Below are 72089 nucleotides of genomic sequence, written 5' to 3'. Positions count from 1 at the left end.
CTAATTTGACACAATGATTCCTCAGTTCTGAAGGGCAGTCCTCTGGCCAGTAACATCAGCCAATCCTTTGGTACTCCCCAAAGTGCCATGTTCTTAGACTTCTAAATTAACCATCACTGGCTGATGTAAATGAGCAACTGCAACCCAGAGCAGACATTTTAATACCAAGCGATGTAGGTGTGGGTGGCTGCCAAGAAACAAGCTGTTAATGAAAGCTACATAAAAATTGCAGGGGTGTGTGTGCAGATACTGGCACCCAGGCCTGTTAGTATGAAATTAGGGTCAGTCAAGTGCAGTGCATTAGCCTGAATTTAGTATTTTCAAAACAGCCTTGATCCTGAGAGGTGTCATCTCAGAGAGGAGATACAAAGCAAACATTAACAGGCTACTGTTAATGAGAGCAGGTACACTCTTGGTCATTAACCGTTGATGTGTGTATCTCACACACCTAGATCCATCACCCAGGTAGACTATGACGACTAGAGTAGGCAGAGTGCCAGTAGTCCAGAAGGCTCAACCTAATTCTAGAATTTCTCCTTTGGTGGTGACAGAGAGTGTGAAGAGCAGTATATATGGGAAGTGACAGGAAAACAAGGAAGGCAAAGGGACCTCAGTTGCTAGAGATGGGACTTCCATTGTTCAAAGAGCAAAGGGGGAAATGCTCAAGGATATTTTCCCCTATTAACCAGAAGAACAGAAAAGTGAAATTACCAGATACAGAAGGAGGAAATGGAGTTGATGATAGCGCCTTTTCTTCTGCTTTGAGTCAAAAAGCACAGCAAGAGGCGTACAGAGTAGATTCTGCAAGATTTCCATTCCCTGTTTCAAAGCTGAAGAATTTCACCTCATGGAATCGGACTTTCTGTTTATCAAGAAACTTTCAATTTAACAAAAGGTTCTTTGAAGCTCCCTCAAGCTGTGGCATCTCTTTCCCCAGGCCAGAAGCACTGGGCGTTGCCCTTAACTACTGGATCTTCCCAGGGAGCACAAAGCATTCAGACTGAGCACAGTGGTGCCTTCATGTTGTTAAGCTCCTTTGCTCTACATGCAATTATGGGCTTAGCTTTTTGTTTTAACAGTAGCAACTCCTTCATCTTGTCCTCAGACCAGCACAGATACAACAAACAACAGGCCAGGGGGAAAAGCATTGACCTGGAACTGTCTTTGAGATTGTTGCATTTATAAGTAGCTGTGTGTGTATGAGCAGCATTACAGAAGGAAAGCGTGTTTCAAAGCCAACATGTTGGGTTCTGTTGTGCAACAGAAGGAATGACTCAGGTCTCAGATATGCTGTCCAATGCATACAATGTGCCTGCCCCTTTGCCCCATTTTGTGTTTAAATACCAAAATACGGTGACATGGGAGGTCACCTTTGGCTGAAGCACATATCAGCTGAGATCTGAATCTTCAGTTGTCACCAATTTATCCACTCAAAAATCGGGATATGGGAGGGCAATTAAGTGACCCCATCAGCAGAGGTACAGGAGGAGTAGCTTTTGTAGGCAAACTAAGCAACTGCTTCATAGTTCACAGTAGCACTGTATCAAAACTAAGGTTCCATAAAGAAGGTGATGTTCCCTCATCTGGACCTCCTGTTTCATCTAGCTGAACTCTTGCATCTTGATGATGCAAAAGCACATCCTCCTCAGTTTTTGGAATACTTTGTTCTTCAGCTTGGGCAATGATGTGCGGTGGCTACCTCAGGGTCCTGGAATATCCCATCTGTTACTGCATGAGAGCTGAAAAAATGTTTGTTCAAGTTCATGTGTGGACCAACAAGTGAAAGAGCATACATCTAGATGAGGAGTTAATCATATCCCCTTATTCACAGAATTTTACAGGAGGCGCAGATGATAAAGCTTTCCACTTGTATACTTCTTGCATCTTCCTACTACTTCTTATTGATTGATTTATTGATTAATTTATATCCTGCCTTTTTCCTACAACGGGCTCAAGGCAGCTTACATCATCTCTCCTCCTCCATCTTATCCCCACAACAACAACCCTGTGAGGTAGGTTGGGCTGAGAGTCTGTGACTGGCCCAAAGGCACCCAGTTGGCTCCATGGCTGAGCGGGGACTCGAACCCAGATTGTCTGAGTCCCAGTCCCGTGCTCTTAACCACTACACCACACTGGCTCTCCACCCACACACACACAAGGAGCAAAAGATGGAATAGCTGTTCTTCTTCTCCTTGGTAGTGTGAGAAGCTACCTGTCTAGAAGCACTCTGAGTCTAAGTGTGGTGCTATGGGAGTAGATGGTTGAGAGAAGTTTCTGGAATAATGTTGGTATGGTATTCGTACAGCCTGCTGCAAGCTGGCATGACATTTAAAAATTATTTTAGAGAGCTTAAGAAACACAGCTGACTACAAAAAGTAGCCAATAATATGACTAAGAATCTGAGAAAGGCCATGCTGGATCAGTCCAAAGCAGCATTTTGTCTAGCATTCTGTTTCCAGAGTAGTCGGCCAGACAGCCAAGGGGAGACCACAAGTGTTCTAGGAGCAATAGCTCCCTCCCGCTCTATTCTCTAGCAGCTGGTACTCAGAGGTATCCTGCCTTCAATATATTGAGGTAATATCCTGCTCAGTAGGCTTTTCCTCCGTGGATTAGTCTAATCTCCTTTTAAAGCTGTCTAACTTGCCAGCCGTCATTACATCTAGTGAAAGCAAACGCCCCCAGAATGTCCCACTGCTGGTAAGCGGGGAGAGCAAAGCACAAATCATTGTGGCTGGAGATTCTGAAGCCCCGACCCGTTGCATCCACACTGAAGAAGGGGTGGCAGGCTAACAGAAATCCCAGAGCTGGAGAAGAGAACCAGAGAGTTAATGCAAGAAAACGCTCCTCTCTAGAAATTACCCCAAAGTTTTAACATCTGGTTCAGTTACTCATAAGATGTAAAATCATGAAGGAGAAAGGAACATGTGGTTGAAATCTCTCTCACACACACATACACACACTCAAGATAGAATTGCCTGTGCTTTGTTTACCAATAATGGGATTACTTTGGAATACTATTATAAGACAACTAGACAAACAATATAAGTAAGGTTTGATGTTCCATGAAGATTCTGTCCGTGATTGTTGAAGACTTCAGTGCTCTGATGATTTGCAAACAACTGGCATCCGGACATGTAATCTCCCATGTCACGGGGCAGCTAGATTAGAAAGAGTGTAGGCAGTGAGACATGAGCTGGGAGCTGATCCCTGCACTCACTGGGGGACCATAGGCAGGCCATTCTCGCTCATCCTTAGCTCACCTTTCACCAACAACTGTGTTATGACTGGCCAATCTTAAAAGATAGGACTCCAGAGGCATTGTGGAGGGGAAAGAGACTATTGGAAGCAGGTGCTCCGCTTTGCAGCATGCTGTTGGTGCAGATTTTTTTAAAAAATAATTATTTCACAGAGTTGTTGTGAGGAAAAAATGAATTGCTGCCTTATTCTTCTTCTTTTGCATGATTTATGCTGATTATGCTAATTATGGGGAGATGTACAGATATATATATATGCACAGAGTGAAAGTCCTACCTCTAACCACTAGGAAACTTGTTTTGCAACAACAACAACCCCCCCCCCCCCCCGCCCCACGGAGATCTCAAGAGGCACTATGGAACACTTTTAACCATACCCTCACAGCCGTAAGAGCTAGCAGCCTGCTTTTCCCCCTTTTGTTTTAATTAAACCAAGAACCTTGCCTAATATAATCTTGTGCAGGCTTTCTCGCGCAGCCATGGAATTACAGCACGAGCACAGCCCTGTTTCAGTACTTAAGTGAAGTGAAGCCAGTATTTATTTTAGTACTTATGTGAAGCAAAGTCTTCACATTCCCTCTGAAGCCAAGTCGGCACGGATTTAAGCAATGCACCCACCCCTGCCTTTATTGTTTATGTAGCATCTCTATAGTGTTGATAATTGCACAGTGTCAGCCAAACACAATTCAACAATATATTCTGAGATAGTTGGAGGTATGGTAGGAGTGAATAGCATTGTGTGTATAATTTTCCACGGAAGTATCTAGCAGTATGTACTCAAGTCACTGATTTTCTTCATCATTAGCCACCTGCCTACTATGTTCTTCTACTTTTTATTGCTAACCAGCATCGTTTAACATCTGCTCCCTATATTCTTAGACTTACTCGAGCAATCTGAAGCTTGAGCAGACCCTAGACAAGTTGATGAGGGCTGGTTCCTTGAAGGGCATTACCTGCCACTTACCCTGCTACCAATCCCGGGGCAGGAGAGCAATAGGAAGAGAGCTATGCCAGTACCACTTGAGGAGGAATCACCCTGGCCTCCTCTGTCCCCTGCTCAGTGGCCCTTCTGCAAAACTGATTGCTAAACGACATCATAAGACACTATCCTGCACATGTTTAGACACAAAAATGGCCTACAGGTTGCCAGCATGCCCCAGCCAGCACAGCTGAATGGGACGTGCCGGGAGTTGTAAGCCTTTTGGCTGTTTAAACATGCATAGGGTTACGTCCTTAAACAATCACAATCTCTCCCTTTATAGCTATCTATCTGTCAATCGATCGATCTATCTATCTATCTATCTAAACCCCATAAAATTGATTTCGATAGGCATTTTACAAAAACACGACAGAAGTAAGATTGTGATAAAATCCAACCATATAAAACAGATAGATCCAACCATTCTGTGCCGTCACAGAATAAAATAGAATATCAGCTATAATGTAAACCCAAATTGCAAGAATTAAAGGAAACCTTTAAAAACATTTAAAAGATCTTTAAAAGCCTGGGAGAACAGGAAAATACAGGGCAGCTGAGGCAACCTCTTTCTTTTCCTTATTGCAGAAATTGTTCTGTCAATAGGCAAAAGAGGAAAAGGCTCTGTGCTAATGACCTCATTACACATATCAACAGTAAACCACGTGGTGATCATTCCATTTCTTCCTCTCATTTCCTTGAACCGTTTCAAGGCAAATCCCAAATGGAAAATGCATCGTCTTGCAGCTATTCTCCCTGTAAATTAGACATCTACTAGGAAGTAGATATTAATGCTTTCTGGACTGCAGATGAAAGATTTGGTATCAGACACATCTCAGCCACAGTGGGACTGGCCCTTGTCATTTGTATTCAGCCAGCCAGACCTCCTCTGAAGTCTTTCACTATGCAAACTGGAAAGATCAAGGCACAGCAGCGCAAAGCCTTCACAGCCAGGGGCAGCCCCGGGGTTGCAACATGGCCTTTTAGCAAACCTCAAAAGTTGCTTTGCCTCCCTTGAAAAACACACTGGAGTTAACTAGACCCAGGGCTGAGAAGATTTTTTGTTGTTGCTACACCAAGTATGGTTCTGTCTTGCAGATTTGCCAGGTTTTGAATGGAAAGCATCGCCTATCAAAGCAAACTACACACTGCCTCAGAGTCTAGATGCAGAGAGTGAACTCCTTGGGGCAAGAGGCCTGTTGATGGAAGGAAGGAAGGGGTGAGGATTACATATTGTCTGCTTTTTTAAAATGAATGGACAGAATTGTCAGCTTTGTTGGTGATGATTCGCTGACAAAGGATAGTCCTCTGTTTGAAAAGCTGCCAGAAGACTGTGCTCTGTTTGGAAGAGGTCCTCTATTTGACAAGTTCTCTAGTCCAAGTCCAGTATAAAGGTAAAGAAACCTTAGAGAGAAGAGCACAAGGGCCTTGAAGTTGCCTGCCACCTATCAGCAGACTAAGCAAGGCACAAAGGACATATGGTCACAATTTTCTAAACTGCGGTGAGATGTACTGAATTTCTATGTAAATTATAATAATTTCCAAATGCGCATCTGTATATATAAACCAGCATATAGACGTTGGTGTCTTTGGTCTTTCGTTTTAATGGTATGTGTCCTCTGTTATGGTGATTGACAGGTTGCCACTCAACCCTGATCTAATAGGACCAGAACACAGTTGTCCACATGGCATTGCCCCATTGGCTCCAACACTGTGGACAAAATAGACATATTAAGGAAAACTGCATATATTAATGTGTTTTAGGGAAAGTTCCATAGAAAAAGAAATGTGAATTGTTGTGCATTAAAAATGCAGTATGATGCAGAAATCAGATAGAAGGGATTCATGACTGAATGCATGCACAACTGAGATGAACCAGCTACATAATGATTTGTTCATCTTGTAACTCATAGTGGTCTCCAAATAATGTACTGATTTCAAGGAAGCAAAAGAGTTACCTTCCCCCTTTGGGAATTTAGGAAATAAAATCCTTTTCTACATTTAAGTCTTGTACAATTCAAATGCGCCCAGGTGGGGAATCTTTTTGGCCCTGGTAGGGACTACAAAACCCATGTTATCATGCCCTGAGAACAAATGGCTAAAAGCAAACCAAATATGCTGAATTAACATTGGCAATGAATCCAGCAAACTAACCTACAGTTGAATAGCCTCTTTGTATAGATCCACATGAAGAATGCTGGTTTGAGTTTAAACTCAGGAAGAATTTGTTCCACCCAGTGCATTTGTTTGGTGTCACTCCATAATGAAAATGATGTCACCTTGCATGTTTCCTCATCTGTGCTGGCAGCCAGGAAATTGGGAGGTGAATTTGTTGGTCACCTCTGAATGTTTCTCTTTCTGTTGTGTGACTTATAGCTAAATTATGGTTGGGAACCTTGTTCAGATGTTCTAATCATGTAGGAACAACACCAGGGACCAGGCACATCCACCCACACCCTTGCATCTTCATTTCACCGTCCGATGCAAGGATACATCTCTGTTCAGCCAGGGCCCTAGCACTAAACAAATTTAAATATGAAACAGGTTGCCATGCATGCATTATAGTAATGAAAACTGGGGTTTAATGTAGTAACAATGAGCTTTCTGTTGCTCCAAAAGCCAAGTTGCAGAAAGCAACTGATTTACTGAAGATTAATCTCCAGTTAATGCTGAGTCAGACAGACCATCCAGTGACCAAGGTAGGGAAATGACATCGATCGGTAGCTAATCACATTAAACTGATAACCTTTGCCGCCTTCTGGTTTTGTTTGCAGCTGCCGCCTCTTCTCTTCTGCAAGCTGTCTCTGAACTGCAGCAGACTTTTGCATCTTCGGGGATGAAAAACAGGAGAGAAACCACTGAGGTAGTTCAGTTGATGTTTTGGGGTGAGACAACAATGTACATGTTTTCAGTGGACGTTAGTAAAGAGGCAACTGGAAATTCACAGATAATATCGGCGTCAAACTAGGTGATTCTTTGAGCATTTAACATGTCCTAAGTTCACTTTAAAAATGGCTGTGCCTGAAGAGGGGTGGTTTCAGAATTAGAATCACAGCATGCTTTCTGAATGGCATCGCCTCTCCTTGCCTGTACCTTGGTCCAGTGAAAAGCCACTACCCTTCCTCTGCTAGGCCAAATATTCATTCATTTAAAAAGTTGTGAATGGCTTACATTAATTTTCTATAACTAATGTACAGAAAATACAGTTCATCATTAAATACTGTTTCTTATTTCTCTGTACAAAAGAGACCTTCCTGGAATTGCATCTTACACCATAAAAAAAGGAGGAGAATGGACAATGAAATTTGAACACTTTTTTTGAGAAAGGTGTTTTCCCCCACTTGACTCCAATCTTCATGTCAATCAAAGAGGTAGGGATGAGGCTATTTCATGACAGAATTCAAAATTTTAAATTCCTCAAACATCCCAGCTGCCAGTTCAATATCACGAGCCAGTTTCTGGAGTAAACGCTGCAAATCATAATATGTTACAATTACATCATTGCCCCTGGTTTCCCAGTGTCATAACTCATAAACCCAAACCATAATACAAGCTGCCTGAGGTACATTTCTTTAGAAAATAATGCCTTTCAAGTATATAGCATCAGGCGTGGACCTTTTCTTTAATTCAGCATTGATCCTGATAGAATTTATGCATACAGAATTGCTCTCCTAACTCATGAAAATGAGAGGCAAAAAGAAGAAACTAAGGTGTGGGGGGAATAAGTTCATCTTATACCCACAGGTCTGAAATGCAGCTTTTTAACTGTATATGCCTTTAATAGATCGACCATTTTGATCTGTACCCATGAATTGATCTAATTGTATCCCCTGCTTTCCTTTGCTACTTTTAAATTTATAATTATTGAGCTTGTGCCAAATAATCAATGGCATACTTGGCAGCTACTCCATGATATAGATCACAGAGTAAATTGAATGGTGGGGTGGAGGGGATCACTATGCCATTAACATAAATCTCATGGTATCAAAGTGGTGGAAAGGGGTTCAGAAGATACATTTTCTCATCCATAAAATAAGGAAACAACATTTTATTGGAATAAGCTCTGCATTGATGCTAGCTAAAACAGTAAAACATTCTTTAATTTGAATGTTTATTGTTCCACTTGTAAGGAAAATAGAGAAGCTTTAAAATCCATATAGTGCTATGTCTTAGAGAATGCATACATCTAATCAAGTTTCTTTCTATCAGCAAAACATTTATTTTTCCAACTCCAGCAGAGGTGTCATATTGTTCAGCATATAATCCTATATGTACTTACCTGGGAATAAATCTTACTTGTTTATCATTTAGTTATTTAAAACATTTGTATGTTGCCCAATTGTGCCATAGCACCTCTGGGCAACTCACAGTCACAAGGTAAAACACAATAAAAAACCAACTATGACATATTAAAATACAATATCAATAAAATGCAGACAAAAATACAAAACCAAGGACAAGTGGCATTAACTATTAAATTTTTTTAAAGGAAGGCAGGAAAAAGAATATAAGGAAGGTGCCAGGTGAATCCCCTTGGGGAGAGCATTCCAGATACGGGGGGCAGCTGCAGAAAAGGCCCTCCCCCTGGCGGCCACCCCTCTCTCTTCCCGAGGGGACAGCTCACCCAGGAGGGCCCCCTGAGTAGATCTCAAAGGCCAGGTAGGCACTTGTGGGTGCAGGTATTCCTTGAGATAACCGGGACCTAAGCCGTTTAGGGCTTAATATGTCAGCACAAGCACCTTGAATTCGGCCTGGGCCACAGTTGGTAACCAATGGAGATCCTTCAGTGTAGGTGTTAAGTGGGCCGCTCTAGGGCCAACCCAGCAGACCTATTCTGTACCAATTGTAATGGCCAGACTGTCTTCAAGTGCAGCCCCACATAGAGCATATTGCAGTAATCTATTTTGGATGTTTCTGGGGCATGGGTTACTGTTTTCAGGCTCTGTCCGTCCAGGTAGGGATGAAGCTGGTATATCCTCCATAGCTGGAGGAAAGCACCCCTGGACACCGAGCTCACCTGATATTCCAGGGACAAACCCGGGTCCAGGAGCACCCCCAGACTGCAGAGCCTGCCCCTTAGGGGGGTGCAACCCCATCAAGGACAGGGCAATTCCCCTCCCACCTGCCAGATGACCCCCTACTAGCAGCACCTCCATCTTGTCAGGATTGAGCCTCAGTTTATTGACCCTCATCCAGTCCATTATCGAGCTCAGACCCCCATTCAGGACCGTGACAGCCTCACCTGGATGAGGTGTAAAAGAGAGGGAGAGCCGAGTATCATCAGCATATTGCTGAGTCCTCAGCCCAAGCCTCCAGATGACCTCCCCCAGTGGCTTCATACAGGTGTTAAAGAGCACGTCTGCATAGACGTGGCTGAGACTGTGCTCTTCATTGTCACTGTTCAGCATAATTCATGTGGTTGTTATTTGTTGTAACCATGCAGGCATTGTTAATGTGTAGCATACACTTTACTCTATTTGAACAATTCAGTAAGTACAAAGAGTAGTTTAAGGTTTAGCTGTGCAATTTTCTCCCACAGCTTGTTGATGTTATTCCAAAGGAATAAAATAAATACAGTTGTATCTGCTGGTGAGTGAAGAGGGTGTTGCTTTATAGAACAAGAAGCCCAGATTTTAGTCCCCCTGTATTCTGGAAAGAAATCAAATGTTCACTCTGGTCACAATTCTATTTTGGAATAAATGCCATGCAATAGTCAGAGCTTTCAGAATAAAAGGTATCAGATTCTTCTAGTAGAGCAAAGGAGGAGCTTAGCACATTCCAACTTAAAAACCACGCTAGAAACCCAGGAATCAATAGCCCCTTTTGTGCATCAAGCCTCAACAAGGCTGCAACTTGTTCAATATATCTTGTTTCAGCCGTTACCAAAGGACTATGCAGCATCTCTAGTAAATTAAAGAGCTGCTTTGATTTGTCAAGGCGCACATCAGCTTCAGTACACCTAGAGGTCACAGGTGGTCTACCAACTAGTCTACCTCCTGAGATGACAATGCTGGCATCCATCCAGCCTCCACCTTGCAGGTGGAGCTCTCCCTCCTCAGGGATCGTTATTTCTCCCAAGGGCCCAGGTTTCACAGATCTTCTGATCTGGGTGTTTCCTTGACATTGTCTATCCCTAGAAGCTCTAGAGAATTCCTCCAATGGTGGCATGACATAGGAAACTCCCAGTGAGTAATTTGCTTCAACAAATGTGAGTAGCAGAGTGTAATCAGTCTCTCCATCTAGTCCATCCCTTCGAAGCTCCACCCTGTTCCCTGGACATTGGCATTTTAAAATTATTTTCTCTCATCTTTATGATATTTCATTGCATTTTGTCATCTGTTTTTACAGACTGTGTAAACTGCCCAGAGAGCTTAGGTGGTGAGGTGGTATAGATATGAAATAAATAATAGTTTTGTGAATCCTTAAAGGCCAATTGTCTGTCCTGGAGGTGACGACTTCTCCTCTATTTCTGACCTCCACCTGACGTGCCTGACCACTGAGGCTCAGCATCAGAAACCTGGCCCAACCGCTCATCTAGGGACACAGCAATCCCAGCTGACCCATCTTCCTCTGATGCCGAACTCAAGGCCAGGTCCACGGCTCGACCTCGTGCAACTCTTTTCCCAGGGCCAAGTGGAGGGGAGAACTGCTATTCCATTCACAATTGTCTGTATCATAGGCCACATGGTTTATTAGCCTGTACATTCATTGTGGAGGTGACAGGACCCCAGGAGAAGGGTCCATGTCCTGCTGTGGTACAAGGTCTGATACAATAGCGGACTTTCATGGTAGACTTGCCCTGACAGCAAGAATACTTTTGGGCAAAAGGAAGGACAGGATCCCAGTCTTCTTCTGAAGACAGCAACATGTTAATCCAGCTTTCTTCAACCACATGCTGCTCAGACGTGTTGGGTCTGCAGCTCCCAACATCTCCAGCCCATCATTCCCAATCCTGTTCACAACGATGTCATTGCACTTTTAATCCTCCAGCGCATCTCATGCCCAGAGTCCAATTTCCACCCTGAATGAGGCGTTGGTCCTCCCTCAGGTTTTCTGATGCAGCACAAAATACCTTACAGAGGCAGTGTTCTGGCCTCATTAGTCATCAAACCTCATGTGGTTCAGTTGGTAGAGTACCTGCTTTGCCTGCAGAAGACCCCAGGTTCATCCTCCAGGGAGGACTGGACAAAACCCGATCTAAGACAGACACTTCCAGTCAGTGTCAATAATACTGGGTCGGATGGAGCACAGCTCTGGCTCAATATGAGGCAGCCTCTGTATCATCCTAAGCCCAAATCAGCTGAAGACAAGGTGACTATTCCCTCACTCAGAAACATGCAGACATAGAAACATAGAGAGCGAGTCAGAAGGGACCTCCCGGGCCATCTAGCCTGACCTCCAGCTCTAGCTGGCTCCACTCACGACATGCCCGCCATGTGCATGTCTAGCCTGTCCTTGAACACCGTCACCGATGGGGCCTCAACCACCTCCCGGGGAAGCCCATTCCGGACACAGCTCTGCTGCCCACAGAGGGGACCCACATGGGCAGTTCACAGAATCCTTCCCATCTTCAGAAAGATGTGCGGCCTCTCTCCTGGGCACACAGTGACACACCAGTCTGTGGCAGATAACACGAGCCCCATTGTGTGCATCACGCAGAGTTTTATCCCATGGCCTCAGTCTCCCAAGTTCCTCCAGCACCCTCCCACAAGGACCCCAGTTCCGCTGCATCCGACGGAGAAGCAAGACTGCTTTTGCGTCATCTAAAAGGGAGAAAGAACAAGCAGGGGAAGGCACGTGTCTGTCCTTACTCAGATTCCTGAAATTCTGCAGGTCGAAAGCAGCACTCTGGAATTTCTCTGTCATGCAGGAGGTAGGCCAGAATATCCTCCAAAGAAAAGGGCATACGTTTTCCTGTTCATTGTGCTTTAAAATAGCATTGAAGTTTTTCGCAGCTCATGGGCAAGTTCCCAGAAGCTTTTTCCAGAATTGCTTTGCAATCACTGCACATTTTCCCTGATTCGTAATATCTGGGGAACTGGGTGTGATATAGTCATTCTAGGCACTCATACCACAATGTGCAAGTCATGCCTCTTTCCTAAGCCTAACAGGCAATGCTAGTTTTTTCAGAGAGTGAAAAATGTCTGGAGATCTTTATTCTAGCACTGAATTTAAAATGTCAAGTTATAGCCCTCTTTGCAAACAGAAAGGGTAACCTTCATTTTGCAGTGTTGTTTTTCCTCTCTATTGATCACCACATTACTGGGCTACAATCTGCCTCCCAAAGCAAACAAATGTGTGAGGTTGCCCATTGCAGGCCATCACTGAATGACTTCATAAAAGGCTTGTACAATTTGTCCAAAATAAAAGTGGGGGCTGCTTTCAAGAATTTGGGATGCCACAACACATCACCTCTATGCAATATTCAGCTTAGTGGGTCACGGGCCTAATTTATAAGCTCTTTGTCTTATAGAACAAATCCAGGTTCTGCATAAAGGCCTCAGTCCCATTACCTGTTTACAGGCTACAGAGCCAGACAAGGCTGCTTCTGCTGTGAAGCAGCAAGACCTAGAGAACCGCAAGACAGGGAGCAGGAGGCCCCGGGCCTGGAAACTGATGCCCAAGGAACATGTCTGAACGTGGGGACTGGTGGGACCTAGATCAGGGGCAACTTCCTCTGTCCTGACCAGGGCTGAGTCCCAAGGGAGCAGCTGGCCAGTCAGGAGTCTGAGGGGATGCTGGCAGCAGGAGGCGACACACGGCAAAATGGAAAGTGCCAACAGCTTGGACAGTGCCCTACAAGAGCCGTGGTAGCTCCTCAAAGAAGGAAATGTCCCAGCAAGAGACAAGAAGCAACAAAGGGGTTTAGTAGGTCAGTCAGCTCCAATCTGGTTGGGTGGGAGGGCTGGCCAGGCCATGTGTCAGGGGGCCCAAGGGTCCTCCTGGGGCGAGGGGAGCAGTTTTCCTCTGGAACAATGGTGAAACCCTACTGTGGGGCCCATGCTTATCCAAGGTGAGAAGGAAGCAGGGCATCCAGAGAGAACCTCTGGAACCGTGCCCCCAGCATGACATGTCATCCAGTGAACCAGGAGAACCAGGGACCCACTGCATCCCAGCTAGGTGCACCTGTGGCTCTGGACCACCCTAATGGATCCCTGATAAATGCTTGACTCTTGTTCACTCTAATGGATCTCCTAATGAATCCCAAGTAGATGCACCTCCTGACTCTGGATCACATTCACACTCAGAGAGAGAGAGAGGGGGGGGGGGGCTCTGCAAAGCTCGGTAGAATACCATGGCATACTGTGTCAGGGGCAATGATGAAAATATGGCCAGGATCAAGGCTCTGCTAAAGCAACAGGAAGGGTGGGGTAGCCAGACTGAGGACATACACCCTTATTCGGTGCCTTGGCACCTCCGATGCAGCAGCGTCCCCAGGCCTGCTCCTGGTCCGCTTATCTTCTAATCAGCTCCTCTCCTAATCTGCACTGGGCCCTCTGACTGCCAGTGCTGCTGGACAGCTCCCGGGCAGCCCGCCAGATGAAGCCAAGCCGGCTGTTAGCCAAGCAGGATTTGAGGCTGGCCTGCCGTTACAGCCCTACTGAGCAAGGGAGAACAAATGGACTATTTCCTTGGGTGAAGAGACCCTGGAGCCTGGGAGCACAGGTGGTCCTTGCCAAATTTGCAAAGCAGCCTCTTCAGGAGACACACACACATTTCTATATGTTCAGTGTCTTCCCGAGAGGCCAGGTTGTAAAAGTCCAATGGTAATAGCGCGATGTTCCAAGATGCAATTACCCCAGCAGTGACAAAGATGTGAGCAGCAACCCCATGACTGAAGTCTAAGATCTCTATTTTGAACAGCGGATGGTCTCTCTTTTCCTCTTCTCCCATTCATCTCACTTCCCCATTTCCTCTATTTCATAGGTCCCGATTCAGAGCTACCACTTATGTCATCCAAGCAGCACCACTCCTAGGCAAGAGGGAGGGAACGGCAGGTGAGGGGAACTGCAGTATTTGAACATGTACCATTAAAATATATATTTAGGGGGGGAAACTAAGAGGACTCAGAGGATACAACAAAAACAACTCAAAGGGCATCTTCCATAGCTGAGGACTGCAGCCTGCCTAACGGGAACAAGGGGGTGGAGCACAAATAAAGCAGTGGGACACTTAAAGAGGAATGCTCCACAGGGACACTGCACTCTGCCACTCAACCCATTTGCTCTGGCTGGTGCTTCTGCAGCCCGCGACCAACTTAGTCAGCTGCTTGAGGGAAATGTAGGCATACAGCTTTCAATGTAACTTTGATGTGATGTTGTAAAGCAGCTAAAGAGCTACTGTTCTACAGCATATTGTAACCCTGGCACTGAAGAGAAAAAGAGTGGGCACATTGACAACATCATGGACAATTTCATGGATTTCAACATCATGGAACATTTCTATACGGTCAAATAGCGAGGTGGCTCACAAAAATTGCGTAATACATCATCTTTGCTGTACAAATGTTGAAAATGGTTTGAAGCAACTAAAAACAACAACTATAATATCCCAATACCCAATAAACCATCTAATGGGGCCATAAACCTGGCAAGAGAAGAGAGTCTTAGTGTGGCACTGAGAAGATGACAGTGCTGGCACGAGGTGGACCTCAGCCTGGAGAGCATTCCACAGTTGGGTGGTCTCACCAAGAAGGCCTTTTCCTTTGATGGGCTCCTCCAGTCATGGCTAGATAAGAACCCCAGATGTTGGTTGTAGTGTAAGTATAGGTTCACACCAGCAGAGGACAATGGGTCATCCCACTGAAAGTAGACAGTAATTCCCCTTTTCCTCCTCACCCTCAGTCTGCACATGTTTATTTGGGAAAGTTGTTCAAACAAGAGCTGAGAGTGAGAGTAAGGCTGACTTATGGATGAGCTGGCCCCAAAATAAAAATGCTCCCTTTAAAATGGAAACGAGAGAATTTTAGCTTCTGCAGCTCTCACCATCTGCCTCTTAATTCTACGGCATGATGCAACTGACAGAAAAACTCCACTGACTCAGATTTATCCCTGTGGGAATAAGGAGATGACAGATTTCTACCCCTCTCCCTCTCTCCACATTTTGAACACTCTCAATTTCTATCAAAATATTTAATACCAGCAGAAACATTCATACTCTTCAGGAAACAAAACGCTCAAGACTGCATCGTATATTAAATATTGCCATGAACGAACTCTGCAGATCAGTGGGAAGTTGAGGCAGCTTTGAGGCTATTGACAACCAGATTCTAGACTAGCCTTGCACTGGAGCAAACAAACCATGGTGAGAATTTGGTGTCTAATGGCTATTTGTGCCTTCAATAGACTGCTTCCTGGGCGGCCCACTTGCAGCTCAGAAATCCCAGCAAGAACTGCAAGTTCCCAGTATGAGTCCTGAAAGAGACTAGTGTCAGATGCCTGCATCCTCTGTAAGACAGATGGGCAGCATGTTGCCATGGACCACAGGCCCTGTGCCACTCTTTCCCCCTTTTCAGCAACATCGGGAATATGAACCCCCAAAATGATGCTTTTAGTGCTATAGATTTGACCATTTTAACACTCCATAGCCACTACAAAGCATTAAAACAGTCAAAGTTCACTTGCAAACAACTACATTTACCTGTTTAGTATTCAGTAGTCCTACGGAGTGGTTTGCTGCCAAAGTCTGGAGCCAAGCTACCAGTCTGAGAGCCACTGTGATGTAGTGGTTAGATAGCTGAGCTGAGACTTCGGAGATCCAGGTTCTGGTTCCTACTTGGGCATGAAACTCACTGGGAAGCTTTCAGCCAGTCACTCACTCCCAGCCTAACCTACCCATCAGCTCCCTCTGGCCTTTGCTTTTACTTGCATGTTGGACGCTTCTGAGCTTACATGGCAGGTTAGGCCATGCAGTGCACGGCACACTTTCCAAGTGCTTCTGGGCATGTCACAATTGACATCTAAGAAGATACCTGCCTTTGATGAGACTGGGATGTGCTTGGGAATGTGGCCACATAGGTACGCTGTATCTCAGATGGTCCCGGCGTCCATGTACTGTTTTCTATTGGCTTTGCCCAAATTTCCTTTTTCTTTGAACCAACTTTCTCTAGGATTGTCCTTTTTTCCTAGCAAATCTCATTGTTTCTGTCCAGCAGAACTATATATACTGCAGGTTTTTCTTGGCAGTTGGATTTTGGTACATTTGGCCACACAAATAGGCTCCAGAGAAGACAGCATTGATCAATCTGCGGGTATCACATGGCCCATCACTCTACATTGAAAGAGCCTTTTCTTTAGCACTTTTTCTTGGGGAGTGTGAATCGGGGGAGGCTTCTTACCCAGATGAAAGAAATTACATCCACCCTCCTTCTCCTTTTTCTCTAGTACCTCCAAGGAACTGACTCGAGACAGGTGGACAGCTTTTCATGCTCTCTTGAACACTTCTAGAATAGTACCACTGAACTTCTTTCATCCTTAGGGTCAAGTTTCAAAGAAACTTGTGGACTCACATTGGATTGGTAGGGAGGTCCAAGTGCAAAAGAAATGGAGTGAAAAATTCCAGTATGTCTTCATTCAAAGCTCCTACTGCCAGTAACTCAACCTTAGAAGAGGCTGTTGACCTTTTAGAATGGGGAGAAGACAACTGAGAAACCATCAAAGACTTGGTGGTCAGGGAGAAGAGGTAGAGGCCAGAGGAATGAGGGATACTCATTTGGTGAATCACAGAAGTCTGGATTAGGGCTACAGGCAGACCAGATTTGGCCACTGGAGCTGAAGTTCTGCACCCTTCACTCAGAGCATGCTTATGTAAGATCACATCACTCCTGACTGAAGATCATGAAGAATCCACCAGTGTTCCTTTCTCCATGTCCATAAAATGTTTGTCAGTCAAGGCACTTCCATTCAGGGCCCTATGCAAATCCAGCTGTTCCTACTGGCTTCCTTTCTTTGTTTCCTTTCCCCCCTCGCTCCATGTGTTCAGCACAGCTGCATCAGAAACACAGAAGGAGATGCAGCTTTTCAAGCAGCCTCCCACAGAGTAGTTCTAAGAATGATGGCAGGCCACAAATAGCCAACGCACTATTAATAGTTGTCTGTAATCCAGCACAGCTTAAGAACTGCTTTTTGAGAGAACACCTTGGGGGAATGAAGCTACAACTCTGGCCTGTGTCGAAAGAGAGAGAGAGAGAGAGAGAGAGAGAGAGAGAGAGAGAGAGAGAGAGAGAGAGAGAGAGAGAGAAAGTAAGTAGAGAGGCAGAGAGGTTGATCCAAACCATGAGAGCGTGAAGAAGAAACAACAAACCTGGAATATCCAGAGCTGTGCACAGCAAAGTGTTACCTCTGTGTCTAATTCCCAGACTGAATGCTAGGCCAGGTTAGTGTGCCATGAGCACGGCACAGGGGAATTCTGATCTGGGGGGTTGTAGGTAGCACTAGGGATATGAGGTATCCATTTGGGGATGGGAATCCAGCGGACTCTCTGGGCTCAGCAGACTAGCTTCTGGCCCACACTCTCATGGCAAATGGCCATTGGCCAGCCTTCCTCATGCATGCACCAAGCACCAGGAATCAAGTCCTTGCAAATACTTTGCAAGTGGCTTCCTTCTTCCTCACATCTCACTTGCAGCCTTTGTTTGTGCTGCACATGATGTGGAAACTGGCTGGTTCTGCAAGCATTTAAAGACCTTTTCACAGCTCGGCTTGCTTTCCAAGTCAGAGCCAAGCATGAGAGGAAGTCCGCAAACTGAAGAGAGATGGATTCTCAAGAGCTTTGTCACACACTAGTCATCACCATCCAATGCTCTTGGCGTGGTTCCTGCATGTAAACCTACAACACCATCCTTCTATGGAGGGGCCCAAACTCAGTGGAAGAGCACCAGCTTTTCATACAGGGCCCAGGTTCACTCCCTGGCATCTCCCAGCAGGCTTGGAAACCTCCTGCCTGAACCCCTGGAGAGCTGCTGCCAGGCACTGTTGGCACAACTGAGCTAGATGGAGCAAGAGCCATTTTTAATGTTCAAGCTGCAACGGGGGCTCATTGCGTCTTTTGAATTTAGCAGACTGTGCAAGGAATAAATAACACTTGTGAAACCTTGGACTAGTTTAGGCTTCCGGGAGGGTTGTTTAACCCTCACTCAGCCCGCTCCTGTTGGGTTCAGATGATGCAAGAGTTGAGGCTTGATTTTCAGGGTGGTGCATGTGGGCACTGCAGCTCATCATGGAACATGGGGCTCATATTCCTAAGACATGATCACCCACACAGTAGTAAAACCAGTCCTCAACTTTCAGTCACCTACCTTTTCTTTCTGTTCACCAACAGTGCCTGGCACCCCCCTCCCCACACTCCATCCAGATCTTGGGTTTGAGATATCTTTTGTCCCTGCCAATATAAAATGTTGGAGGAGGAGGAGAATTATTAACCCAAACTTATAATTTCCCCTACAGAGCATTAAAAAAAGAGTCTGAATGCAAAAAAACCAATGGCCAGGTTCACACAATCACCACAGCCTAGCATGGCTTATGCTAGGAAAGACTGCAGCTGCAATCTTATGCCAGGAAAGATTGCAGCTCCCATGGCTGCCGGGCGAACAGTTCAAGACCTTGGCTGCAGCATCTTGTGCTTTCCAAACCCACCAAGGATGGCTTGTTAACAACCCAAAACCTCCTAGCAGGCCATGGGCTCTGCACAGTCTGTTACCACGCCAACAAGTCATGCTTGCCAGGCGAGGAAAACATGAGACCCCATGGGGTAATTATGTAAATAGGTTTAGCATCTAATGGCCACATGCAGAGTCTGGTGACTCCTAAATCTGCGGGGGTCCTTGTCCATCTCCGCTGCCATTCTGAGATTTGTGGGGGCTACCCACAGTGCTGAGTCCACCCCCAAAAGAGCTTCACCAGTCCACAGCACCACAATTAGTTCTCAGAATAAAAGCTGCAATGACTCAGGATTTTGACTGACCATAGAACTCCCCTGGTGGTGTGTTAGACACCCTTGCATTGTGTATTGTTTTGCAACCAGGCCCTGCAGAATCCACCCTTCTTCAATTTGTTGACTTCCTCTCGTGCTTGGCCCCGCCTTAGAAAGCAAGCCAAGCAGAGCAGAAGTCTGCAAATGCTTGTGGCACTCCAGCTGTGCAACCGACAACCTTCTTCCGTGTCATCTGCGCCACAGACAAAGGCTGCAAGGCACACACGTGGAAGAGGGACACTGCTTGTGCAGCATTCGCACAGGCTCAGTTCCCAATGGGTGCCTGCACAAACATGTCCACCAGGACTTGGACTCCCAGCCATGAGAAAGTGGGTGGGAGTCCAAGGAGCCCAGGGAATCTGCCCTATCCTGCTCCCAAAACAGACTCCTCACACATCCCTCGCTGTGTGAACTGGCCCAGTGCATGTCTGTTCCTTGCCTCTTGCCCTGGCCCAGACAAGGGTGGGGTGAGACGGAGCAGCGGATGGTCCAGCCTCTGTGCTCACCAGCTCCATGCCTGTGCAGCAAGCAAGCGGAAAGGACACCGAGAGCAAGAGGAGGAGCATGAGCAGGTGCTGACAAGAGCAGTAGGAAGGGAGAGCCCTCGAGGGAGTCCACCCACTGAAGGTGTGCCGCCCAGGCCCTCAAAAGCCCGGAGCTGCTATGGCATATGGCATTGGACGAAACAACAGGGAAATGGCTCCCATAGAGTGCAATAAGGAAGAAAGCGGCCCATTCATCCAGGCAGGCCCAGACTGCATTCCAAAGAAAACAAAACTCAACAGAAGTTAAAATGATCCGAGATTTTGAAAATAGCTTTGATTGTAATGGATGGAGATTTCAAGGCAAGGGATTTAAAAGCTGCAGCAGTTCTGGTATCATTGCTGGCATAATGGATTGTTTTTGCATCTTCTCAAACGGAAAATGTTTTTACACGACTGAATCATAGCCATCTCTTCACTAACAGCTTTTCGGTAAAGACTATTAGAGTTCATTTAGAATTATACAGAGTGCAACACGACACCCAGCAAGATTAGACAATGTTATACCCATACTCTTCCTGCCTGTTTCCAACTGGTCAGGGAATCATAAATGCAAACATTTGCAAACGGAAATAGCAGGTTTTAATTCAATTAGCTGTTTTAATCGCAGAATGTAAAAGCAATTTGCATAGCAAGACCATTTTAAGAATATCTACATGCCTAATCATTCTGTGCTTCTCATTAAGCAGAAATGTAGCTTTCATCTGAAATATTTATAACACTGCTGGATGTGGGGAAGGGGTGGTGGTGGTGTATGGGAGATTAATATAATGTTAAAATGGGTTGATTTCCCTACTGCTTGCTTAAAAGTGTTAGCTTTTCACATTGCACCCTCTGCTGGCCACAACTTGAAATGAGCCAGAGCTGCAACAAGAAAGAAGGTGATCAGGCAATCTTGTTGGAAACAGCTTTGCGTGGACTAACCCTTGCAAAGAACCTGGTATTTTAGCAATATATAGAAGCATGTGAAGCTTCCGTAGTTTCAGCCTCAAAGCAAGCTGAGCACAGAACTCAACAGCTTGTCCAAAGCAAGGCCAGCCTTACCATCAGATAGACTGGCTGGGTTCAGATACAGCCATGGGTTTTGTTTTTTAAACCATTTTTGGTATGTCGTGTTGCCCAAACTCAGTCATAGAGTTTTACCATGGTAAGTTTGATCTTTAGAAGCCACAATAAGAAATGATGTTTTGGTCTATGCTTTCTCCATACCACCATGGTTTGTTGTGCTGTCTGAATCCAGGATCGTAGTTTCCATGGGCCTGATAGGCAACTACCACAGAGTACTCTGGAAAGAGTGGCAACTGCAGGAGCCATTCCAGCCTTCCAGCCTCTATGGGTGGACCAATGAGGAAAAGGCAGGTGACAAAGGCAGAGAGCGATGCACCCTAGGACTGAATTTTAGGGCAATTGTGGGAAGGATGGAAACCATGATACACTTAATTGTCTGTCAGGTAGACATGGTAAAAACCATGAGTCATGGTAATTGCTCTGGATTGCTTATTGTGTTGTGTGAACACAGCTAGTGAGGCATTTGGCTCAGGCCTCTCTTTGGAGGTCTGCAGGCTACTCACCTCTCCTGGAGGGCAGAGTCCTGTGTTCCAGGAAGCCTGTTGGCAGCCCCTAAACCGATCCTTCACGGCCCATCAAAGAAGACCCATCTGCCCCTCCGGTTGGCTTCTATAGGTGGAATGGGTGCAGGCTGCCATCTTGTTCTTCACCTCAGGCAACAAAATGACTTGGTCAGCCATGCTCTAGAGTACACAGAAAGCCCGAAAACAGCCATCTGGTCCAGGAATTAAAAACCCAAAGTCCAGGGAAGGGGCGGGGTTACAAAAGCCACATTTTGCCAATCCCTTTATTGGGGCCAAGCAAAACACCACTGAAATTATCTAGGGCATGTAATCTGGGACAGGCACAAGTTGCAGAGCTCTGTTTTGTAAAGTTGTTCATAAAGTACTTAATGCTATTTATTGTCGAATGTTTTTCCTGACATGGATTTTTTACACTTTGCTTAGCATACAATGGATGCTCTATTATCAGATCATCATTTTGTCTCTTCCTAATTCTGTGTCCAATAAAATAATGTTCTGTACATCTATTTATTATTTATTTATTTAAAACATTTCTATGCTGCCCCATCGCAATAAAGCCTTGGGGCAGCTCACAACATCAATAAATAAACCATACAATAAAACCCCAATACAATAAAACCCCAGTGCCATAAAACCTCAATAAAACCTCAGTGCATTCTCGGCTAAAAATTTAAAAAGAAAAAAAAACCCTAGTTAAATAAATAAATTAACAATTAAAATAAGTTTTAAATAAAAAGGTCTTAGCCTGGCACCGAAAAACGACGGCGGCGCCAGGCAGACCTCTCTGGGGAGCGCATTCCATAAATGGGGAGCCACCGCAGAGAAAGCCCTCCTTTGCATACCTGTGCATCCTGTATCATTTCTGACCAACCTTGGGCAAAATTCTCCTATGCCATTGCTCCCTCCGTCCTTCTGTCTCACAATCTCACTCAGACCAACTTACTTCACAGCAAAATTGTGAGGCTAAAGCTCCATGTAGACTCTCTTGTATCCTCTGGAGAAAAGCAAGGCTAGAACTGTGATAAAGAGCAATGCTACCCACACATTGGCTTGCCAAAAGTTAGCATCTTAGCCCGTCAGAAGACGCCCTTGAGTGGACTCAGTGAAGGACCCTTGGAAGAATGTCTTTCTCAAGTTCCACAACCAAAGGTGGACCCCTGTGGATTTGCTTTGGCTGTATGTGAAGTCTAAGAAGCAAATGCGTCCAGCAGATGGGAAAACACATTAACTGGCAAAAGGCCATAGCAGTGTCTGACCAGCAGTTGGGAGAAAGAGGGTGGTTTTGCTGGTCAAATGACAAGGGAAACAATCCAGCAGTTTCTCCCATTTCTGGAGCCAAAGAACCCAAAATGTTTTTCATGGTGACATCCTTGCTTCAAGCTTGAGACAGGGAATACTAACAACATAAAAGAGCAGCTGCTTTTTTGTCATTTAGTCCGGTTCACAACAGACTAGACATGTTCAGCTCTGAGAGCAGATGCTAAAGACGTATGTGCGGTGTTCTCTCTCTCGTGGCCAGACACTGAGTCTGTGTGACACTTTCAAACAGAAACAGTAAAAATGTAGGCCAGTTTGCATATCTCATCTCCCGGTAACACCCAGCACAAAGTAAACTTGCGAGCAGAGCCGGGGGATTCTGGAACTGTGATCCAATGCATCTGGAGAACACCAGGTTAGGGAAAGCCAGCTGAAGCCTAGTATTATCATCACATTACATTACAGAAAACATTACATTACAGAATTACATACACATTACAGAAAACCCCACTTTTCTCCCTCTTGTAAAGAGCCCAGGGCAGTTGACAAGGTTCTCCTCTGCAGAGTTTTATCCCCACAACACCCACCTGGGGAGAGACCTTAGGCTGAGGGTCCATGACTTGCCCAAAGTGACCCAACAGGCTTCAAGTGGGCACAAGAACCCAGATCTCCTGAGTCCCAGCCAAGCACTCTTACCAATTGCACCACGCTGGCCCTCACCCTGCTGGCCTACAGTCACAAACAGAAGTCAGTGACTTGGGTTCCAAATGACTCCATCAGTGTCTCCTCCCCTTTCTTCCTACCTAAGTATAAATAGAAATTGGGCCTATATGCATCTATATTTATACATTACTAGAGGATTTTAGCTCATTTCTAACCTATCAGGACTTAAAGCTCTTACAAGGCAGCATAGGAAAAATACATAACCCAGAGACCCAGTGATTAGATTGTTGGACTGGGATTCGGGAGATCCAGGTGCTAATCCCCACTCAGCCCTGAACCTCCCTGGATGAATTTGGGCCAGTCACAGACTCTCAACCTCACTGACCTTACAGGTTTCTTGTTGTGAGGATAAATAGAGAGGAGGAGGAGAACCTTGTAAGCTGCCTTGGGTTCCTGCAAGAGGAAGAAAGGTGGGGTATAAATGTAATGTAATAAAAATTGTAATAACAACGTATAATGAATGCAGTAGCACAAACATAAAATAACCAGAAACTATATGCACAATTTCTCTAGATGGGACAATCAGTGAAATGCAGGCTGAAATATTTTAAAGGCTTCAACATCCTTTTAAAGATATGATTTCATAAATGTGGTGCTACCACTGAAAAGGCCCTGCTAAGTAAGTGCGTTTGCGGGCATTTTGTGCCTCGTGCTTCCCATTAAGATTTGTTCCTTGGCTTACATTTTGCTGTTTCAGATTGCCAGTCATTTACATGACTATTTCTCATTTCATTTATATTTATATCTTCCTCTTTTTCTTCTGAAAGGAAGAGCAAGGTACTGATAACAGATGCAATATAAACAATATTAAAATTATTATCATTTAACTCTCACACACACAAGATGGATCGATTGTATAAAGGAAGACATGAGTGGAGCCAGCTTGAGCTGGGGGTCAGACTTGATGGCCCAGGAGGCCCCTTCTGACTCGCTCTGTTTCTATGTTTCTAAGACACAGCCTGAATTTAGAAAAGCTGAGCAGAATTGTCATGGATTGGACATTTTGGAGGACCTCTATTCATAGGGTTGCGCTAAGTCAGAGATGACTTGATAGCATGAAGCAATAAAAGCAAACTCTGAACGCTTCCTTCTTGTTGCTGGGAAGCAGCTGTATTCACAGCCTGGACTACAGAATGGAAAAAATAATAATAGCCTCAAAACAGCTTTTATTAAATCGTGATGGTTTTATATGGAGTTCTTCATTATATTAGCAGGCATGGTGATAATGGTGGTACAGGTGGGAGTGAGTTTGCTTTGATTGCTATATCCTGGTCTGAGGACTAGAGGGCAGGAATGTAAAATAAACCAATAAAAACTATTTGGCCTGCCATCCCATTGAGAGAGGCCTCCATGACCTGCAGTCCACGGCCATCCATTTCAGCCTTCCCGGCACTTTAGAGTCCCCTGGCATTTGCAGTCCCAGTCAGGCAGGAAAACATGAGGAGAGAGCCTCCTTGGGTGGACTGCCAAGTTGCAGAGGTCCGATGCTAAAATATGCATCATTCCACCGTCCTGTCTTCCTGCCCCTAATTATTGAAGCTGGGTCAATGATTTGACCCTATTTGAGTTCCCCCAGTGGCTCTCCAAAGGAGAGTTGTGATACATAGCTAGCTTGGGATTACTTTGCATGACTTTTTAATCCCTCTGTTTAGCCCAGGATGCGGATGGCAGACTCGGCCAACAAGAGATTGGGTGTGAGAAGTCTATTTGCACCTGTCCTGGGAGTTATATCATCTGAGCACTTCTGCGGCAAGTCGGAAAGTGTGGAGGGGGAAGTGGGGGAATCTTGTTAAAAGATGGATGGGACCGGCACCGCTGCTAGTTTTCCAGACGAGTCTTGATTCCTTCATGGCTCTGGCACATCCCGTATGTCCATTTCTACACACAAACCCTTCAGCTCAGCCTTAGAATACTTCAAATAGAGTGCTTCGATTCCAGTGGCACCTTACAAACTAGCAAATAGGTCACCAGGGCCCAGTTTCTTCCGGATGAGTATACATGAGTTGACGTGGACATAAGGAAGGCAAGCAAAGAGAATCTCTTGCACAAGTACAGCAGAGGGGCTGCATAGTGTCTCCAACGTATGGGGCTCTCACCCAGTTAAAGAACGTGGATTGAATCTGCATGCACAAGACTTCTGTGGCAAAAAGAATGGGAAAAGAGAAACACGCTTTTCTGATCAGCATGTGACAGCAGGCAATTGCTTAAAGAGAGACTTCTGTGTTGGGCAGAGATTTGTCCATAGCTTAGTGGCAAAGTATATGCTCTGCATCTCAAAGCTGCTGGGTTTATCCTCAGCACCTCAAGCTACAACAGACCCTGCTCACAAAGAAGAAAACACTTCAGTATGAAACCTGGCAAGCTCCTGCTGGTCAGTGTAGAATCTGTGCATGCACAGAGAAAAACACAGGGACACACAGGTCTAGTGATTCAAAATCATGGGAGAGGCAAAGTGGTCCTAAGATTCCTATAAACCATTGGAGGGTAGAGGCACAGAGTGCTTGATATTCCCAGATCTGAGGGCAAAGACAGAGACCCAACCTTGGAGCTGGGAATCTATGCTTGACCACTATCCCTGGCACCCTCACAAAGGCACAGAAAGAGTGGGGCTAGCTGCTTCTCCAAGGACGAGAGCTCGACCGCAGAAAGTGGGTGGAAGGGGTAAGATGGCCATCTAGCAAGAATGTAGAGCAGAAGGAATAGGAAGGTAGAGATTGCCTCCAACACCATTTCCACTCTGCATAGGACATCCGTAATCCTCCAAGTTCAAAGGTATACAAGGATCCCAAATGGATTGCCTCCAATCCTCCTTTGTTTTCCTTCATTGTTTTCCTTGTGCAAACCAGCACAGAGTCATCCTTATTGGCCATGGTGCAAACTGCACTCCACACATCAATTCCAATGGAGACAGCAGCCAAGAAAGGAGAAGAGGATTGAGACCTGGGCAGCAATGAAAGAACTAGAAAAGATGATCAAAAGATGATCAAAGATGATTTCACTGGAGACCAAGGCCAGAATCTAGTGTATTCTTAGTCACAAAGTATGGGTGTGAAAACCAAGCAATGAAGAAAGCCAATGAAAAGAAAAAGGATGCATCCAAAACACAGTGCTGGAGGAGAGCTTTGGGAATACCCTGGACTGACAAAAAGATGAATAAGTTAGCCCTAGATCAAATTAAGGCAGAGCTTTTCCTGGGAGTAAAAATGATGAAGCGGAGGCCATCCTGCTTCAACCACTTCATGAGAAGGCATGACTCGCTGGCGAAGGGAATCATGCTAGGGAAAGTCAAAGGCAGAAGGAGACTAGGAGGAGCAACCATGAGCTGTATCGATTCCATAAAGAAAGCCATCGCCTTGAGTTTACAGGGGCTGAGCAGGGCTGGCAAGGGCAGGAGACCATGGAGGACATTCATTCGTAGGAGCAGACACAACTTGACACCAACAGTAGCAAAACCTCCTCCTCCTCTTTCAATTTTAGCAGCTTTGCCTTTGCAGCATATTATATCCCTGCTATCCACCCACCCCAAAACACTCTGAAACACAACCAAAAGCGTGGGACTTGGGAAGCATTACAGCAAAGGGATTATCTCAACATTATCCTGCTGAATTTAGGGAGCTCAACCGGGTTTTAGCCCTCTGAATTTGTTACATTTGTGGAACTAAAGCAACGGTAAGCAAAAGCTGGATGCCAACTGTTGCCTCCACTGGAAGGACTAATGTGGAAAGACCATTTGCCTCAGATTCCTCTGACATCTGGCTGCAGGCGACTGAGCAGCCTTCGTGATCATTAGCTGTGTATAGTGTTGCTGAAAAGCACAGCACCTTTCAAAGTGAATTGCTCTGTTTTATGAGCAATCCTAGGCAAATTTAGACAGAAAAAGGCCTACGACTCCCAGCATGACCCAACCAGCCCTCTAAATGTTTTTCCCACCTAAAATTTCATCAGAGAGTACCCTTACAGCTTTTACTTCTGGTTTAACGGGAAGGACAAAGGAACAATCTGCCTTGGTGCTTTTCTTTTTCATTTGCCTTTTGTACTAGCTGCACCCATTGCTGAAACCTCCATTTATCAAGAATGTTTTCTGGTACTTTCAAACTTATTAGGAAATATTTGTTCCAATTTTCACCACTGGGGCTTTTTCTATGTGTGTTTCAGCCAATTCATGACTGCCCAAGGCAAATATAATTCCTTCTATTTCCAGTGATCAGGCTGTGTGGCCTTCTGCTGACGTAGCCACTAAGGGCAGATTGGCTTTTGTGGGGTGGGGGTGGGGATGGAATGGAGTATCACAAAGGAGGGCATGGCTGGCTGGCTGGCTGGCTGGCGGTAACTGTGAGCAGGAGCACTCTGTGCTACAACATTTTGCTGCAGATCCCACTCGGGATCATATTTAACATCTTCCAGTTTTCTTTGAGAGTTCAGTGAGCTTTGCATGCACTGTCACAATAGTCCTTACAAAGCCCTACAAAGTAAGATCACTAATCTTCTCCCGTATTAATGTTGAGAGAAGGTGGAAAATCCCAGCAGAGGTGAGAGTGGAGCCTTTTCTGCACATCCACTGCTCCCATGAATTGGGTTGTGTGTGACGAATTCTGTAGGTGCACATATTCGCATCCATGCATTTTTTGCCCCGGTTAGTCCATCTGGTGCTGGGTGTGGACAAGGCAAGCAGGTGAAGACATGCAGTCACCACTAACACTGAAAAAGTCCTCCGCTACCCCTGGTCTGATACCTCCAAAACTTCTCTTTCAGCACAGCTGAGTTCCATGCTTGGAGACCTACTGAGAAGAAATGTCTGCAGTGAAAGACCACCAGCAGGTATGGAAAAAGGAGGGGGATATGGCTCCCTTCCAGTGCTAAACCTGATACCCCCAATCCCAGGTTATGTTCCATATAGGAAGACATAAGACTGGGTTGGATGGCTGCATGTCCCCCCCAAAATGTTTTAGAAGCGACTCTCAGATTCCAAACATGGGCTGCAAACATGGCCTACTGCCACGAGCCCTTCCCCAACATTGGCACAGAGCAAGCATCTCATATCACATCTCCTTTGGCCTTAATCCAACAGCAGAAATATCCACACCAGAGCCAGCATCTTCTAAGCTTTGGGCTGCACGAGTCTCAGCACCGACAGCTCTTCAACTCACAGCCACCGACGTTTCAGTGAGGCCTTTCAGACTCCTTCCTCCATCGATGCTTTTCCTCTCCTTTAGTGTTTGGCAGGTCTTCTTGTCCCGGCAGTCTGAAAACAACCAGAACTCTGATCTAATGTCAAGAGCATGTTGCTATTTGACTACTGGGCAGCCATCTTAATTAAATAATCAGTAACATGAATAAAGTCAGGGCTCTTTGGGCTGCTTTAACATACGTCTCAGAAGCAAGCGAGCAATCAGTTTAAGTTAAAGGACTAATGAAGACCTTGGGGAGTAGGAAATATAATACTGGGGCTGGGAGAGAATTAATCTCCAGAATAAGATGGCTTGCTGTGCATTACTGCAGGCAGCAGTGACAAGTCAGTGGGCTGTCAAATTCTGCAAGGAGATAATTGGAAATCTTCCCCCGTCACCACTTTCTTTTTAAGGTAGTTTCAGGAAAATAAATTGGTAGCATTGAAATGTACTTGTGCAGTTAAATGCAGAAGGTCATCTCAAGGACAAGCTGTGGCATCGGTGTGGTAATGGAGATGCTGAGCATGAGTAATGAGGATTGGGTTGTACATAATGAACTAATCTGTCAAACTATTGGCCTACCATTCTCCTGTTCACTGCCTTGGAAATAGATAGACCCCCTTCTGTGTTTTATCAAGTTGACTTTGCTCATACCCCTCAGTGTTTGTGCTTTCACCCATTGCTCTGCATACACCTAGGATTACAAAAACATTCCCACCATTAGCTCCCTAAACGAACCATAACTTCTGTGCCTCTGATGGCTTCTACAGATTACAATGCAAGATGAAGTGCCGAGTAAGCAGTGTCTACCTCTCTGTGAATATGTAAATGAGGAGGAAGAGGAAGAGAACAAGAAGATGAGCAGAAAGACATCGATCACATTTTACGTACTCAAACATTCCCAGATCATCTAATGTGGCCACTGCCATTTTTATCATCTCCACATGGCAAATGGATGCCCATCAAGAGTAGGTCATCTGAAGCCACTTCGCGAGTTTGAGGATGCTGCAGAGTTTGGATCAAAAGACTTTCTGAACGACAGCTCAGTCTTTTAGCCAGCGGCCCAGCTTAGTATGTGTCACAACCCAGCCCATCCTCACTTGCTGGCAAATTTATCCTGCTAACATGCAGCGGCTATTCAGGCACAAGGAAATTCTCCATGGAAGGGGCAATGGTTTCACAGTTCCGGTTGTGGTGCCCCTCGAAGGGCTCTTGGGTGTGCCTGCTTCTTTCATTTCCCATTCCTAAATCAGGCAACAGCTGAGTGAGGACAAAGCATTTACACCTCCTCTCCTTCTGTTTGCATACATCTAGCGACATTGTTTTCCTTCTGCTGGGGAAGCCACACCAAGCATAGCAATCCATATGCCAAGCCTTCAGAACCCTTTGCTCCCTGAAAGAGTATGAAGGAGGAGACAACATGGCGGGCTCCCAACATTTTGGACTACCCCTCCCATAATCCCTGATCATTGACATTTCTGACTGGGCCTCTTGGGAGTTGTAGAGCAAGCTCTCTGGATGCCAAAGGGAGTCTCCTTATACCACTGGCAAGGACAGGTTCGGTGTTACTCCTTGAGCACTATCAAGGCTGCATTGGACAGTTTTGATGGACTGACCAAACCAGAGTCCTGAGATTGCTGTCTGGAGCCACCACCTGCCTTTGACCCACCCTGCCTTCAAATACACAGGAACTGCGTGCAACAGACACATTGCCTTTTTATTGATGAGAAATGCTTCTAAAAAAGAAGCATTTTCCATAATGTGTTCCATTCAGATTCATATGAGAAGACCACTTTGCCACATAAACAATTATCAGTGCCTTCTACTTCAATTATAAAGCCAAATGTAATTTGTTAGAATAATACAATTCAGGCTGGTTTCCATCTCTGGATAATTTCTGAACCATCCTCAAGATCACTCCCTTGTCTTTGCATAACATAATTTATGTTGTTTACTTCTAGTTCCACAGTTGGGGATGAAGAATATCCTTATCGACAATGTTAACCGTATTATCTCATTTTTCATGCTATACTTTCCATCCTCCTGCCTGCTTGGAAATAATCATTACTTCATTTGTTTCCATCTACTATGTGATCAAAAGCTCCATGTGGCTGATGGAGCTGAAGTGTTAACCTTGATTGAAACTCTACTGCCACTCACACAAAGTAACATTAAAATGCAGGCAGGCTGTTGTCCACAACATTCCTGCACAACAGTCCAAGCAAGGCATGCTTCAGTCTGCTTTCCTAGGCAGGCTTCCTCTGAGCCAGCCCCATCAAACTCTATGCAAATAGCATCAGCATAGCCCTTTGAAATCAATGTAGGTTAATTCTGTCCTGGGGTTTGGTCCTGTTGTGTTACTTGCTATTTCTCAGTGTTCATATTGGAATGTAGGATAACAAGCACACCACCCAGTGGAGGAAAAGGAGCTATGAAATTTATCTACACCAAAATCAAGCAAAAATTATGTACCAAAGACATTTGAGAATCAGCCTTCCTTTCTTCTTTGCACAAAATCCCCAAAACTATGACTTAGAACTCTGTCTTTATTTTCACTGCTTGGAGTCTTGGCACGTTTCTATTTTCTGGTTGGACAACCAATGCATTCTTTGCAGAGACTACCTTTCCATGAACCGTGGTCTGCAGCCCGGTATACATCTTGTCAAGGAGCTGAAAGCAATCCTGCATGTCTACCAGTGTTACTCTGGGGTTTCCACATAAAATGTGGACATCACAGCCCTGCGATTGCACTTCCAAAAGTAGAAGATACAAGCAGGTGTGTGAAGCTGCCCTGATTCTCTTATGGGGATGTGGTAACTCCAATGTCCCTTTGCAGAGTTTGTTCTGGGCCTTAGAGGAGCCATTTCTGCTACTCCACAGTGGTGAACCGATTCCCAGGATGAAGTTCAGGACCATGGATAGCTCCTGTCAAGCTCAAAAGAAATCTCAAATGAACAAGGGCCACACTGGCATGGTCCCCGATGTAGGCATCTGGATGATATACACCAAGATTCCTGTGGCACCTGAAACCCTAACAAGACTCTGTCCTCGCTACAGCAGACTGACACAGCTCCCCATCAGGATGCTGTTTTGATCTACGGGTTTCCAAACACAAGAGAGTTCCATTCACACATTGTATTTGTAGATGTCCAGCATCTGCCTGCATATTAGCAGAGGAAGGGCTCTGTTAGTTTGTGGCAGCAGAAACAGCAAAGAGGCTTGTGGTATCTTGAAGATGCTCACAAATGCAAAATGCATGAAGGCTTACACTGAGTTACCATAAAAATCTACATGAGGTGTTTGTAACAGTGTCGTCAAAGGAAGACGAGATGCAGAAAGTACAGGCAATTATAATTAGCTTATGAGCCAAGACCATTCAGAAAACAGTAGTTTGGGGATGACAAAGACCTCCCTTATGCCATTATAATGGCACACTTTGAACTCTAAGACAAGAGGACATCCCATAGAAAGTGTCCTTTACTCTCCAGCTCACTTTGGCTACCTTTGAGTTTTACCCCTGCTTATGAGGCGGGGGCCAGAGGCACTGCTGGGATCTTTCACATCCTACTGAAGCCTCATTTCTCTTTCTTGCCTCATGGAGCCCCCAGCATTGGCTCCCCAGTTGTATTTGTGACTCCAGAGCCACAGGCAATGTGAAAGGGACCGTACCAGCTGCAAGGGACGGGGGATGGCTAGCCAGGGAGTGGGGAGAGCTCTGGGACCTTTTTCTGTCTAGACAGGTGTTGCATTGCACCTTTAGGGTGGAGGGACCACTCCCATAAGGGGTGCAAGCTGCAAAAGCCATAACCCCTACCTCTGAGTCATCATGTGCGGGATCACACTGTCACTGAACCAGAGTGGTTGAACTTTTGACTTCAATGCAGTTTGGGTTGTACTGTAAGATATTCAGTGACATATTTCCTATGAGTTTCACATTTCTTCTTAATTAGCAGAAAACATCCCTTATTTCATGTGGGACAGCAAAAGCCTTTGCGCTAAATGAATCGCCTGAGGTTGTGCTTTATAGTAAGACCCAGTAGAACGCAGGCAGATCAAGCAAGGCTTTTTCTTTCTTCCTTCCTTCCTTTCCTTTTTTTTTTTAATGGGAGACCACTCTGTTAGGGTCTTGCTTTGATCAAAGCATTCTGCAGAGAGATAACTAGAGGCTTATTTACTGGGACTTCATTAAAGAAGTGTGTTCCCAAAAGGCAAATCAAATGGTCTCCCTTGCCTATTATTTTTAGGGGCATCCAAGCAAACTGTCTCATTCCACGCCCTCCAAACAGTTAACAACACTTCAATCCCACTGCACATCCATGTTAACAGGCAGGGTTCACCTTGGAAGGAAGGGAGAGAGAGCTGCTTCCAACTGAGGCTTTTAAATATATATATATATATATATATATATATATATATATATATATGTACGCTAAATATTTTTTTAACTGTGTTAAGGACAAATGTGCAAATACATGCCATTGGTATGCTACTGGGGAGCAGAATCGGACACGTGTCCATTGCAGTGAGCGAGCCTGGTCACAAGCGAAGGAAACAGAAATGTTTGAGAAGGCAGTTCCCTTCCCCACACAGAGAAGCTGAGAACTGAAGGGAGCCAAAGTCCCAGTATCTGCCCAGAAGCAGCCCTTGGCTCCTGCTGATCAGGACTGCGGTGTTTCAGAGCACAGGTGCCAGTCTGTCAGTCCAGCAGGCAAACTGCATTGCAGAGGCTCTTGTGGGTCGCTCCAGGGGTGGGCAGGGCTGGGGACAAAGGGAGTGGGGTGAAAGGCAAACCAGGGGAGGCCAGAAACCAAGCATTCCAGCCCACATGTTTGCTTGAACCTCTTGCTGCCAGTAATGAAACTTCAGGAGAGATATCTAGACCTTTTGGAAGGAGGGGAACCTCTGAAAAAGTGGACAAACTTCCAAAGAATTGCCAGGGGAAGAAATGGGGAGGGGGCAGGGGAAGGGAGCAGGTCTCTCTGAGGAACCCCAGACAACTAGACAAAGAGTGTGGAGGTGGGGGAGACATTTAGCTCCCATATCTGACCATGAACACCCCAGCTTGAGATCCAATCCTGCCCAAGGTGCTTGGAGCCATAAGAGGCAGCCCAAAAGTTGGAGGGTGAGATAAATGCCTGCAGGACATGCCCTGCACCATCCAAAACACCCACCTTCTCACTTTCACCCTTCCATTTCCATGTCAATCATATAACCACTGGTCAGCTTTTCCCACCTGCAAGGACATATTTTTCTAAGATCCAGTCTGGGGGAAAGGAAAGGTGAAAATTAGAGCAGGTCAGAAAAGTAAGGGCTACTGTTCTCACAAGGTAGGGGTGTGTGTGTGTGTGTGTGTGTGTGTGTGTGTGTGTGTGTGTGTGTGTGTCCTTCCAGTGGATGCATGGACTGAGATCACACTCCCACCCTTCCACTCCTTCAGCAAGACATCCCTCGTCCCTCCTCTGCCACTCACTCTTGATGGTGCTACATGCCATAATTTGCAAGGACCACTGCTTCCCCAACATTTCAATTCCATCAGACAAGCACGTGAGACCAATGCTGCCAAAAGGGATGAATTTTAATCTCTTGACCTATAACGCTGCGGTCCAGACATGGAGATCACTCAAAGCCCAGCACAGCTGATTACAAAGGGATTTTCAATTTTTATGGATTGAATGTTGGCTTACAGAATGGCACGTCTAACAGGTTTTGGAATAATAATAGTAGTGGAAGATAATATAATTTGGCTTTACAAGTAGCTGACAGATCATTGTCAAAATCAATTCTAGGCTGACATCATAGCCCCCATTCCCTTTGCTATTCTGCTCCTGAGTGGAGAGAAGTGATGGGGGAATCCCAGTGTAATACAAGATTATACATTTGGGTCACCATATGTCATGCAAAACATATCCCATGGGGTGACCAGGATAATATGCATTTAGCCCTTTTTTTATGTCTCTGAGTGGGCTGATAAATTGGAAGAGTTTGTAATAAAGAACCTAAGGTAGTCCAAAGATGCAAACAGGATACGGCCACCTTTTGTGACAGGTTGTGCAAACCAAGTCTTCTTCTCCACCTGCAGTGTCTCTCCCTCTCTCTCCTTTGGGTTACTTGCCTCTGATCTTCAATATGTTAAAGTCCTCTCTTTCCATCTCTAAAAGATGGGTGGCAGATAAATCTCTCAGGCTGCCCCAGCCATCTGGAAAACCATGTATTTTTCCTTTCTGCCTAATTGATTTTTAGATAGAATCAATAAGTCAATTTAGGAGAGAGCTTTCTTTTGACCCTGCACACTGACTCTCCCCAACCTTTGCCTATTGAAAAATCAAAGCCTTCCCTTGGGTTCCCAGAATTTTTCTAATTTATACCCCTGAGTGGTAATCATTCTTGCTGTTCTTTCATCTGTACCCGATCTCCATTTCTGACATAACCTAGAGCTCATTTCTGGGTGTCTGCTGGTTTGCGTGGTGCATAATAAAATGCTAAAAAGCATTTTATGGCACTCTTGTATGAATTACAGAGAGCACAGTTGAAATGTCCTGCCTGATTTTATATGGGTGAAACGTTCACCTTTTATGAGGCTACAATTTTAATATATTTCATCCCCTTAGGCTTCTGTTTAATATACAGATTCTTAACAGAGTTTCCTATTCTGAAACAGCTGCTAAATTGTTGTGTCTCCTTGAGGGTGTGATATATAGATTTAGATCTTGATAGATATAAGATGTTTGCTTTACAGACTAGTAGGGAGATTTTCAAAAGCTAATAATAATTCTGATAAAATTAGCACAGCTTCATGTTGCTTTGGTAGAAAGAAAAGGAGCTACTTCTAAAGGGCTATTGCATATAACTCTAACTCTTCAGTAAATATCATTAGATTAGCAGTTAAGGCAGTAAAACCACAGAAATTCATCCAGCACAAGTCAGTCTAGAGTGGAAGGAAGCAGTCTTACGTTATTTCCCAAACATTAGCAAGATAAGGATTCCTCTAGCCAAAGCAAGCAAGAAATTGACTTGGCCCCAACCTGCCTTTTTCACAGTAGAGTTGAAACATTGAGCTAGTTATTATATTAAATTGTTCTAGGGACCAAAAGAGTGCTCTGTCTACATCAGAGTGCATGCATTCTTAGGGAAATCTCAGCCCCCGCCTGGTTTTTGAATATCTGGCTGTACATCTATCCGGGTTTGCACATTAAACATCTCGGTCCACTATGCTCGCTGTCAGATCTGGTGAGTTTCCCAGTTTGTTACATATCCCATTAGTTGTCTATTAAACCATTTCTATTCACAATTATACACTCCTTTTAAGTTATTGTTTGCTATTTTTATGACATTGCATTTCTAGCCTGCTTTTTCCATCTTGTGAGGAAGCAAGATGGCTGACACAGCGCCAGCAACCACCCTGTGAGGCAGCTTCGGCTGAGAGTGAGTGCCTGGTCCAAAGTCACCCGTGAGCTCCATGGCCAAGTGGGGATTTGAACCCAGCTCTCCCGGGTGCCCCGTCCAGCCCCCTCACTACCACACAACACAGATTCTCACTGACAGGTAGCAACAGCGTGGGTTCAGTGTGTGTTATATTATTTGTGCATGAGAAGCTTGGTGCATATCTATTTATCTGTGACTATGAGATGTTATATTTTAACATCCTAGATCCTGAAAAAAACCAGTTTGTTCAGAATGTCTCAGCTATTGCTGTTTGTCGCATAGGAAAATTAGCACAGTACATTGCCATTTACCATCCTTGTTTGTTGTTGTTGCTGTTAGTTGTGAAGCTGTGTCCAACCCATCGTGACCCCATGGACAACATTCCTCCAGGCCTTCCTGTCTTCCACCATCCCCCGGAGTCCACTCAAGCTCACACCAACTGCCTCAGTGACTCCATCCACCCACCTCATTCTCTGCCGTCCCCTTTTTCTTTTGCCATCTATAGTTCCCAGCATTAGGCTCTTCTCCAGGGAGTCCTTCCTTCTCATTAGGTGGCCCAAGAATGTGAGTTTCACCTTCTGTATCTGGCCTTCTAAAGAGCAGTCAGGGTTGATCTCCTCTTACAAGCTTATAAATGTATCAATAAAGAACCATTGTTTAGAACTCAGCTTCTGGGGCGTTCCTCCGAGGGTCACCTCCAAGGGAAATGTGTGGAGAGTGGACCCTCGTGGGAGGGCTTTCTCAGTGGTGGCCCTGCATCCATGGCATAACCTCCCCACTGCGGCCTGGCTGGTGCTGAATGGGTCATTTTTTTCAGCACCATCCTCCTTTCTGAGGCTTTTAAGGACTTACTCAGCCACTCAGTGGCTTGAGAGGGATCCCCAGGCATTTGTGGAGTCACCTTTTTTATCATTCTTTGTATGGTTTTTTTATCATTCTTTGTATGGTTTGTTTGCATCATCTGTTTTTTGCTGTTTTGAACGTTTAATTTTTTTGTTTTTTACTATATTTTATTGCATGTTTATTCTTTATTTTATGGATTGTGTTAACTGCCCAGAGTCAGCTGTGGAGCACCATAGAAACGATGGCGATGGTGATGAGGGGAATGATATTCCCAAAAAATATTGCCTTCCTACTTGTTTGGGTGGAACAAGTGAAGAGAGCAGATTCCATATTTCCAGATCGTACCTGAAAAGATCCAGCTACTCAGTTTTCCAGGAGGCAAGTGTCCCTTCATATCATGGCTCCCAATTATTCCCAGAGATATGGGAAGTCAAGAACAAAAAAGCTGGTAATCCCAAGTCCCATGCTGAGTGAGAGCTACTGCAATCTTGCTGCCCGTTTTCCTATCATCTGAGAAGGAGGTGAAACATACAGAAAGGGACAGTGAATAGTGCACACCCCATGATGTGGAAGTAGGTAGGACAGTTGGAGTAGCAAACGGGAAGAATAATTCAGTGACTCGGAGGGAAGGTTTGAGGGGATGAAGCCATGTGACTGCTTGGAAACAAAGCAGGAAGAATGCCAGGAGTGAGGAACTGGATGCATTCTTGGTTAAATAAAGCATTTTATTTCACCAAGCTCCTGCTTGATTGCTAAGTTGTTGCAGCACCTGGAAACGACCGTGAACCATCCAATGGGAATTTGATCCGATCTCCCATCTTGGTGTTGCACAGGGACTCTGAAAGCCCAGCCTATCCATGGAGCAGGAATGCCAGAAACACATGCCAATGGCTCGCTCCCGAAAATGCTGCAACGCCACAGCAGATCTCCGCAATCGGCTTCTCTGGAACTCGGCTTGCCTACCGGCATGAAGCTGAATGGCCCATTTCATGCCATGATCCAAAGGTGAAGCAAAGTGCACACCAACTGCTGGGCAAGGCATAAAAATAAATGAGCTCATTGGAGGGGATAAATCTTGAATGTCAAGTGGCACCGAAGCTAATGGAATATCAGGAGTGGGGCTTAAGGAAGATCGACTTCAGCGCGTTGCAGCTGTGTCAGCAAAGGGGAGGAAATTAGCTGGACCGCCACCTCTTCGTGTGCACGCTCCCTTCCTCAATGAGCGGCTGAATGTAGGAGCATGGGAAGCAGGGCAAACAGGCCAAGAAAAAGTGAGCGGCTTACTTCTGTGCCGCAGCCAAAAAAGCAAGAATACTGCAGCATGGAGCACTTCCGGTCCAGGTGCCAGCCAGCCCGCTCTGTCCTTTTGCAGGATATCTGCCTTCCTCTCCCATTTTCTCTCCCAAGTCACCTTTTGTGTCCATTACTGGATTCTTCACCCCAGTCTGTACTTTATATTCTCTCTCTCTCTCTCTCTCTCTCTCTCTCTCTCTCTCTCTCTCTCTCTCACACACACACACACACACACACACACACACACACACACACTCTTTGGGCTCCCCAAGTCAGCTAACCAACCCCCACATGCACTTGTACATAGTTTTTGGATAAGTAAGAAGTAATACTTGCTCTTAAACACTGCTAATGAAAGGACAGGCTTTGAAAAGACCGCAAAGTGCTGCACAGACTGTACCATACAATAAAAAGACTGTAAAAGGTAAAGGTTTCCCCTGGACCTTAAGTCCAGTCATGCCTGACTCTAGGGCAGACCTGGGCACTGTACAGCCTGCGGGCCACATCCGGCCCGATGGCTGACCCTGACTGGCCCGCATGAGGTCACTGGCAAATTAAAAGTCAATGCAAATATATATCGTCATTCAAGCCCAAAACAGACTAGATTTCTCTCACTGAACAAAAAAAAGAAAAGAAAAGAACTTGAGGTAATGCAAACAAACAAAGCTGGATGCATTTATAGGGAATCCAAAGGTAACTTGGATTGTTGAGTTTTCTGTTTCTCTGTTCTGTTATAATTCGTAAGGTCTGTACCTTACTATGTTAAGCGCTGGGAGATTACATATGTTGTAAATGTGCGCTATATAAATAAAATGGAATTGAATTTATTGCTTTTCATGTAATGTTAATGTTAATATTTTTGTGAATATTCATTAAATAGTGTTGTTCTGTGCTCCACATTTTCATTGTATCATTGTAATGTTTCATTTACTGTTTTTATAGAGATCTGTATTGAGCAGAGCTGTAAGTGTCTTGGTCCGGCCCTTAACAACTGTTATGCTTCTCATGTGGCCCCATAGGAAAATTAATTGCCCACCCCTGCTCTAGGGGATGGTACTCATCTCTGTTTCCTAACTGAGGGAGCCAGTGCTTGTCCACAGACAGTCTCCGTGGTCATGTGGCCGGCATGACTAAACACGAAAGCGCACAGAATGCTGTTACCTTCCCACCAAAGTGGTACCTTTTTACCTACTTGCATTTGCATGCTTTCGAACTGCAGGGTTGGCAGGAGCTGGGACGGAGCAACAGGAACTCACCCCATTGTGCAGATTCGAACCGGCAACCTAAGAAAGAGGGAAAACAAGGAACCGTGTGCAGAGTTCCTGCCACAGAGCATCACTGCCACAGAGCATCAGCCACCTCTGATCTAGGTACTCTCAGCATTGCTTACGTTTGGTTGTGTGGCTGAGCTGCAGCAAAAGTTTCTAATCTTCCTGGAAAAGATCACACTCATGCTTTGCACTGCCCTGACAGAGTTTTGTGGGGAGCCATGGGATTTGCGCAAAATGTCCCCAAAAAGGATATTGCAGAAGCTTCAGAAAAGGTCAACAAAAATGATCAAGGGGATTCCATGGGGCTTTTTAAGACACCATCCTATGCATGTTTAAAGAAAAAGAACCCTACAACTACCAACGTTTCCCTACCAACTCCATGGGGAAGGCCTATGTTCTATATTTGTCCTATATTTTAGTTGTACAAATGTGCCAGGCTTGGGAGAAGGGAGAGATTTTTAAAATAATGCATGGTGTAAAGGAAATATGTGGCCACTGTCATTTTTATCATCTCCACGTGGCAAATTGATGCTCATCAAGAGTAGGTCATCTGAAGCCACTTCTTGAGTTTGAGGATGCTGCAGAGTTTGGATCGAAAACTTCCTGAACAACAGTTCAGTCTTTTAGCCAGCAGCCCAGCTCATAGCTTGAAAAATCTTTCTTCTCTCCCATAACACCTAAAATGTGGGGTCAGTAAGTGGCAGTGGCTGGCAGCAATTCAACCTAGAGAAAAGTACTTCTTCACTTCTTGTTGAGAAGTACTTCTTGTTGAGGGAAATTCACAGAATTTGGACAAAACAAGCAAGAATTACTGAGGGAGGTTTTGGATATATCTGGGACAAATTGACTGGAAATTATTTTTCTGTGATCATAAGCAACTTGGCTCCCCATAGAAATGTTGTTCTTGTTATTTCTCTAGGATGGGCATCTACCTCACAGGGTTGTTGTTGCGAGGATAAAACTGAGAGCAGAGGAGAAGAATGCTGTAAGCTGCTTTGAGTTCTATAGGAAAAAAGTGGGATATAAATCTAATAAATAAATCATGCCATTTTAAAATGTTAAAATGTTATAGGAGGAAGATTCATAGCAGCTACTTTGGCTCAAGTCTTAGTAACGCTTTACTTTCTGGTTTCTTGTCCTTCTCAAAGGCACGCATCAGCATCATGAGGGGTGTCGAATGACTTATAATCACCCTTTTTTCTATCATCAGTAGAAAAATGTATATCTTATTTGTAAGCAATGTAGCACTTCTGGCTATATGTAACCATATAGCCAGAATATATACATATATGTATATATTATACACACACACACACACACACACACACACACACAATAACATGTAACCCCTGGCATTTTAGAAACATTGCCTAATTTCTCAATTGTTTCACTCACACTGTGCGCTTCACAGCAGCCTTGTAAAGTAGGTCTGGAGTATATTATAAATAAGAGAAATTGAGAGTAAGAAAGAGAGTGATTTGCTTAGAGTTCATGGCCAAGGTGAAATCTGAATCATGGATTTCCACTCTTGCTTCAAATAAACGATGCAATTCACATTTTCTTGAGCCCGAACCTTGACCAGATCCAGATATTTCCTGAATTCTCCAAGGTGGCAGACACCATATGGCTACAGTTTCTCAACACACGCTTTCCTTTGACGGATACACTGGGGAGAGGAGAAATAGTACGTCTGTGATAGCCCATTCATCTGATTTCCCCCGAGATACTCCCTGTTCCTCTCTTGTCGCCATGTGATTAAAGGTTACGCTCACTCAATATCATGTCCCTCATTCAAACAGGACCTCTTTCCAGCTTGATGCTTGGAGAGCAACTTGTCCAAAGTGTTCTCAAGCACAGGTGACTTCTTCCCAAATGACCTATATCAAATTCCTTATCGGAAGCATTGCAACGTCAGCTTTGCGGTCTAACGTGCTTGGGTTTGCACAGTGTTCAAACCCTGCAAGAAGTCTTTCAGCTTTGCAGAGAAGTCCTTCTCAAGTGAACCCTCTGCTTGGCAAAGTGGCGAACACATACACAGGAACCCGCTGCTCATGCATCAGCAAGTCACTGCGGGTTAATCTCTCCATGGGGACTCTTGTCACATGTCAGCCACATGTCAGTTTAAATGCAAGCCACTTATCACTCCTTCTTAGAATCCCTTTAACTTTCCATAGGTTTTCCTATAGAGCTTTCGGTTGGGCGGAATCTGGAAACTTTGCCTGAGAATTTGCTTTAGGCCAGTGCCTGGGGAAAGCTGTGGCCCTCTCGGTATTGTTGGACTACCATTCCCATGGTCCCTGACCACTGCTATGCCAGTTGGATCAAAAGTTCTTGAGCACAGAGGGGTTGGGAGCAAGGTTGGGGTGGAAGTCCACACATGTTTTTAAGATGCTTTCTCAAGACCTTGGCCATCTGAACAAGATACAGGCGTGCCTTTAGCTGTGAATGGGTGTTTCAGTCCCACTTCGCCTTTGCTTTTTGCAAATCAGTTGAAGGAGCACGCTGGGATGCATAGCATGAAATGCGTGAGCAGCAGCAAAGAAAAGTTGACTGTCAGAGCTTAGAGTGTAAACGCAGCCCCTCACTCATCTGTTTCCTCACTTCTTAATGTTTACATCAGGGTGGCTAATGAGGTCTTTCTTTCCGGTGATGAAGTTTCAGTTTCTTGGCGTGGCCATTGCTCAGACACTTAAACCGTGTCAGCCTGGCAACTGCAAAGCAGGCCTGATGGTTTCCTTCCTTTTGGTGCAATTAAACCAGGAGAGCAGCAGTGCACGGCTTGCAATTATAATAGGTGGCAAAATCATCAGCATCTGTTACAAGTAAGGCTAACATATGCATTAAATTCCTGCAATCAAATGCTATTATTTATATAGCCTTGGTAGGGAAAGCAAAACAGAACAGAAGGAAGAAAGGACGGACAGACAGACAGACACACACACACACACACACACACACCATCCATCTAACCTCCACGCTATATAAAATATTCATAGCGCCAGAGAGTGGCTGAGACCTCATGCTTAAATATAGGGTTGAGACAGCAAATGTGATTGGGTGTCTTAGCATCTAATCATTTTGTCCCATATGTGGTCCCCAATCTGTTTAGGATTGTTAAAATTCCAGGGTATTGTACTGCCTTCCCTAGAGAATGCTGGGAAGAATTATGGACTTAGCCTGGAACAGATGGAGTGTCAGGGCCTGAAAAGCAGCAAAACTGCAACAGCAACAACAACAGAAAGGAAAGGAAAGGAAAGGAAAGAGACAGTTCTTAACTCCTTCCCTGTTTGCTACCTTTAGGAGGTGTCATACAGCGGAACAACCAAACAGAATTTCTTCTCGAAGGGCATTCAAATGTACTTAATAGCAAGAAAGAAGACAATTAAAAGTGGGAAGAATCATGTGATGAAGTTGTCAGGGCAGGAGCTCAAGGCAAATGTCCAGGGCCAAACTCAGCAGAATACTGAATTAAAGGATTTGTATTAAATACAGTAATACACAGGACCATCTGAAGAACAACACACACCCACACTAGAGACTAAGTTCCCCTAAATGTACCTTTTTTCACCCACCAAATGTTCTGTGAATGTATCCGTGGTGTATTTCTAAGAATCACCCTAAGCTGGAAATAGCTTCAGAATATCCAAGATCAAAATCTGAGTGAGAAACACAGGGAAATCTTGACTGCAGAATGACTTCCAAAACTAGGAGCAGCTAATTAATAAAAGGCTTCAGTGCTTTTACTCTGCCTGAGTTTCCCAGTGGGGTGGTCCCAAGATGTTTGGGACGATAGATCTCCTCTGCCCCTGTCAACATGGTCAATGGTCAAGATCCTGGGAGTCGGAGTCTCAAACATCTGGAGGATACCAGGCTTCCTTTCATCATCACAGCATCTCACAAAAAAAGAGGGGCTGGCTTGCTGGTTGGATGGAGATACTACTACTAATTCAATGTTTCTTAAGTGATACAAGGGTGTTCCTCAGCCCTGTAAACCTTTGACTTTGGCTTGGCTCCTCAGGCTCAGAGCAACTTGTCTTCTTTGTGGATACCACGTTGCATCCACTGGCCCTGCCCAGTTATCAGATGAACCTGCCCATCACCTACCTGCCCATCAGTATTTTCCCACAACGTTCCCTTTTTCCCCAGCATGCAACAGGCAAGCCCCCACCCTTCAAGGCTGTCAAACAGCTGATCATGTGCAGAAGTTTATTCTAATTCTGGGGTGTCAAACGGCAGCCCTGCGGGCCAAATCCAGCACACCTGGGGCCCTGATGCAGCTCCCTGGGCTCCCCTTCCCCTGGCACCCTCCACTTTGCACCGGGCCAAGTCTTTGGTGGTGTCCTGACTTTGGCATATTGGTCCATATTCTAGGAGGTTAAAATGCCTCTCCTTTGACTTTCTTTCTACAGTTGCAACCCCCAATGGTTCCTCCAAAATTATATTTGGTCCTGGAGATGCAAGATAACTCATACAGCTGAAATCCGCTTCCTTGCAGCTTCCACCCACAGCTTCTAGCCTTGCCCTCTGGAGCAGATGAAAACAAGTCTACGCCACCTTGTGTGTGACCGCCTGGTGGATATTCGAGAACAGCTGTCATGGCTCCCCTTAATCTTCTCTTCCTCAGGTTCAACATATGCAGCTCTTTCGGCCTTTCCTGCTAGGACTCCGTCCCCCACCCCATAGACCCCTTTCCATTTGAACCTGTATCTGGATCCCACTCACATCCCATGAGGGAACAGGTGCATCATTCAAACACCTCAGCTCTATCAGAACTCATGTGCAAAGCAGCCACCAGTGCGCCTTTTGCTTAGTTTGTGAGACATTTATGCCTTTATATCCCCAGCTTTGGCCTAACAACTAAAAGGAGTCACTGCTGTTGATTCGCTGTTGAAGGAGGCTACTGAATAGATAAAGCATTGATCTTTAAGTGCTCATTTTTGGAAGATAGGATGGAGGATTATTTCTATTTGTGTTAGTTTAATCCTTTGGCATGTATGACAGCAACACTGTAGCTAAAAACAAAATATAGGATTACCCTGTTAAAATGATGCACAGATTATGGGGAAATGTGGCCTCTTTCTGTGATCATTTTCAATTTCATTATGAGGTTGGGGAGCACATGATGTTTTTGTTTGGTTCTTGTTTAGCTGCAACAAAAAGAGGGACAGAGGCAGAGTTCCTAAGAAGTAAATCCGGTCGAAAGTGATGAAACTAGCTTGCAAGTAAATATGTCGAGGCTGGAGAGGGAGGGAAGGAAAAGAGGAGAGAAGGAGGTTTGCAACTTTCCGATGAGGCTTACCTCTTGCAAGGGCTATATTCTCAATGGCAGAAGTTAATGTACCATCGAAGCTCTGTGTGTGCATGGGTGGGTGTGCTCGCATGCAAAGATGAAAGGGAAGTAGCAACAATAATCAACATTTGATATCACATCTCAAAAATGGCTGCTGCCCGTTTCCCAGAACTGCTGCCACCGCTCAATCACCCATGGCACACTTTGACTCCTACTACAAGGGTCTCTGCCATGTCCCTAACAAAAAGTCTTGTAGCAAATTTATTATGGCCTGAAATTTTGAGGGACAGACATCACTTTGTCAAGAGCAAGCTGGCTGTGAAGGAATAGATCTGTTTTAGCAGGCTGCATTCCTGTTATGATCTTAGTTTCTCTGCTGTGTTTGTTCAAATCTGAAGGTCAAGTGGCAGCCAAAGGATGGCATTTGCCAGGGGTCTACACCCCATCAATGTTCTCCATGCTTATTTTTACCTTAGGACCAGCCTGCTGTGGACCTTGACTGGGATGATGCTCAAGGCTGGAGATTCAGCCTTCGTGCTCCTCCATGGCTTTGGCCAAAGGAAAGAACTCCTGGGAGGCCAACCAAAGAAGAGTCCCTTCACCAGAGTGAATCAGGAGCTACTTCCTGGCTGCTATGATCACTTCTGATTCGGGCTTCCTCACCACTCGAAGCAACGACGAGATCTTTTGCAGTTAAGCCAAAGATCATACTGTCAGTCTTTGCCTTGCTTTCCCCCCTTCTCTTCCCATGACCTGCCCTTGAAGGCAGAGGAACTGGGTGCGATCAGGGCTGGTCCTATTGTTAGGTAGAATGAGGAAGCTGCTTCAGGCAGCAGAAGCTGGGAGTGGGGTGACATTGGTGTGGGTTGCACAGCCCTCTGTCCCCAAATGTCCTGTTGCATGTCCTGTTGCCAGGGTTGGAGTATGTTTCACCTGCTAGTCCAGTTTCCATGCATTGAACTGGAGGAGAGGAAACCAGGTGGCAAAACACCTGGGGATAGTCCTAGCATACATAGATACCCCTCAAATTGCAGGTGAATTACCAGAATGTAGCACAATACAGCTGAAAACAGGACTACAGTTGCTGGCTTTCGACTATGGGTTTCAAATTTATCCACAACAGACTCAAGTGAGTTTGAATGTTTAGAAATCCATCCCTCAGATTCTGCAGAATTGCATTTTCCCAAAGTTGCACAGTTCTGCAGTCTTGTAGACCATGTTTTAGATGTCCACGATTTTATGGACATTTTTGAAGAGTATGAGGTGTCTTTTAAAAATTTCCCCAAATTCACATTTCTTCCATGGACTAAAGCAAGAAAATATCATTTTGGGAGGATCTATGAATCGGGGGGGGGGGGGGGGGGGGGGGGAGTCATGCATTTTCAGCAGTGCAAATTTGTGCAAATGCACATAAACACATTTCAGCAAATTTTAGTCCCAGCGTATGACAGAATGAAAGGCACCTGACCGCCAGTGAAATGCAAATAACGGATTTTGCAACCGTCATATAGCCTGCCATTTGATGCAAAGGTAACAGGAAATTTTCAGATGAAAACTCATCTTCCACAATAGCTCCAGTTACTGCAGTGCTGTAACCTTGGAAGCCACCCCAGACAAATCGCTTCCCATGCAGTTTTTCAAGGTGCAGCCATTCCCCTGTTGCCGGGTCATGAAATGGCAATACAAAACTGCCTGGCTATTTGACTCGGCCGCCCTTTGTTCCATCTCCAGAAGGAGTTTATCTGTCACATCCCACCATTTTATTGGACAAAGTGCAGCTGCAGAAAGAGATGTGGTGCCTTTGAGACCAGCTGGAGCCAACATGCATTTCTGAGCAGGAGGATTCATCTTTAATGCACAAACCACCCTCCGCTGGAGTTGGAACAAATACCTATTCCGTCCAGTTTGGCAGTGGGAAACCAGGCGCCACTTTCTATGGAAAATGACACACATGGCAAGAATTTGCTAAAAGTGGAAGAATAGAAACCAATACCTAGGCACATTTACTCAGCTGTGTAGGCTGTAGCAAAATATGAAAGCAGCTTGCTGTCTGGTATGCATCAGCTAAATCGCTTTTACACTGGAAGCAAAATTTGGAAGAAGGACTTCTGAGATGTGGCATAGATTACTGAATTCTAATTAGTGTTTTGTAATGTTTATCTCTTTATATATACAGGCTGAGCATAGGTGGAGGTATGGCTGCAAAGATCTGGCTAAAGTCCAGCTCTATTGCACTTGTGGGATCTTTACCCACGATTGGGAATGTTGGTCCAAGAAGCTGTGGAGGCTGCGGCTCTGATTTTGTCTGAGGGGAACCCTTTTTCATAGTATATTTTATTGATTGATTGATTGATTGATTTATATCCTGCCTTTTTTCTACAAAGGGATCAAGGCAGCTTGCATCTCCTCCTCCATCTTATCCCCACAACAACCACCACCCTGTGAGGTAGGTTGGGCTGAGAGTCTGTGACTGGCCCAAAGTCACCCAGTTGGCTCCATGGCTGAGCGGGGACTAGAACCCAGATCGCCTGAGTCCCAGTCCCGTGCTCTTCACCACCACACCACACTGGCTCTCCTTGAAAGGCAACAGTAAATTCAACAGATCCAAAATGTCTGCACCAGGGTTATCTCATCTGACAAAACTGTTGGTATCACAATGACTTGGATGCCCCTCTAACACCAAGATCTACGTGCTAGTGACTCATGTCAGTTCACACAACACAACAACCCCCATGGAGGGTTCTTGCAATAGGTGCCCAGGCACACTTTTTGCTGTGTCTGAAGGTGCCCCTGCTCAGTGTCATGCAAACCTAGTGTTGCGGATTCTCTGAAGCAGTAGACAACCCTCAAGTATCCCCAATATAGCATGACAGTTCTCTGAGGGTCGTCTACATCTTCAAACAACTCTTGACATCGCATTTGCCCAACACCACAAGCCACAGGCTGCTTGTAGATTCAGAATGGTGGCAGGTGCAATCCACAAGGAGCTCAGCCCCTGCCAGCTTGGCATTACAGGCAAGTAGCTGCATTATTTCATTGTGGTGGCAGTTATCCTAATGATTCATTACAGTTATTGCATATCCATGCATTAATATGTTATAAACTCACATTCTGGCAGCAATCCTATGCATATTTACTTGGAACAGAGTCCCTTAGGACAAAGTGGCACTTTACTTCTGGTGAACATGCATCAAATCCAGCTACCCATCATTTTATGAACAACTGATTTTTATCAAAATGGGATGCTTGCATCTCCAACAATTCATTGTCTTTATCTATACCCCACTTTGTTTCTTCCCAAGAACTCAAGGTGGCTTCCATAATTCTTCTACTCCTCTCAGTCTTATCCTCACAACAACAACGCGGTGAGGTAGGCTGGGCTGAAAGTGTATGACTGACCCAGTAGGCCCCATGACTGAGTGGAGACCAGAATCCAGACCTCCTGAGTCCCAGTTCTGCGCTCTCAACCACTGCACCACACTGGCTCTTAGAAAGACTGATATTAAATTACCGGGTGGATGTGAAGCAGATGCCTTCAATCCTGCAATGAAACCTTTTTGGTTCTCATACCTGGCATTTGTTTCACCAGGCCCCTAATTTTTTAGTTTTCTGTCTCTGGCAGATGCTTCATTATGTGCATCCATTTTCCCATTCCACAATTCCAACGTCTGAGCTTACAGAAATAGCACTATAAATACTAATAATGCCAGCAGGCCCTTCGGTTTTTAGACACTGAATGTTAAAAACAGCCAGTTCTCAAGTTGCAAATGGCACATTCAGTCTGGATGCAATCCTGCCAGAAAATCCTTCTTCTCGCCCAATGGAAATATATGCACAGAGATAACCACGCTCTGGGCTAGCTAATACTACAAAAGGGTTAAATGAGCACACACACCCTCCACTTCAGCTCATATATGCTCTTTTGCTTTCTGTCAAAGACCTACTCTGAGCACAGACATGCCTGGGACATGGCTCTCCTTTCCAGCCCAGCTGCCTGCCTAACACCTTCCACGCAGGACTAATCCTGGCTCTGCAAAGGCAAAGTTATTTTTCCCCCTGAAAAGAACTGCAGAAGCAGGACTGCCTGTTTCTGAAGATATACCAACGGTGCAGGTTTAAGGGAAAATCAGAGATGACCAGTCCTTTTTCTCTGCTCTCTCTCTGCCTGTAGGACTAACAGCTTTTCATTTCATCCTGCTTGAAGCATATGGAAAAATCAGTTCACCCTGTTAAACAGGTTTCCCAATTGCGCTTTCCATCCTCCAGCAAAGATCCCAAGAGCTGTGGGTTAGAGGAAAGAAACTGGGAAAAAAAGTTGTCAGGATAATATCTCTAAAGGTAAGTGTAATAAAATGGTATTTCCCCAAACCCGTGTGTGTGTGTGTGTGTGTGTGTGCGCGCGTGAGCTCTCTCTCTCTCACACACACACACGTGTGTGCGTCCATCTGTCCAAGAATCTGATTATTTCGGTTTCATTTAATCAAATGAAATTCAACCTGAGCTCAATATTCTGTTTGAGATAAGATTGCTATACCAGGCTTTCTCAGTTAGAAGGATTTGTAGTCAGTAAAATAGATTACCGTAGTTTATCTTTGGGACAGCAGCAGACAGAAAACCTAAAGTTTGTGTCAAGCATTTCTGTTGAGCTTTTAAGATGCAGTTTGAGCAAAGGAACTGCCAAAGAGATGTTTCAAAACAGAATGAGGATATTAATAGAAAATAATTTCTTTAGGAGAGCAATATGCAGAAAATGTTTGCATGCATCTTTCATTTGTATTAGATTCATTATTTTATATATATTAGGATCCATGCATTGACCTGCTTTAAATTTTACCAAGGCATTTAAAATCCCAAATAGGCATTTAAAATTTCAAATGCTCTCACTTTAATAGAAGGCAGTGTTATATTTATCAGTTGATGAAATATATTAGCTGTTGGGAAGCAACGCTGACAGAGTAGAATTTTAATTTCAGATGCAATGCAAAGGTAAGTGCCATTAACAGGAATGTTAAGAAAAATTGGTATGGTGCACGGCTTTTTTAGCTATTGTTATTTATTGCAGGGGGGAATAAATAGACATAACGAAAGTGGCTTCCCTGTTTTTGTACATTTATAGCTTCCTGCTCTCTCTTGCCATTATCCGCTAATCAAATGTTCCACTTTCCCTTCTATTTACTACTCAAATTCAGTTGAAAGAGGCTTTTCCCCAAATGGAGAATGTTCTAAGAGCACCCCCTGCCTTCAGACCCTTCCTCCTGCAACTATCATTTGTTTGCAAAACTTGGCAGCTTTCTCTCAGAGAATAGTAGAGCTGGAAGGGGCCAGAAGGCCATCAGGTCCAACCCCCTGCCGCTGCAGGACACTAAATTACACCATCCCACTCAGATGGCTGTCCAGACACTTTCCGAATGTCTCCAGCGAGGGATAGCCCACAACTTCCCCAGGTGATAGGTTCCGTTTCATACTGCTCAGAGAGGAAATTCTTCCTGGTGTCTAGTCCAAATCTGGTTTCTTTTAACTTAAGCCCATTATTCCGTGTCCTGCACTTTGGGGTGTTTGAGAAGAGATCCTCTTTGTAACAACCTTTTGAGTACTTGTGGAGGGCTATCATATCTCCCCTCAGACTTCTCTTCTTGAGGCTGAACTTGACTAGTTTTCTCAATCTTCCTCACAGGGCTTTGCCTCCCGACCCTGAATCATCTTGCTGCCCTCCTCTGTATCCTTTCTAGCTTTTCTGCATCTTTTTAAAATGTAGGTGCCCAGAACTAGACGCAGTGCTCCGGGTGAGGTCTGACTAGTGCTGAGTATAGTGGACCTAGTACTTCACATGTTTTGGAAGTGATGCTTCTGTTAATGCAGCCCAGAATAGCATTTGCCCCTTTTGCAGCTGCATCACGTTGTTGGCTCATTTTTTGCTTTTGATCTACAACAACCCCAAGATCTTCCCATTTGCAGTATCGTCGAGCCAAGTGTCCTCCATCTTGTAGTGGTGCATTTGGTTTCTTGTTCATAAGTGGAGGATATGACATTTGTTCAAGTCTGTCTCTGACCTAGATTCACCTTGCTTTACCTTCTGATTCAGTGCTCTTTCCAGAGGACCAGTTTGTACAGAAAAGTGATGCCTACTTGTTACCACTTTATTAGGATCCAGGCATCTTCCCTCAAAGAAGTGCTTCTGTTTTAGTGAGGTCGGATTGTCCCAGCATGAATGGAAAATACAGCCAGTAAATGGGCCACTGTTACTTCACGCACATCTCAAATGTCCCTGTCGACATGACATCATGGATGATGAGCGGTGCATTTCCTGATCAGCAAATAAGTTTGGCTTTAAGGTTCCTTTGAGAAGCGATGAATAGCAGTTGGGGGTGAGTGCATGGGTCCAATGGCCAATCTCCAGAATGACTTGCCAGTCACGCCCTGCTCATCCACTCCCCAATCTGTCCTTCCCTTTTTAGCAATCAGATGCCAAGCGGCATCCCTCAGAGCGGTAGAGCTGCCCAGTTGGTCTCACCGCCTCACCTGTTCTGCACCTGGATTCCCAGCTTGTGTGAGATTAATATGGGAGCAGAGAGTACAAATATTGGTAGAGGGGAGCCAGAAGCTAAACACAAGTAAAGCCTGCAATTTTATAATGATTGATTAGTAATACCTGCTGTTTTAAAAAGTCTATTCAGCCTCTTATTATCCTCTTCCAGACCTTTAGCACAGATGATCTCTAGAAGCCAATCTCACCTACCCTCTTGGCTTCTCTTGCTCTCATGCATCTGTCATTCTGCGGAGAAGGCCGGCACTTCACAGCAAAGTTTCAAGAGCGACCTTTCCCACTTTTATCACACAATGATTCTTGCAAATGGCAAGGAAACCTCCATCCACCTCGTCAAGGATATACCAAAAAGGTGAGGCAGCCTTAAATGGTCTTTCATTTCTTCCCATGATAAATAAAATGCTACAATCACACTATGATATGATAAGGTGTCCCCCCCCCCACAAAAAAAGACAGATTTGAGATTTTGAAGGAGAAACCCAAAAATGAAAGATTAATTCTGTGAGATCTTTGGGTTCCCGGGCTCTTGACAATAAGAATGATAGTTTAATAGTTTTAAATATATATCCAACCTTTCTGCTACAAATCTTGCTCACAGTTGCTAACAAAACTATAAAAAAGATATACTGCAATAGTTTATCACAGAATTCATGTGTAGAAATATGTGGTTTAATTTGTGATAGACTGATCACACTGAAGTCCTCTGTGATTACCAGGTTTGGGCAAGGTAGAAACCTGTTTTCTAATTTAGTCCTGTTAACCCTAAAACACCAGTCATTTACCTTCACATCTAGAAAGCTCACACAACAGTCAGGGAGAGAAAGTCAGATGGTTCCCTTCAGGCACCAGAGCAAAAAGAGTTAGGGTACTGCACACATGGTAAAGAACCTGCTGAAAACTTTTGCTACCCAGTCCATTTTGAGGATTCTTATATAAAGCCGGAAATGAGGACTGGGGTACTTGGGAGAGTTCCTTCACTCGGCGTCCTTAGGTGAGGCCCTCCTGGTGGTTCTGCACAGACATGCAAGTGTTCAGTCACTTCCCTCCATCTTCATGCAACTCCCTGACTGCCAAATGTAGACACCAACATTTAATTTTCTTTATCTGTTCCAAGCAGCAGCCAACATTGTTCCTTTTAATTACCATGCTCTGAGAGCTTGAAAATACAGAGGGGCTTCAGTGCAGCCAATTGCCAGAAGCCATGCCAGAACAGGAGGAAAAAAATCATATTACCTAAACAATATTCCAAATCTTGCTCCAGTGTTCCAAATCAAGGATTTTATAGCCTGCCCTTGGCTGCCACTTACAACGGAGAACAGAAAATTAAAGATAGATTGATTATTCTGAGTAAGCATGCAAACAAAATCATTTTCCAGAGTTGTTGACTGACAACCTACTCTAGTGTGTTGTGTGGTGTGGTGATTCAAGTGTTGGACTGGGGACCTGAGAGATGCGGGTGCCAGTCCCCACTCAGCCATGAAGCCCACTGGGTGACTTTGGGCCAGTCATTCACCCTCAGCCTAGTCTACCCCACAGGATTGTCGTCGTGCGAATAAAATGGACTGGAGGAGGACTATGTAACCTGCCTTGCAAGAGACAAAAACATAGCATATAAATGCATTATAATAGTCTTACCGTTGCACGGAGATAGTACATTGATAATAGTAGTTTGTTGTTGCTGTATGTACTATTTATTATTGCCGCATAGAGGCACCCAGAATTTTTGTTTATGCTGGACTCCACATCCCATTGCCTTCTGGAGTAGCACACTCTACCTTGCAAAGAAGAGGTTGGGGTTTATGCATTTGCTCTCTGTTTACGGTCATATTAAGCCAATCTGCAACTTGTATTCCCTTTGTATTTGCTTGTTCAATGTTCTTGCTTCAACTTAGGCACACGTGGGTTCTGGGGTGCATATAGTGCACTTGCATTTGAATTAAAAGGTTTTGAACTCATTTTATCTGAGTGTGTCCCTTTTCCTTTGGCGTTATTCCTGGGTGTGTTGTTCTGTTTGGCTTCACACAGCTCTTCCCTTTTGCTTTGCCTGTAAAATCAGCCTCAGCACTCTCACATGCTCCATGTGCCTCTTCACTTCACTTCCAGGTACTATTTTGTTTTAGAGGAAGGCAGAATGTCTGCACCATTCGCAGTGACAGTGACGCCGTGCGATGTCCCCATCGAGTGGAACATACGGGTCCACAAGACTTCTGCAAACTACCTCCGGAAGGAAGCACATGGTAAGAGGCCCCGTGCAAAAGTTCACAAATGTCCCAAGGGTTCCATGACTACTTGAAATTATCGATTCACTCCTCAGCTTTATTGAACCTTTCAGACAACAGGAGAGAATCCTGGGGCATTTGTGACAGGACTGATGGCCCTGACCTTTGTTTGGTCATCAAGAAAAAATTATACTCTCCAGCTTTGAGCAGCTTCCTCCAAGCTGCTGCCCTCCAGATGTTTTGGATTACAACTCTCACCAGAAACTGTAGTCCACAACCTCTGTAGAGCACCAAGTTAGAGAAGGTTGGTTCTGAAGGTGGGTGGGAGAGCATATTGAGTGGCACACTGTTCAGTTTGAGGAACTTTACCAAAGCAAACCAGCCATGAAGCCATGTGGACCCTCAAACCTGTCCCTAAGTATTATATATATCTACATTTTGTTGACAGATAATTTGGACATCCACGAAGCCGGAAAGTTTCAGAAGACCACGAAGATGGTGTCTACTCTTTATAGCTACAGAGGCAATTCTGTGGAAACCTACACGGGGATGTCCTACTATTCTGCCGTCTATATGCTCGAATTCCTATCCATTGAAAGAGACACCCAGATCACCGTGTATCTAACCACTGACACAACCTCTGAGCACCTGTATCCAGAACTTCCAATGGATCCACGCATAGACGTCATCAGCGTTGGCCACACCACTGTAACTCTGGCTTGGAAACATAGCCCAACAGTCCTGAAGTACAAGGAAAAGGTGCAGTACTGTCTCCTGATGAACGAAAAGCACAACCACAAGAGTTTATGTGCAGCAGAGGCAGCCATCAGATTATCTGGGATGAAATCCCAACAACCACTGGCCCTCTCTCTGTCTCCTCATATCCTGGACCCTCAGCACGTGACGATTCTGTCCAATGGTGCAATGAACATGGTGAGCAAATCCAGCAATGGGGAGGTGAGGCAGATCTGTGTGGGCACCAAGAACACCTACACAGTGCCCAACCTTTCCCCCAATACCCAGTATTACTTTGATGTGTTTGTGGTCAATTTTCTCTCCAATGCCAGTGCTGCCTACACAGGCACCTTTGCCCGAACTCTGGAAGAACCAGAGCCCAAGGTTACTGAGCTCAAGGATGGGAAGGTGATCCAGTTCAACGTGGATGGGAGGAAACAAAAACCCTACCACTTGCGGTACCAGGCCAAGCACACACAGGTCCAGTTTGCCTTCCAGTCTTGCAGTGGCCAAATACGAGTTAAAATATCCAGGGGTGGAAAGCTGCTGATGTCCGAGAATTTTGCTGGCTTAAGACACTTCATGGTGAAGGGACGGGTGGGCGATAGATACTTGGTACACCTGTGGTCTGCAGAGCCTTCCAATGATTCAGTGAAGGTCCAGGTGTCCTCCCTCTTCTACAAACCCTTCTTCCCAGTTCTCCCAGAAAGCTTAAAAATCAAGTCCTTCAGTAAGCTGAGAACTTGTGATTCAGTCACCATCGCCTGGCTAGGAACCCAGCAACTGAGCAAATACTGCGTGTACAAGAAAGAGATTCAGGAGGACCAGGTGTGGATGGAAACCAGGAATGCGGACAGGTGCTCTGGACCTGAACTGAGAAGGAAAGATGACAAGGTGATGTGCAAATACTTCCATGATCTCAATCTACAACGGGCAGTGACAACAGAAACCATCAAGGGACTTAATGCAGGAACTGTCTATTTGTTTGATGTCTATCTCATCGGGTCCTCTGGGATTCCAGTCAGGTATTACAGTAAAGTTGTAAAGACACGGAAGAAATGTTGAGCCTCCTTCAAAATGGGTTGCTGAAGAATGACAGTTGGAGGAATGTCAAGTACAGGCAGCATCTGGGGGCATTTGCATCCTTCAACGTGGGCTTGGATAGAAAACAGTGTTTAAATTACAAGATTTGAGAAGAAGGCATCCTAGTTTAGAAAAGTAGACTTGCTCATATGCCCTACAATTTTTTAAACCCCTTATCAGGAGATTTACTAAGAGCACTTTATAACACAACACCTGATATGGAATCAAAACATTTTTCTCAAAACATGCAAGCTCCAAACATGGAAGGGAAACACACACCGGCTCACACTTTGGATGGATCAAAAGCAAGTCCATTTTGTTAAGATACCTTGTCAGAGGTTTCAGCTCTTGAATTCCCCCTGCTTAATTTTTATATCCTAATTAATGGCAGCAGAGTCTGAGACAAATTATCTCCAAACAGACTGCAAAACTGACCTGTAAGAACTTCCTCTTGTAACCTGGATGTTGAATTCTCAGCAGAGATGAACTATAATCACATCTCCACCCTTTGGTTACACAGCTTATCTGTGATAGCCCCCAATTTAGCCTTTACACAGAGCTGGGAGAGCCAAAGAAAGGTTTTCACACCCAGCTGGCTTCATGACCAAGCCATTTTTCTGGCCCACTTGTAAGGACAAGGCATGGTGGCTTCTGTACTTCATAACAATCCTTTATTGTGATGCCCATTTTTCATTTGCTTTCCAACTGTTGAAAAGTCAGCAATAGGCCAGGAGTTGCCAATGGACAATGTAATGAGAGCTAAACTGTTTTTAAAGAAATCTTCTCAGGTGGGTTACAGAAGCCGTTCTTGCCACACAATTTCTTTGTGAATGACAAGGCCACCTGCTTTGCTAAAGTAATGACTGAGATCCTAATCAGGTTCCTTTTTGCATTTGAAATATATATTGTAGGCATATGATTTCCCCTTCTTGCCTCCCATTTCCCCAGGATTAGTACTAGAAAATAATTTGCTCTGTCTGGATTATTTCTGCAGCTCACTGCATGCCTGAAGCCAAAATGAGTCAAAGGAGAGCAACCCAGTGTTAGCCCCATTGACTTCAGTGGGACCCACGCCCCGTGAGTCGAGTGTTGCCTCCTTATTGGCAATATCAGTGACTGCATAGGCAAGGCACGTGTGTGATGGCATGTCCGAACCCTGTCTGAAGTTCAGAAAAGTCACTTCAGAAGTTCTCCTGCTCTTCTGCAGACTTCAGAATCTATCACCAACTATCCTATTTTCTAATTAGGGTGGTATTTCTCTATGTTACACTAACAGAGAAAATGCTGTACAGGGAAACTTGGCTTTTGTACTTCCCATCCTTCCAAAACACACAACAAAGCGGAAGTACTGCAGGAGGGACTTTTCTTAACCAATCGCTTGGCCTTCCTTCAGAAGATCTTAGTTAGTGTCACATTTTGAGGATGATTTCAGACCTAAAAGCCAGGGATGGTGATCCTTTTTCTCTGAGTTTATTGATCTCATCATACACACTGACCTTCATCAACAGCAGCTTGGGGGATCGGTGCTTTCTCAGCCGTCCACATTTCGAGCTTCCTGTGTATGCTTGTCGCCTGCATTTGTAATCAAGCTAGCTCCTCAAAAGACTAATTTGCTCTTCTCGTGTGTCACTCCTGTTCAGTCGTCTGAATAGAACCTTGTCAGTAGTAAAAACTTACAAACAGCTTGTGCTTTTACTTTGCTTCCTTGGTGGTTCTCAGTAAGATAAATCTGAAGAATTGGGATGTGCACCATATAAGATAGATGAGTGGGTGGACAGGTAGGTAGGTAGGTAGGTAGGTAGATGGAATAACCTTCCAAGACAAGGGAATTTGAACACCTCTCTTACAGGTGATCTGTTTCTTAAATGGAAAGAAGCAAGTAGGAAAGATGTGAACCTATCTCGTAGAAAAGGCACTCCCTGACCTCGTCATGCCAACTTCACTCCTGATCATTATATGGGAATAACAAGAGACCTGTGTTGGATTTATGGGGTGGTGCCAATGTTCAGTACAACAAAGAGGTCTCAGCCCTGCCCTCCCCAACCAGATGCCCTCCAGATGTTTCCAAAGTCAACTGCCAGAAGCACCAGCCAGAATGGTTAATGGTCAAGAATGCCACAGGTTGTAGGCCAAAGCATCTGTGAAGCACCAGGTTGGGAAAGGTTGCTCTAGTCAGTGTCCAAAGTGGGAAAAAGTGGGATGGCTTCAATATGTGGATCGTTATGGGGTAGCTGAAGGGCTGGGTAAGCCAGATTCCACCTCAAAAGAGGTAAGATGGCATCCGGTCTGATTTCCCTACCCGGGGAAGATTTTCTCCACTCTCCTGCCTACTGAGGAACATTGTGCAAAGGCCATGGAAGCCCAATGTGCTGCACAGGATCCTGGGAAAGCTACTATGGCACCTGAGTTCACAGCAGGTCATGACCAGGCCTGAAGGGCTGCCCTGTTGCTCTGTAGGAACTGTGTGAGGGCTGTAAAACACACCCAACACTCTCCTGCAGGAGGACACGGCAAAATCATCAGCTGGGAAAGAGATATCCTTTCGGGAACCCTGCCACCTTGACTTGTCTTCTCACAAGCTTGAGATGAAACTCCAGACTCCACAAAACACTGATGCACAAAAATAGTTCTTTTTAACATATACCGCTATTAAATAACATGATGCGTGGGTATTGCTTTAGAGATGCTTTGTGCTACTGCCTCCTTACTAAGAGGGATGGGCGAGAACTTCAATCAGCTTGCAATTAGAATTCATCCAGTTTGCACTTCCCAAATCCGTATACAAATGAGGACACAGTTCTTGAGTACTCGCACCTCTCCAAATTTTGCAAGGCGGTTTACTGGAGGGGAAGACATCTGTACAAAACGTATTCATTCTACCAAAATGGAAATAAAAACTGCATACCTTCATGAAAAAATGGACAAAAATGCATAATGCAACATTCTACTGCAGAAAATACCTTGCAAAATATGTGTATTAGTCACATGTATGCAAATATGTGTTTATTAGGCAAATGTGCATAGTACACAGTGCAGTCTAGCATGGCTGCCCATGATCTTCTTATTGATTACAGAAGAGGTATGGATGCTGGTGTTGCATCCCTGCACTTCCTGCCCTGCAGATGACTTAGATGGCCAATTTCATAAATTCTAATAAATGTTCATGCAGAGTCTTTTTAAAAAGCTGCAAAGTGATACAGAAGCAAGACAGAACAAACTTAATGGGGAAAATGAGGAAGAGACAAACCCACATTTTCTGATCCATCCCTACTTACTGGAGAAAAGGGGAGAGGTTTACATGTATAGGAGCCACAAAGCCGAGGGAAGTGAAGTCCACATAGTGATCTAAGATGACCATATATATCTTTGGCTATGTATTTTTCATTCAAAACACATTGGCATGTGTCATTTTAAAACCTGGAAAGCAACTTGAAAAACAGCTGAGCAGCTGATCCGAGTTCCTAAGCAAAATTGCCTGCCCTGATGAGTGTTAAAAGACGGGAGGCTGAAATGTGAGTCTTTTGGGGTCAGGCTGGAGTTACAGAGAGCCCCTCCCCAGCTGTTTCCTGATCTTGCTTCTTATTGGCCTGAGAGAATAGCCATTGCTGCCCTGGAGCACACAAAGGTTGCCACCACCCAGTGAATAAGTGGAATTATGTGTTGTCAGCATGTCGGGCCCACTGGGTTGAATGAACTATCAGAACAGAACTGCATTCCCAAATCCTCTGAAGCTGGTCTTCAGATCTGACTTGGAGACTCAGTCACCAAATATGGAGGCAGTCACAAATTGTTTTTAGTCAGAGTGGTGCTCTTCCTGGAAATTGCATGCAGGGATCTCTTTTCTTACAGTCTACACTGTGCTCTTTGGAAAATACTCTGGCTGCAGGCCAGCATGGTGTGATTGGCCTGGGGAACTGGGAGAGCTGGGCTCTAGTCTCCACTCACCAGCATAGTGTCCAGTCCATGAAACACAGATCCCTGAACTGGGACACACATACAGAGGAGAGGCAATGGCAAAGCTGGGTACAGGTGCCACAGGAAGAGGCAGGAGAAATTTTGCAAGTCCAAAAGCCTACCCAGTGTGGTGTGCATTTTCGTTGTTCAATTACACAGTCAAGCCCGACTCCTCACGACCCCATGGACAACATTCCTCCAGGCCTTCCTGTCCTCCACCATCCCCTGGAGTCCACACAGGCCACACAGCCCACCCCAGTGACCCCATCCAGCCACCTCAACCTCTGCCATCCCCTTCTCCTTTTTCCTTCAATCATTCCCAGCATCAGCATCTTTTCTTCTCATTAGGTGGCCAAAGTATTTGAGCTTCAGCTTCAGTACCTGACCTTCTAAAGAGTAATCAGGGTTGATTTCCTTTAAGATTGACTGGTTTGATCTCTTTGCAGTCCAGGGGACTCTCAGGAGTCTTCTCCAGCACCACAATTCAAAAGCATCAATTCTTCAGTGCTCAGCCTTCCTTATAGTTCAACTATCACTGCCATATTGTTCTTTACAGCATCGGACTTTTCTTTCACCACCAGATACATCTGCAACTGAGTGTCCTTTCAGCTTTGACCTTGTTGCTTTATTCTTTCTGGTGCTACTAGTACTAGCCCTCTGCTCTTCCCCAGTAGCACATTGGACACCTTCCAACCTGAGGGGGTCATCTTCTGTTGTCATATCTTTTATCCTTATGACCCTGTCCATGGCGTTTTCATGCCAAGGATACTGGAATGGGTTTCCATTTCCTTCTGCAGTGGATCACCTTTTGTCAGAGCTCAAAGCAGAAGAAATGCATCAGCCAAAAAGAGGGAGCAAAGAGGATATAAGTGTGCATAAAATTTGCAGGGATAGATTCAAATTTAGAAATTAGACTTTACATAAAAATGTGATAAATCTCCCCATAGTGGGAAAGGCTGTGACCAGGTCACCTGTGTACCTAATCGGGTACCACCCATGTGTGATATGTTCATAGACACTTCAAGGACCTGGGTGCTCTTCTTCCTTGATCTTCAAACCAGATGTTGATTGGACTGCCCTTCCAACAAAGGACTGTCCTCTGACAGCCCTTCAAAGAGAGGAGTGTCCTCTGTGAAGGAGGACACATGGCCAACCAATTTGTCGGAAACATATTCTGTTTCCACAGTGGCAGCTGCTCTAAGAGTCCTGGTACCCTACTGGCAAGATCTGTCTCCAAGATGGCATGGCTAGATCATTCCAACAAACTCTGGTACCCAATCAAAACTCCCAAAAATAGCCAGGAAGAGGCTCCCGCTACTTTACTCTGAGTTGCCTCCTGCTGCACCGGAGGCTGCTCCAACAGGCCTCCATGTGGGGTGCTTTTTCCAAGTGAGGCATTGGTGGGGAGGTGACACTGGAGATCTGCGGACGTAAGAGCAGCCTCAAGGCCTCCTCTGCAGCAGTGCCTTGCTCTGAAATAGCAAGATGCTGAGGGGAGGGATTGGCAGGCCAGCTCATGCCCCCCGGCAGTGGTGTACAGTGGCCCCTTGTGTCCCATCACCTCTGGCAGCAGCCTGAGGTGGGAGAACTTCCTACACACAGCAGGAAGTTCTCCCATCTCAAACAGCGGGATGGCTTTCTCCCTGAGGCCAACAGTAGCCAACTCCATTTCATTCCTGTACTCGTGATGTGCCGTAATTTAAATGAGCTTAACATGCAAAACTCTGCTAGCTCAATGTGATTTTTTTTTTTTTTTTAAATCAGGGTCGGTAAGCAGGGTTTACTTTGGTGTTGCTCTGACAAATCAGCAATGCAGAAGCAGTTGTAAAGAATAGAAGAGCAACACGCTCCGCTTCACTTTACTGTAAGACTGTCCCAAGACCTTGGTAGTGGACGGTATATAAACGTTTTGAATGAATGAATGAATGAATGAATGAATGAATGAAAGAATGAATGAGAGGGGAGAAGAGAAATGTGAGTTGGCTACTCCGCAAGCAAAGTAATATGTTTGTCCATCCAAAGGGAAGCCTCAGAAGACGATCAGATCGAGGGTTAATGGAGGGACTGATATATCTGCAAGACTCACTTATTCTTCCACTGTTTATCAGAAAAGCTGAAAGAAGTATCCAAGCTGAAGGAAACAAGTATCTGTCTACATTCAGTCCAAGTGCAACTTTTTATGCCTTATTTCAGAAAAAATTAGCTACAGACTTGCTACTGCAAATCAATATAAAACAACAAATATGGCCACCAGAGGGCAGAGGAATCTAAGGGAAAAAGAAAGAAGACTGTTGATTTATCAAGAAATACCAAAGTCTGGCAGATTTCTATTCAGCAGGAATCCATTTGGGGGAGTGAAAAGCCAACAGATGTTCAGACTTGGTCCTCCAGATTCCATTCCATTACCCCCTTGCAAGCATTCATTCCATCTGCAGCTGGTGGAAGCAGGACCGGGTTTTCTGCTCCTAAAAAGTGGCCATGATTTGTTCTTGTGAGCTGCTCCACCAAGTGAAGAGAACCGGAGTCCATCTTGCCAGACTGGCATGGTGGTTACTGTGCTGGACTGGTGGCCCAGGAGATCTGGGTTCTAGTTCCCACAAGAGGAAAAAAGGTAGGATAGAAACACAGAATGGTTTTGGAGGTGGTAAATGCCACAGTCCCCTTGCTCGCCAGTTCTCTACCTGTCCAGCAAGCGAAGATGAGGAAGAGGATGTGGAGCAAACACAATGCTCTTGCTCTAGGCCTGGGACAATAGTTGTGTGAAGGCTGACTGACTGGGGGGGCAGCAGGCACTCAGATAGTCTTGCCTAGTGGCTATCAAAAACCTGGCTGGCACCAATAAAGCGCAATGGCTCTGCATCTTGGTGATCGATGGGATCCAGCATTCTTCCATCACGGAAGTGTCTCTGCTTCAGCGACACTGCATTTTCCACACACCATGCCCCATGGCTGAGGAAACTGCCAGGGCCACTGCTGCTTGGAGGGCCTTCGGAAATGTGGTTCTGTCGTGGGTGCCCATTGGACGGAGCCTGTGACATCACTGGTGATGACTGGCACTCCTCCTCCTATCCCACCACGCTGTGACCTGCATGGAACCTCCCAGCCTGTGGAAAGTGAGTTTTTCTTTGCAGGAGACACACTTGTTTCAAAGCAGACTTTGGAGACCCCACATCTGTTTCCCCACCTGCAGGAAGTCTTCAGAGTTTGTAGTGGGACTTGTTAGTGGGGAGGGGGTGGAATCCCACATTGTTTCAAAATGGGTCAGTTTCTGTTCTCCATTCCCCCTTTACAAACTGAACATTCCCCCACTCCTGCATTGAACACATCTCATCTCACCTTCTCAAAACAACTGGATACTAATCTTTTAATGTTGGCTTTGGACTCATGGGACCATCCCGTTAAACCTAAAATGCACCGCAAGCATACTTTGAGCTGAGATCTCTGAAGATAACACGAGACAGCTACAGATTTTTTAAAAATGAGATTTTTTTGGCAAAATGCCACAGTGCTTGATATGGGAAGGCGAGAAGTAAAGGAGGTCTCAGATTGGGTCACAGCTGGATTGTTCCCTTCTGTCTTTTTAATGCCCCGACAAACCACTGCCCTGACATTTTGACAAGGTCTTCTAATGCTAGCTCCCCTCTAATGACTTCTTATATGCATTTAATATCACCGGCTGTGGGTTTTTCTTTTAAAATTGGATTGAACTTGTGAGCTGTGAAAAGGCTTGTACCCTTAGAAGAAGGGGAGAAATGACTATGACAAAATCAATGAGGGTACTCTATCTTCAGGTTGGGTGGACTAGCATTTAGCCCAGACTGATTAAGTAAATTAGCTGATTGATTTTGGACCATTTCTGCCTTGTCTTTTGGGCCTCAAAGGGGAGCTGATAAAGAAAAGCACCCACATGCTAACAATTTATCATTTGCTTCTTTGCCTCCTCAAGTCAGATGTTAAATATACCAGCTATTTTTATAAGTCTTTCATCACCTCTAGGATGTGGACTTTCATTTGCTTGGGTGTTTGAAACTTCTGATTAAGCAAGGTATTCATAAAATGTGTGATAATAGAATGGGTCAGTCTAAACATTCTGAACATTCTTTTCCCAAGTGGATTGGGAAATAACTTTTTATTTAAAAAATCCCTTGTTTGCACGGTCCTTTCACTCTTCCATCACTCCCACTCCCACCTAATAGGACCACGAACATAGAAAGCCTTTCTGATGATTCCATAGGTCACCCCAACATACACCTGTAAATCCAAGGGGTCAAGGGTTTCCACAAGCAATTTACTAACAAAAACAAATCAGTGTCTGAATCCAAATGTTGCAAAACCTCAATCCATGCAGGAACAGCAACAAAAAGTTGCAGAGTGGAGTGTTCCTGGTTTAGGATTCACTTTGGTATCCTGAGCGGTCTGTAGCAGTCCACTGAGCATGCTCAGTTCTGTCTCCAGCCCTCCATGTTCCTGAGCCTCTATCGAGGTGTGAAAGTCCTACATATCTTCCGTGGAAGAAGAAAGTATCTTCCCTGGATAAAGCAATCTCTGCCTCTCGCTGGAGCACACCCCGTTTGCTTAGAATGGGTTGCAAATTCTTCTTTCATTCATTTCATTTCTATACTGCTGCACAGCCGAAGCTCTCTGGGCAGTTTCCAACAATCCATTAAGAACAGACAATACAAATGCAGAAAAAAATATACAATCAGAAAATGTTAAGAAGTTTAAAACAGCTAAAAAAGACAATGACAAGGATTGACTGTGCAGAAACACCAAGGATGGGTAAAGATTTAAGGCTCTTAAATGTTCTTCCCTTCACGGCTTTCTCATCTATTCATGGGAAGGAGGGGAGAGGAAAGATAAGGAGAACCAAGGAGCCCTTCTCCACCTCACTTTAGGAGTCCCTGTTTTTAGCACAGTCCTTCCTCTGGTGGCCACATTGCAAGCCTAGAGACCTGAGGTTTCTCTGCTGAAGGGTTTTATCCCAGCATTGTTCAGCTAGGTTGCTTTTCCATATCAGATGAGGTTCTCCATGCCTTTCTCCTCTCTCCTGCATCATGCCATGAGCACTTTAAAACCTCCACAGGTGGGTGGAGTGTCCCAAATGCATCACCAGGAAAGCATTACCTAACTTTGCAGAGTCAGGAAAAATCACAGCTCACAACTGCAATGCACTTCCCCCTTGCCCACTCCTCAACCTGATCTACCTTATAAGATTGTTGTGATAAGGATGACATGGAGAGGAAGACTATATAAGCCACCTTGGATTCCTTACAAGAAAAACAAGGAAAAATATAAATATGCTGTAATATTAATAATAATGACCAATATCCGAAGTTGTTCCCAGCTCCTGGCATCTGCTGCCTGAGATGACTGCCTCCTTTTGACAGTCTGAGCACAGTCCAGTGTACTGGTTAACACCTTGGAAGTCTTAAATAGCTTGGTTTCAAAAATATCTGAAAGAGTGCCTTCCCTCCGATTACCCAGAATGCTTATTAAAATCTTCAGAGAAAGGTCCTTCCAAAATGCATCACTGGGAGCAATGCATTATGCATTTACAAAAGACAGGGCCTGCTCTGTGTTGGCACCCAGAAATGCCCTCCCAAGGCAGACATGGTTGATGCTCACCCTCCTTTCCCCTCAGTGTTCAATTAAAATGTATGCACAGGGTTTTTCAGTTTTAAAAAGTTAACTTTTAAATTCAGTCTAAATTGATTTGAGAGTGAATGACTGTTTGTTGCTTGCTGGTTGAATATTGCCTCTTTGAATGCCTCTTATAGCAATTTAATTGGATTGCACTTGTTTTTATACTGTTATGTACACTGCCCTTGGATTTCTTACAGATGAAGGAATGGTTTTCACATGTTTCAAACCAAACACAGAATTAAAGCAAGTTTCCTCCAATGCACAGTGATCTTTCCCTGTGCAGTGTTCCATTTTCAGGAGACAAATTGCTTCTAGAGTCCTACTCTTTTCCTTGCTGCTGAGAAAGACATTAATCTGAGCCTACTCCTTTTTGGAAGTAGTATAAAACCCAGTCGTTTCTCCCCACCCCAGCCAGTTTTCCCTGTGCATCTGCGGTTCTTTTCCAGCTAGATCTATGAATAATTTACCCATTAATGACCCCCTTCTCTGTGTATGAAATACTACTCTTAAGAATAGTAAGGCCAGGCATGAGCGGGAGCCCATATGTATCTTCTCGAATTCCTGCTCGACAAATGACCTGAAATTTGCTGTTGCAAGAAGTTTTAAGGCATATGGCTACACAAAGGGAATTTTAAGTTCTTGTGCTGGATCCAAAATTTTCCAATTATCAAGAGAAGATGGAATACCAGCCACATGACTCCTGAAAGATTCCAGTCCAGATGGATACTGAGGAAACGGAGCTGTGTGGGCGTACGGAGTTGAAAATGACAGGAATCGCAGCACATTTCAAGAGTAAATAAAGTATGAAGACCGTATTTTTACATAAAGCAAGTCCAGACAAATGCATCCCACTGTGCTGAATGGGTCTGCTGGAGGAAGAAGGGCTGTTCTCAAGCCATCATAAACTGTTCGAGGTAACAGTTTTTCTGCAGTTCCTTCTCCGGTGTCACAAAATGCCCTGCAGCAGCTTTTTCACTTCATTTGTCAACAATGCCAGACAAAGAACAAGGGCCAGGCTCTTACATAAGAAGAGAAAAATGTCCTGAATGGGTTTCCGTTTTGTTGTTCCACAACAGGATTAATTATTAGAAGAGGAAAACGTCTTTGATGGACATCCTGAGGCCGGATGATATATGCTGGCTTTCAGCAGCATCGTACCTTCCAGATCTTGGACTGCAAGACCTATCACCCCCAGCCAGCATGGCCATTGCTAGCTGGGGTGATGAGGGGTGTAGTCCAGCACATCCAGAGGGTACCAGGCTGGGTGAACACAATATGAACAGTGCTTAGTACAGCTTCTCCCAATCCATTCCTCTCCAAATGACTCAGACTTCAGCTCCCATCAGCCTTAGCTAGTGTAGTTAATAGTCAGGAATTCTTGGAGCTGCAGTCCAACATTTCTCAAAGGTAACAGCTGAGAAAGGCTGGGTTGGCTTATAGGGGATGAATCACATCTTGTATTTTCCAGTCTGAAGGGTATTTTGATGATGTCACATGCCTTCATGACGGAGCAAAGGCTTTACATGCATCAGGTTCCAGCATCCCCAGCTAAATGCTCTCAGGAGGATTCAGGACCAAGGAACACCTCTGCCCGAAAGCTCTGAGAGCGACAGACACTCAGAGTGGATGCCGCTGGGCTAGATGGACCAAGAGGTGAAGGCAACTTCACACAGCCAGTACCCATGTCAATAACTATGACAACTGAGAGTGCAGATATGCATGGCTGGCTTCCTCTACAGATCATGTGGCTCAGAGTTCAGGATGTCAGACCGATGTTATCTGGATGAGGCAAGTTGCCTCTAACCACAGAAATACCAGAGATTCCTAAAAGCCGCCTGGGGGGTATAGTGTTGCTGCCTCAAAGCAAAACGAGCGATGGATGAAACCTTGTGGCACTCTTGCTCTGATAATAGCTTGGCAAGCTCAGCTCCTCCATCCTGGTGCCTGCCTAACTTCTGCCCCAACCCAGAATCCATTTTGTGTTTGAAGAATGACCCAGAAAGTGGAGTTCAAGTAGGCCTTTTTGGTTTGGGTAGACGTCTTTGACTTTAAAAATCATGCTATATGTCAGAATAGACAACACAGTGTCCACCCACAGGCACCAGTGTGCCTTTGGACACCTTTTGATGTCCTCACACTAAACCCTCACCCTTAAATGGCGAGTTCAAAAGAGTTGTTGGGGTGCAGACCCCAGCCCTACCTTGACCTGTTTGGGAAACAGGTGACCTCTCCTTTGCCACACCTCCCACATCAGTAATTTTGTGGTGGTTCCCCTCAAAGTTTCTCGATTTATTTATTTATTTATTTATTTATTTGGCATTTTTGTACGCCATCCCGTTGCATGAGCCTCGGGACGGCTTACGTACAATAAATAAACATAATACAAATAGTGCAAATAAAATCCAGAATGGATTTTCAATGGCTCAGAAGGGTTCCTACCACTGCCATACTTGTTGAATGGACATCCAGCATTCGGCAGGCCACTTTGCAGGCAAAGTCCAATGAGAATGTAAGTATGGCCTCCACCACAACAGCATGGTATCACAGGGAGCTTCGCAAACTAAACCCGGACATGCTAGATTCCAATGAACTCTCGGTCTGATGATTTGGGGGCATTACTAATGCAAGTAACACAGCAACTCAATTGCCATTCCAAATCTGAAATGCAGTAGCCTCTTGAAGGGAAGGACATCATGTTCTCTATAGCAAAGAAAGAATCGCCTTCTTCTTTTCAGATCACAAGGAGTCACATTTTGCGAGCCCGAGTCATGTACATTTGCCATGATTCGATGGCCATGGGGAGTTCTCAACTCGGAAACCACCAAGTTTGCAAAATCCCCGAAACCCAAAGCCTTTTTGTTACATGAATTATGACTTTATTATTCTGGTGAGATCATATTAGTCCAAGTCCAGGTCCATCTACCACAAGCTCCCAAACCAAAACATGAGTTTCAACTAATGCATTTAAAAACGTTTTTTTAAAAAACGCTGAGAGATGGAGGTTGCCAAGAACTATGAATCACAACAACGACACTGCCTGAATAACATGTGGGGGAAACATTTCTGAAAATCTTTCCATGTTATATTTGGAATTGGGCAGCAGGTAACACAGGGTCACATAGTTAGCAGGGGCCACAGAGGCCATTGAAACAAGTCCCCTGTTCAGCCACCCAGTTCCTGCTTGTATATTTCCAGCAAACAAAAACCCACCACCTCCCTCGGCAGTTGGTCCCATTGCCTGAGTGCTCAGACCATCAGGAAATTTTTCCGGATGTTCATCCAAGAGGTGTAGGAAAGTCCTCATGGGACAGGGGCTACACTCGCTTGCTTTTGAGTAGGAGAAATTGGGGGTTTCATCCCATGAGAGACAGAAGGAAGCAGCACCACTGTTTGCCTCACTTCTTTCTCCTCCATATCTTAGGCTTTATTTGCTATACAGTGGTACCTCGGCTCATGAACACCTCAGTTCATGACCGAATTGGGTCGCAAACAAAAGTTTCAGAAAAATTTTGACTTGGGTCTCAAACTCCACATTGGGTGGTGACTGCAATTGTGGCCATTTCCCTACCCAACAGAGTGGGGAGATGGCCACGATCATGGTCGTGCTAGTGGTGGGGGGAGATGGGCGCGATCACACCTGCCTCCCCCCATAGCACATCCACGATCACGCCCATCTTGCCCCCGAGCACACCCACGGCCTTCCCCCCCCCCCCCCGAGTGCACCCGTGATCGTGCCTGCCTTCCCTGTGATTAAAAAAAAAATTTACAGAATGGATTAACCTTATTTACATTTAACCTTATGAGGAAATTTGACTTGGCTCACGACCAATTTGGGTGGCAACCAGAGTCATGGAACGGATTGAGTTTGTGAGCCAAGGTGCCACTGTATATTAAACATTTCCCACTTTTCTCATTCAAACAAGCAATCCACGATTGCCAACGGCTATGTGTCTGCATTATTCATATAAGCCTGAAAACTATAGGCTAGATCCAGAAGTACATTCAATCAATGTCTCTGGCAGAAGTCACCTTTCTCGACCTTGGCCTTCCCAGGACAGTCCTTCCAGTCTCCTGAAAATACCATATAGAGTATGGCATGCAATACAAGCCACATTGTTTCCATAGCTTGTATTTTTTGCCTCGACCTATTGCTCAGATGGTCATGCTGCTTCCAGGTAAATATGGTTCCCATGTTGCCCACTCTGTCCTCCCACTCTCCCCATGTATCCCAGAAGCTCTTGTAAATAAATTCCCCCTTTTCCACTGTACTGTTCCTTACTGATCTCAGCTTTCTCTTCCTGATTGGCCCACAGTGATTTTGAAGAAGGTTTTCTATCTTACCCTACCTGACTGCACCTCCATCTCTTTCATGCTTCTTAGCCAATCCAGCTCTCAAGGGTTTTTGTTTTGACATTAAAATAAATACTCAAGCTCTGATCCCCCCTTTCTGTGTATGTGTATTTACCCACTTGCTCCCTGTGACGGAAAGTAAACAGGGTTCAGCCAATAGGAACAAAGCAAGTGATATGTGAGTGTTACTAGGATGCTACAGATAGTAGAGCTTGGATGCCTAGTGTGACCGCCTCTGTGGCCACTCTTTCCATGGGACTCTGTGGTATGGGTTTTTTCTTCCTCCCACCACAAATGTTAAAATGGAACTCTTGGATCCAGACATCACAAGAAGCTACAGTGAAAAATCGAAATCATTCAGCAAATTGTTGTTCCTCTCTAGTTTCCAGAAAGCAAAAATACAATGCTGAAATTCTGAGACTGGGGTCAAACAATTTGTCAGACCAACCATGGCTTTCTGTGATGTGTAAACTCAGCCAGAAAGTCAGAACACCCTGCTGAATGGCTGAACTGTTGTGTTTCAAGGAGGGTTCCCAAAATTCAGGTGAAGGGATCTCCTAGGAGCAGAACCTTTTCTCCTGAGGAACCTCTCTTTGTGTTGCTGAAGGCCGATCCTGGATTCAACCAAATACCAGTAGTTCTTCCTTGTTCACAGATTTGCCATATGCCAGTTCTTTCTTTAATATGAAAAAAACAACTGAGGATATAGGAGTGGATAGAAAGCAGGCGCCATGGCAGTAATAATGATGATGATCATGTTCTCCTCTGGGATGTAAGATAAAGGCAAAAGTCTTGGTCCTTATCAGCACAAACAGTGATATCTTGCAAGCTCCACTGGAATTTCCAATATTAACCTACCTGTAAACCAAGGGAAACATTTTCTCATAGCTCAGGAATCACATTAGCATACCAGTTTGCTTTCTATGAGAAGGAATGTAGCCTGTTGGAATTCTGCCTGATTACAGGCGCGATGGGCTGCAGGCAACTGGAGGAAAGGGAGGACACCAGCTGTTTACTTATCCCTTTGCATCTTCCACCATTCATATTTTTAAAGTTCACTAAAACATGTCATTGAGAAACCAAAACTCTTGGTTATTCAGTGAGTGATCAGATGCTTTTTGCATGTTCAATGCATTAAAAAAGAGAGTCTTCCAAAAGGCCACCCTGATATTTAAGCTGAGGTATCTAAACCGTTTCCTGTATTCTTCTGTGGGGGCACATGGTGCTTACCCACTCATTTCAGTGGAGGTGGCCATTCTACACGTTCAAGTGAACCACTCTACCATGTTCTGCTTGTACTACTTCAGATTCCAGGTTGGGAGCCACATGATTGAATGTTTCCCCGTGTGAGAAATAGACAAAAAATCCCTGCCTGGTAAACTAACACATCAGAGTTTGGCTGAGTCTTTTCCATGATTGGCTAGTCTGATTACATGCAGGAAGCTTGTGGAAGGAGCATTCAAGCTACAACTGTGGCATCATCCCTCATTCTTGTAACCATCCACTTGAGTCCCTTCAAGAGAGTGCCTGGCCCTGAAGATAAGCTAATATCTGAGCAGGTATATATGGGAAGCTACTCTCCTTTGGTTGCTCTGGCCGCAATCCATTCAGCCTTCAAGGTCAAAGGGAAACACAGTGAACTGGACTCTGAAATGGACCAGAAGACACTGCAGCTGGCAAAGCAGGGCCAAATCCTGCCTACCTGGGATCCCAAACTGGCCTTCCATGTTTTTCTAGATCATCACACACCCCTTTCTCCAGACTCTTGACTGCTGGCTTTCTGACTTTTGAACTTCTGGCTCCCCACCCCCCCATTCCAAAAGGTTGAAAGCTTAAGGTACTTGCAGTAGGAATTCAAAGCTATAATAGGCTGGTATCTTTTGTATTTTGGCAATCCCCCGCCCCCAACCCGCTTTGGTCTTTATTCACTGGAAAGTGACCCCTGAGATGGAAAGTAGTATTTGAGCCAAAGGCATAAAGCAACAATGATATGTAGATGTTCTGAGCTAGCTTTCCTTCCTCCAGACATTCAAAGCCATGCACCTTTCTTTGCAAAAAGTTCCTTATTGACCAAAGTGTCTTCCAGAAGCACAAAACACCCAGAGAGTAGTCTTAACTTCTAGGAACTCTCCTTACAAGTATGCTTGGGCCTCATCCCTTTGGGAGGGGCCTTTTGGAAAGGAGCACCCCTCCTCTGCATGCTGATCCTCTAATCGGGCTGTCCTCTTCGGGCTGCCAGCATTGTGGCATGAGGTTCAGAGCCATACCCTCCTTGTCTGTCTCTGAGAAACTCCCGTGTTCCAACCCGCTCCCAATAGCTGCACAGCTTGGTTATTCCCAGAGGCTGCCCACCCACCTGGTGAGTCTGGCCTTGAGATAGGCACCTTCGGTTCTCTCATCTCAACATCTGGAATTGGCTCACATTCCAAGCTCCCCCTGCTACTGCTGCTCCTCCCGCTCCAGTTCAGCATTCCCTGGGAATACGGCCCAAAAGCAACCGGCCCTCTGAATCCTAACACTATATCCATGCATAAAGTTGTTCTTGTTGTAGATGTGATAAGCCGTGGAAGGCTGGGATCACTTGTGATCACAACCAGATGCAGCCTACCAACCACAAATGGCACCCTAGCAGGTGATTGGCCGCCTCCCCTGTTCTCGTCACCCCCATCGGGCTTTTGACCCACGGGAGGGCCAGCGTGTCAAGCGCATGGCCGCCTGCCCTTGGCTGGGTTGCCCAAAGGTTGTGCAGACTGACCTGTAGAAACCCAGCAAAGACTTGGATCATGTTATGCGAAAATGAAATCACCAATTCTTTGCAACGGTACTTAATTTTCTTTTGAGCAGAAGTAGCAGAACCGCCTTGCCCTGTTTGGGTTAATCATTAGAAGACCTTTCCCAATGGTCAACCAAGTGAAGTTACTTATTTAATCTTTGTGTGTGTGTGTATGTGTGTGTGTGAC

General features: G+C 45.0%; 1 protein-coding gene across 1 annotated transcript; it reads left to right on the top strand.

Annotated features, from left to right (window-relative positions):
• The first annotated feature begins 51297 nt into the window (after nt 1–51297).
• On the top strand, nt 51298–55164 carry LOC123018164 (protein NDNF-like). Its single transcript, XM_044420013.1, has 3 exons — nt 51298–51497; nt 53249–53382; nt 53813–55164. Exons 1-3 carry the CDS (start codon nt 51310–51312, stop codon nt 55162–55164), a joined length of 1674 nt encoding a protein of 557 aa, XP_044275948.1. The 5' UTR covers nt 51298–51309.
• Nucleotides 55165–72089: the final 16925 nt, after the last annotated feature.

This window comes from Varanus komodoensis, unplaced genomic scaffold (genome assembly GCF_004798865.1).
Source record: "Varanus komodoensis strain SLA01 unplaced genomic scaffold, ASM479886v1 scaffold11, whole genome shotgun sequence".
In the NCBI taxonomy this organism is placed as follows: domain Eukaryota; kingdom Metazoa; phylum Chordata; class Lepidosauria; order Squamata; family Varanidae; genus Varanus; species Varanus komodoensis.
This window is presented reverse-complemented; position numbering and strand designations above follow the sequence as displayed.

Coding starts and splice junctions, on each gene's coding strand:
- LOC123018164 (XM_044420013.1), top strand. CDS start 51,310: ATGATCTCTAGAAGCCAATCTCACCTACCCTCTTGGCTTCTCTTGCTC. Junction 51,498..53,248: donor GTCAAGGATATACCAAAAAG/GTGAGGCAGCCT, acceptor CTTCACTTCCAG/GTACTATTTTGTTTTAGAGG. Junction 53,383..53,812: donor CCTCCGGAAGGAAGCACATG/GTAAGAGGCCCC, acceptor TTTTGTTGACAG/ATAATTTGGACATCCACGAA.